Below are 72,089 nucleotides of genomic sequence, written 5' to 3' on the forward strand. Positions count from 1 at the left end.
CACAAGACAGGACAGACATGTGACATTACCCCCTCCCTACGGAGCGGCTACCAGACGCTCCATCAGACCAGGGCGGGACAGGAAGGAAACACCAGGGCGGGACGGGAGGGACAGACCAAGGTGGGACAGGAGGGACAGACCAGGGGGGAATGGGAGGCCAGGGTGAAGCGGACAGTCCATTGGGCGGCCAGGGCGAAGCTGAAGACCCCTCGGGCGGCCAGGGCGGCGAAGACCCCTCGGGCGGCCAGGGCGGCGAAGACCCCTCGGGCGGCAAGGGCGGGGAAGACCCCTCGGGCGGCCAGGGCGGCGAAGACCCCTCGGGCGGCCAGGGCGGCGAAGACCCCTCGGGCGGCCAGGGCGGCGAAGACCCCTCAGGCGGCCAGGGCGGCGAAGACCCCTCGGGCGGCCAGGGCGGCGAAGACCCCTCGGGCGGCCAGGGTGGTGACCTATAGCCCCCCCGCAACCAAATCTTGGGGAGAGAGACAGGTTCAGGGACAGGCTCTGGCTGGGCAGATATGACGTGGGCAATCTCTGGCACGGCGTGGCTGGCGTGGACAATTACTAGCACGGCGTGGCTGACATGGACAGTCTCTGGCACGGCGTGACTGACGTGAAACGCCGGCTCGGCGTGACTGACACGAACAGTCTCTGGCTCGACAGACGTAAGGATCTTGGGCGGCGCTGGCAGGGCAAGACGTCTGGGTGGCGCCAGCAGGGCGAGACTCTTTGGTGGCGCCAGCAGGGCGAGACGTCTGGGTGGCGCCAGCAGGGCGAGACGCTTGGGTGGCGCCAGCAGGGCGAGACGCTTGGGTGGCGCCAGCAGGGCGAGACGCTTGGGTGGCGCCAGCAGGGCGAGATGCTTGGGTGGCGCCAGCAGGGTAAGAAGCTTGGGTGGCGCCGGGAGAGCAAGGCGTTTGGGTGACTCGGTTGCAGTTCCCACTGGATGCTTCGAGGTCCCGGCTGAAGGCTTCGGAACAACCTCCGGATCTCGAGGTTGACTGGAAGCTTTCCTCCTTCTCCGTTTACGTGAGCGAACGGTCTTTATAGGTTCCTCGGTCACCAATGGTGGTGCTGCAGGGTTAGGGAACCGCTCTGGGACAACCGGATCTGAGACCACTGAAGTCACCTCCTTAGGGACCCCCGGACTTGGGACCACCGAAGTCAAGTCCCCCTGAACAACCAGGCTTGAGACCACCGAAGTCAGATCCCCTCGGCCCACCAAGGATGGATTCTCCCAGGCCACTGAATCAGGAGGAACTTCATGACGTTCAAGGAGTATTATAAATTCCCCAAACGTCAAACTCTGCAAACTTCTCATAATACCAAAAGGTATGGGGTCATCAAGTGCATAATTAAGTAGATCCTTCAGAGCCCCCTCACTAAGCTTCAGTCCCACTGCCACTGCAGAGAACTTCCGGGCAAAGTCCCTCACCTTAGTCCCCTGTTGCCGAAGAGAGGTCAATTCCCTGAATTTCATAATCCGTTCGTATTGCGGACATGATGAAGGAAAGACTGGTGGTTCCTTTGAATTCTTCCTCCGCTGAGTCCTCATGATGGCTCGTTCGTTCTGTCACGGGTGCGTTGCGGAGAATGGAGCGAGGACTCAAATGCAGAGGTGAAAGCCTTTAATTAAGTAAAACATAAATCAAACAAAGGAAATCCAGGTTGATAAACTAATTGCTAAATCCAGAAACACGACATAGCAGGAACAGAACAACACACAACTCAAAGTCCCAAGTAACATAAACAACGAACGAGCACAGGACAACAAACACAGGAAGACTAAATAGGGAGGCAAACAAAGGAGGGTAACGAGGCTGACAGGTGGAACAAATAAACCAATAACCAGATAACAAGGGGGAGGGATCAAACAATGACAAGAGCACATGGCTCAAAATAACAAAACACCCATGTGCATCACAAGACAGGACAGACATGTGACACCCTCCTCAGAGAGTCGCTTCCCAGGAATTATAACAAATCCAGAGCCTGCTTGGGGTCCACCACATAGGGAGGACCCCTAGAAATATGGGTTGATGAGAACCGAACTGAATTCTGTAACCCTTTTCTATAGTGAGCAGGTCCCAATGAGATATATTTGGCAGTAGCTTACATGCTGCCAGAAAATCTACTAAGGGGACCAGTCTCTCGAGACTGGCCTCCGGTATCGGTCGAACAGCCACTTCGGTGCCCTGTAACGGCGAACCGGCAGGGAAAACCAAGCTGACTGTTCTACGACCCTCCTCGGAGGATCGTTTGGGGACGCTGACACCTTGGTGCCCTGAAACGCCGAACCGGCAGGGAACAACCGAACTGGCAGCGCTGCAACCCTCCTCGGACAGTCGCCCCCCAGAGGGCGCCGAGGAGACACGGATTCTCGAACACGTCTCTACCCAGAGGGGGCCACCCTCAGAAGCCTGATAGCATCGGCGTCAGGACTTCTTCTTAGTCGCAGCCTTCTTCGAGATAACGACTATCCTCAGATATGTCTTATTGGGATAAGACATATCTGAGGATAGTCGTTAAATAACTATGGCTGAGACTACTAAAAGGAACCAGCCTCTCGAGACTGGTCTCTAGTATAGCTTGAGAAGCCAATCCGGCGTCCTGAAACGGATGACCGGCCGGAAATAACCGAACTGACCCCTCTTAAACCCCCCTTCTGTGAGTCAGACACTGAGACTAGAACTCGCTGGAGGGCACCGAAGGGAGATGGGCACCATATAATGAGGTGTTATCCATTTCCTCCTGGGAACAACCATTTATTTCCTCAGAAATAAATGACTCCTCAAAGATCAGATGAGTACATATTTAATTTTCTCAATTAAATGCAGCCAAATATCAACCAGACAAGTAGAAACGGTCTGGATGAAAAAGCTGAATAGTATATTAATATAGACATCTAACTCCAAGGATAAGATGAGTAGCTATATATTTAATTTTCTCAAAAATTAAATCCAGCCAAATATCAACCAGACAAGTAGAAACGGTCTGGATGAAAAAGCTGAATAGTAGCCTATATTAATACAGACATCTAACTCCAAGGATAAGATGAGTACATATTTAATTTTCTCAAAAATTAAATGCATCCAAATATCAACCAGACAAGTAAACGGTCTAGTTTAAAGGCTGAATGTAGTGTATTAATATAGACCTCATATTATAATCTCAAACAATAAAGAATACAAAATTAGTTTTCAAACAATCATAAGAGAACGAGAGAAAGGGAAATTTCCCGTCTACTCGGTTCCCTGTGCATATTAGCCTATACATTGCGGACCATTATTTACACGTTGCCTCGGCAAACGTGAGAAGAGCCACTTTATTATGCAGATATGCAGACCCATAATATACCGATCTGAGCCATAGATTCTTATTGCAAACCCGTAATTTATGCGCTGCATCAGAAAACGCGAGAAATGAACCACGGCTCTTATGCAGCCCGTAATCTACGCGCTGCCTCGGCAAACGAGAGATCCGAGCCAAATCTTTATTGACAGAGACAAGATCACACAGAGCGTTTGCTGAAGGCACATAAGCTAGTGCGGTCTGTTTTCAGGTGTGCTTTATAGTTTCCTGGTCGATGACATCACCCGCCTATGACGCCTAATCTCTCCATTGGATTGATTATCCCTTGAAAGGGAACTAACCTTATGCGGAAAGTCTGCCCAAACATGCTTTTCCTCAGGGCCGGCCCGAGGCATAAGCGAACTAAGCGGCTGCTTCCATGTAGCCATCCGTCCTCCACACAGGAAGTCCCTGAGGTTCGCTTTCGGGGGCGAAGTGTACCAATATCGGGTTCTTCTCTTCGGCCTAGGTAAAACTAGGCCAGTCACTCACTGTGAAACAGTTTCAGAGACTGGTGGGTCTCATGGCAGCTGCGTCCATTGTAATAACTTTTGGCCTCCTGTACATGAGACCCCTGCAGTGGTGGCTCAGGACCAAGGGGTTTTCTCCGAGGGGAAATCCGTTTCGCATGATCAAGGTCCCCCCCAATCGAGTAAAAAAAAAAAAAAATTAAGATGACTTAAACAAGTGACATAAATGAATGAATGAATATGACTGAATGAATAATTCAAGACAAGAAAATTCTGATTTCATGATCAATATACCTGCCTACAACTGCTGCTGTGTCTGCCAGCGTTTAAGTTATGCGCATAATCTAGACACCTCGCGCGTGCATAGACAATTCGTGCGCAACTGCGCATAGTCACGGTATCGGTTTAAGTTGGAGAAAACAGCCGCAGGGGAACTTAACCTTCTAGGAGGTGTAAGGGTAGCAGTTTGAATAAATAATAAACATAGCAGTTTGAACTCTTCTCGACTCCACTTTATTATACCACACATCAGATTACTAACTCCAAAAAGTGCGCACAACCCATTCCTATCTACGGCAAGCCCAGAGGGGAAAAATACATTGCATTCACACACATACAATAACAGAGTAACAGACTTTGTTGGATTCTGTCATGTACAATCCAACAAAGTCTGTTACAATAATAATAATAAAAAAGATTTTGAGGACAGTTACACTGTATTGAGACAGTTGAGAAATAATAATATTTTTAAAGTTTTCAACAATAATTGTCATTGTTAAACCCTTGCTCTTATTATGTTTCTGATTTCTCAGTTTTGTCATTATTTTAGCAAATAATTAATGTAATAAATGTATAAATGTTTTGAGACAGTTTGTTTTAAGAAGTTTCAAAGAGTTAGTAAAAGAGTAAAGTTAAAGTATAACTTTTTTATTTAAGTTGGCATCTATTTTTTATTAAGTATTTATTTTGTATTAATACATAACCTCACTGTATTCATTTATAATGTATTATTATTGCGTGACATTTGTGTCAATAATCGTCAAGCACAGGTGACTTCGCGTAGTAGGAGGGGCCCCCAAATCAAATTCTGCTTAGGGCCCCCAAAAGGCTCGGACCGGCTCTGCTTTTCCTGGTAGTGGAACTGTATATAACTTTAGAATAGAGTGGCTGAAGATTATTTGAATCGTGTCCTTGATCATTTTAGTCTGACTTTAACCATTTGAATAGAACATTTCTATTTTGCGAACCTGTCACAATATAACAAGTTTTTTTTTTTTTTTTTTTTTTTTAAGATTGAGAAGAAGGATTGAGAAATTGAAGGATGGAGTAAAATAACCTGGTTAATTCTAAGAGTCAGTGAGATATAAATGTAAAACTAAATTGCATTTTTTTTGTGTCAACCTTGACTAACATTGCAAAGGAACCTTGGGGAAAATAGACATCACATCTTTGAGAAAACTTTTTGATAATATAGTAATACTAAAGATGCGGCAGGTCATTGTGGATGTTAGATACTTTACATATTCACACAAGTATTAGTTGTGTGATATAAATGTACAATTCTGAGAAATTCACATGAGGCGGTCAAAATTATACATTTGAAAGTTTGGGGTACGATTTCAATATTGTTAATAATAAGAAGTGTTTCTTGAGCACCAAATCGGCATATTATAATTTCTGGAGGATCATGTCACACTGAAGACTGGAGTAATGATGCTGAAAATTCAGCATCGCCATTTTACATAAAAATTTAAAATAAAAATAAAACCACTTATTTTACACTATAAAAATATATCACAAAATTAATGTTCTTACTGTATTTTTGATCAAATAAATGCAGCCTTGGTGAGCAGAAGAGACTTCTTACAAAAAAATCTTTATTTGACCCCTTACTGAGGACAAGAAAAGCCTTGCTTTGACTGTAAAAAGAGTGAGTAAAAAGGAGATAAGAACTAAACTGAGATATAATATGTGCTCTAATTACAGTAAAGCATTTATCTTTAATTAACGAAAGAAAATGCTTAATACCCATTAGTAATGAAGCGATGCTACGCAAGCCACATAGAGTTATAACTAGTGTCTGATTAACAAAAATGATTTCTTTAACGTGTTTTGACATTACTCTAATTAGAAGCCCTGCACGGCAAAGTTTATGCAATTATCACCCACTTGTCTCTTCGGAGGTGACTGACATGAACTTAAAATCATGACATTCGGCTCATTAGCTCAACATCTTCAGTGTCTGCATGCTCAGAAGTCTAGCTCTGATAATACAATACATATGCTCTCTTTGGGTTCGTGGAAGAAGAAAAAAACTGTGCAGAGGTGTTTATTAGCTATGCACCACTACTAAGTGATGGTGAAACTGCTCTGAAAGTCTATGAATAACTCCATTTGGAAAAATCGTGAAGAGTGTTCACACTCGTGGGCGGCCCAAAGAGAGTTGTTAAAGCAGGGTCAAAAACTGTTGGTTTTATTAGTTTTTCAAATACAGCCTGCACAAATCAGCCTTGGAGATATGATACAAACACACACACACACACATACACACACACACACACACACACACACACACACACGCACGCACGCACGCACGCACGCACGCACGCACTCACACACACACACACACACACACACACACACACACACACACACACACACACACACACACACACACACACACACACACACACACACACACACACACACATATGCAATTCAGATGACTAATATACAGCTGTATGCTCTTCTGCAATATCTGTTTGTTTCCACAATTTTGACGTCCAAAAGCCGTTTAGAAACACAAATCTATCTCCATCCTCTTTCCTTCCAATTCCATCATCTCTCCCTCAATCCCTGTTAATCCATCCCATTTTCCTTTTTACTCAAAGCTCTTCATCCTATTTCTAAACACACGTCCACCTGCATCTTCTATTTCCAGGTTTATCCATTGCTCTCTCTTCATCTCTCTCGCTCTCGCCCTCCATCACAGTAAAAGCTGCAAGAGTCGATGAAACTGCAGGCTTATTCCCACTTCACAGACATCCAGGTGTACTGTGCTCTGACTGTCAATCAAACCGCTGTGTGTGAGATTGAAGGACATGCTCTGATCTGCAGCCATACAGTAAGACCTCCCAATGCTGCGGATGAAGGTCTGGAATATTTTGTTGGTCATTCTGTGCCAATTTAATTTTGCCAAATGTAGCTCTGAGCTACTGGAGCAGGTAACGCTGCAAGATTTACGGTGTGTGAGAACCGGTGTGTATGCATTCATGTGTGAGATAAAAGCTCCCTGTGTGATAATGTGAGTTTAGGGCCACATCTGCTTAACGTTGTATAGATTGAGCAATAGCATTTGGAAAATGTGAATTCTTTCACAAAACAAGCAGGTGTTTCATTTGACTGTGACACATGCAAGTAAACATGTAAGAGTTAAAGTGTTAGTTCACCCAAAAATGAAAATTATCCTATAATTTACTTACCCTCAAGCCATATATGACTTTTTTCATTCAGTCAAAAACATTCAGAGTTATATTAAAAATATTATGGCTCTTCCAAGCTTTATAATGGGAGTTAATGGTACCTTGTTTTTTGAAGCCCAAAAAAGCACATCCATCCATCATAAAAGTAATCCATACTGCTCCAGGGGGTTAATAATGGCTTTCTGAAGCAAAGCGATGCCTTTTTGTAAGAACCATATCCATATTTCTAACTATAAACTATAATAACTGGATTCCGATAACGGTCGTACACAAGTCTAGTTCCGGCGGAAGAGTGAACTCTGACCCGTTTAAAACATAAGGACGATGACTGAAATCATATGCCTATAATGTCATTTTAGGAGCTCAGGTAAGACAATATTGATACATGTTCCAATGTTTCTTTACTAATTTTACACTAAAATCATATGCCATTTCGAAATTAATGTTGTTCCCTTTCGAGGGAACTCGCGATGCGTCGATGACGCTTTGGGAACGCCTCCGTGCGTTTACGTCTGAAGAACGAATGTCAACTAGTCCAATGGAAAGAATGAGCGTCACGGGCGGGTGACGGCATGACCAGGAAGATATAAAAGCACATCCGGTGCGTTACTCGCGTTAGCTTTTGTGCCTCAGCAAAGCGCTGTGTCAAAACTGGATGATGGACAGGCTCGCGAACCTCAAAAGCAAATTAGACGAGCGATTTTTATCTTCAAATATATCATCTCCATCACGGGCCCTTCCATTTTTCCCTGATCTACATAGTGAGCTATGTAGATCATGGGACGAACCATATTCTTCACGTCTCTTCAGTCCCCACATATTCAAATATAAGGGGGCTGAGGGATTATGGTTATGGGTTGATGCCCCCAGCGGAACAGACGCTCGCGAGCTATCTGTCTCCTGGGTCAGCATCGTCCCTGAAGGCTCCCGTGTTGCCTACCAGGCAGACCTGTTGGGGGATATCGATAGGAGTGAGGGACTTAGTCCTGACGAAATTCGAGAACTTCGTCGGGCTACAGATCTTTCTCTCAGGGCTACGAAGGAGACCGCTCGGGCTATTGGGCGGTCTATGGCAGCCCTCGTAGCTACTGAGAGACATCTTTGGCTTAATTCAGCTGAAATTAAAGATTAAGATCGGGCTTTTCTTATGGATGCCCCTATTTCTCCCTCCGGTCTTTTCGGTGACTCGGTAAACACAGTTGTTGATAGGTTTCAAGAAACAAAGAAACAATCAGAGGCTTTTAAAAAATTCCTCCCTCGCCGAGTCCATCCCCCTGGGGATGCTGGGCGTGAGCATCCCCAGCCAAGCTCCTCGCACCGTGTGCAACAGAAAATGAGTGTTGCGTCTCGTGCTCCCCCTTCTAAATCATGGGGGCAGAGCCAACACTCTCAGTCGAAGTCCTCTAAGTCTAAGCCGGATCTGAGGACCGTTCTTATGGCGAAGAAGGCTTCGGCTCAGAAAAGGTCCTGACGCTATGTACGTCAGACCATTGAGGACAGCCCCAGCCGGGGTGGAATGGTGTTCACCTCATTATACGGTGCCCGTGCCACTTCGGGGTCCTCAAGGGACCGTTCTGCCAACCCCTCCACCCTTGGTGCCTCGGGGCGCAGCGGTCTCCAGCGAGCTCTTGGCGCAGTGTCAACTCGACATTGCGTCAGACTCGCTGCCTCTGAGGGGGGTTCAAAAACAGTCAGTTCGGTTGTTTCCTGCCAGTACGCTTCAGGTCGCCGAGGTGGCTTTTCCTTTAACACCAGAGGCCAGTCTCGAGAGACTGGTACCCTTAGTAGATTTTCTGACAGAGTGGAAGAATCTGACGAATACTGTATATCTCCTTGGGTCCTGCAGATAATAGAGAAAGGTTACAGAATCCAGTTTGGTTCTCCTCCACCTCGTTACAACGGGGTGTTACTCACGTTAGTGCATCCCGAGCAGGCTCTGGTAATGGAGCAGGAAGTAGAATCTCTGTTAGCGAAAGGAGCTATAGAGCAGGTGTACTCGCCCGACAGAGAATCAGGGTTTTACAGCCGCTACTTTATTGTTCCAAAAAAGGATAGGGGGTTGCGTCCCATTTTAGATCTGTGTCTGTTGAATCGTTTGTCACGATAGATTTAAAGGACGCTTACTTCCAAGTCTCCATCCTCCCTCAACACAGGAAGTTCCTGAGGTTTTCTTTCGGGGGCAAAGAATACCAATATCGGTTGCTTCCATTCGGTCTAGCTCTGTCACCCCGCATGTTCACGAAGTGCGTAGATGCAGCTCTGGCCCCGCTCAGGCTGCAGGGCATACGCATTCTGAACTACATCGACGACTGGCTGATTCTGGCGGAATCGGAGCAGTTAGCGGTTCGGCATCGAGATGTCGTCCTCGCTCATATGAAGAGATTAGGTTTGAGACTCAATACCAAGAAGAGTGTGCTTTCTCCACTACAGAGAACCACTTTTCTTGGTGTGGTATGGGATACAGTCACGATGCGGGCCACACTTTCGCCCGTTCGTGTAGCTGCTATCCTCACAGCCACGAAAGAGCTAAAGCTAGGCCAGTCATGCACTGTGAGGCCGTTCGAGAGACTGTTGGGTCTCATGGCAGCAGTGTCCAATGTGATCCCCTTTGGCCTGGTGTACATGAGACCTTTGCAGTGGTGGCTCAGGACCAGAGGGTTCTCCCCGAGGGGAAACCCACTTCGTATGATCAAGATAACGCGGCGGTGTCTCCGCGCCTTGGTTATATGGAGGAAACACTGGTTCTTGACCCAAGGTCCGGTGTTGGGAGCTCTTTGCCATTGAGTTGCGATCTCGACAGATGCTTCCCTCACCGGCTGGGGAGCGGTAAGGGAAGCCCGCTCAGCTCAGGGTCTGTGGAGGAGTCATCATCTCTCTTGGCACATAAACTGCCTGGAGTACATAAACTGTCCGTACAGACAACACATCGGTGGTCTCTTACATAAATCGTCAGGGGGGTCTGCGTTCGCGTCCACTCTGCAAACTGGCGCACCAGATCCTCTTGTGGTCCCTAGGGAAGATACTCTCTCTGAGGGCAGTGTATATCCCAGGGTGCCAGAATATTGGAGCAGACACCCTGTCGAGGCAGGGGCTGAGGCCAGGGGACTGGAAGTGGTGGAGCTCATATGGGACTTCTACGGCCAAGCAGAAGTGGATCTGTTTGCGTCTCAGCATACGACGCACTGTCCACTTTGGTTCTCCCTCACGTATCCAGCCCCCCTGGGTCTATTGCTAGTAGCTCCACGCTGGCCGAGTCGAATTTGGTTTGCGGACCTCATTCATCTCCTCGACGGCCCACCCTTGGAGATCCCGATCAGGAGAGACCTTCTGTCTCAGGCAGGGGGCACGATATTTCACCTCAGGCCAGAGAATTGGAAACTGTGGGTTTGGCCTCTGAGGGAGCCCAACTTATAGAGAGTGGGCTCTCAACTGAGGTTGTTGAGACCAGGAGCGTGCACAGGGGGGTTTCTCAGGTTGCCCGGGCAACTGCCCATATGCCCTTCTCGACTCAGGTTGCCCTTCCGAAAAAAAAAGAAAAAAAATCGTACAATGGATGCAGAATTTCACGTAGGCCTAGATTAAAGGGCAAACTGTTTACGTGGCTGCAGCGCTGCACGCGACCGGTGCGTATTCTGCGTAGCCTAAGGCCCTGCAAATTACTTAAGGCCCCGCCTCCATCTCGTGTCATAGCGCGTCAATTAATGTGTACAACATCCATGACAAAATTAAGCGAAACTATCCTTCTGGTCACGAAAAGTGGAAGAAGAAAAAAACCATGAGAGTGAATTGCGGGAACAACAATCAGGTAAACCAAAGTTAATCCCAAAAGCCAAAGCTCAGGGTTATAATTGATTATTTTCTTCTTATTTATGTTTACGTTAATATTCACTTGTTATCTTAACATTCTATAGAAAATACTCTATTCAATAAACATTGTTTGTTTAAACCTCATTCTGTTCTATATTGTTGTACTTATTCTTTGACTGTTTTGTTTAAAGGAGGGAGGATTGTATTGGGAGCACTGAAGTGTCAGGTATGACTGTGTGGCAATGGCAAATGGTTTACATAGCTCACAGCGTCACAGGTCAGGTAGAGGGCCCCTTAGCAGAATTTTGGGGGTGCCCTTTTTTCAGGTCAGAGCAACTGCCCCTCAAAATTCCTGTGCACGTCCCTGGTTGAGACCATTCTCAGCTCCAGAGCTCCAGCCACAAGGAAATTATATACACCTAAGTGGAGAGTTTTCACTTCGTGGTGTCACCAGCATCAGTGCGATCCAGTCAACTGTTCAGTTAACACAGTACTTGAATTTCTCCAGTATCGCTTTTCATCAGGTTCATGTTCTTCTACCTTAAAGGTCTACGTGGCGGCCATTGCGGCTTTCCACGCACCGGTGGGTAGTACATCTTTGGGTCGAGACCCGCTGAGTACACGTTTCCTTCGTGGCACCTTGAGGCTGAGGCCTGCAATGCGTACTAGGGTGCCGGCTTGGGATTTGGCAATAGTCTTAGAAGGCCTTTCAAGGGCTCCCTTCGAGCCCCTAGAGTCAGTTTCGGAGAAATTTTGGTCTTTCAAGACCATTTTTCTGTTGGCTATTTCGTCCCTCAAAAGAGTCGGAGACCTTCAGGCCCTTTCGGTTTCTCCCACCTGTCTTGAATTTGCACCTGGGATGGTCAAGGCATTCTTATAACCTAAACAGGGATACGTCCCTAAGGTGCCAACCAATATTCCGAGGCCCATTGTACTGCAGGCTTTCTATCCTCCTCCGTTTGCCTCTTCGGACCAGGAAAAACTGAATCTCGTGTGTCCACAGAGCTGCCCCGTGGAGAAAATCTGATCAGTTGTTTGTCTGCTTTGGATCACCTAAGAAAGGTCTTCCAGCCTCTAAACAGACTATTAGCAAGTGGATAGTCGAGGCTATCTCTCGTGCGTATGAGTCCTCTGGCCAGCCGTGCCCTTTGGTGGTCAGAGCTCATTTATAGGAGTATGGCGGCCTCTAAAGCCTTATTATCAGGGGTTTCCCTTCAGGAGGTTTGTGATGCGGCAGGCTGGTCCTCACCGCTCACATTTGTGAGGTTTTATAGCCTGGACCAGGACGCTGCCCCAGGGTCCCAGGTGCTTCTTACTTAGTTTGCCGACAGTTTTGTCATCTGGCATTTTGTAAGTATGGTGTATTGGGTATTCTCGTTCCCAAAGCGTTATCGACGCATCGCGAGTTCCCTCGAAAGGGAACGTCTCAGGTTACGTCTGTAACCCTAGTTCCCTGAGAAGGGAACTAGACGATGCGTCGCCCTGCCATACTTCCTGCATCCCTGCGATCGACTTTGCTTCGGCTCTAGAAGCTAACGCGAGTAACGCACTGGATGTGCTTTTATATCTTCCTGGTCATGACGTCACCCGCCCGTGACGCTCATTCTTTTCATTGGACTAGTTGACATACGTGCTTCAGACGACGCATCGTCTCGTTCCCTTCTCAGGGAACTAGGGTTACAGACGTAACCTGAGACGTTCTTTTGAACTTTATATTCATCAGAAAATCTTGAAAATAAATTAACAGTTTACAGAAAATTGATAATAATAGGAAATGTTTCTTGAACACCAAATCATCAATGATTACTGGATCATGTGGCATACTGTAGAAGACTGGAGTAATGATGCTGAAAATCACAGGAATAAATTACATTTTAAAATAGAAACATTAAAAATAGAAAATGTTATTATTTTATTTTAAATTGTAATAATATTTCACAAAATTACTGTTGCTACTGTTTTTTTTTCTTCTTTTTTATAAAATAAAAGTTGCCTTGCTTTTTATCAAAAGACAAAAACAAAAATAAACGTTAAAAAGAAACACTGTTGACTATTATCAAGAACATCTGTCTGACAGAACTGATAAGTGGAGGAACCACAGAGTCACTCCTTCACACAAAAGCACATCTCTTACTTCGCTGTGCCTCTTCACACAATCAGTTTTGTAAAGACCAGAACATAAGAGGAGAAGGAGAGCGTACAGCACTGAGAAAGGTAAGTAAGAGAATTATGGGTAAATTGAGAAACCCTGAGAGTGCCACTGAGTCGGCGAGAGTAAAGAGATGGTGAGGTGGGAAGAGGACCTGGGGGTAATGATGAAAGAGAGAGGAAAGGACAAAAAGAGAGGTGAAAACACATCACGCCTGTGGCCCAGATGTCTGTCTTTTATTTCATTTGCAGCAAGGGAATCAGATCGCTGCAGAAAGCAAATGAGAGGACAGATTATTAGACAAAGAGAGTATACAAGTACTGCCATTTTATTGTGCAGAGAGAAAGCATGAAAGTAATATATATTAGGGGCAAATTATATGTCTAGAGTAACAGCAAATTTAGTGTTTCAGATATTATATGAGCAGGTCTATAACAAATCTATTCCATATTTCGATTTTTTTTATTTTGCTTTCAGTAAGTCATAGGAGTTCCCTATACTCCCTTATTATGTTCATATACCCATTTTACAATATTTAAAGCCATTCCCCAAAATCAGCACAGAAAATACAAAGCAGATTCTGGTTCTATTTCTGTGAACAGCCATTTTAACTTGCATATTCCTTTTAATACCATAGTACTTTCTGATAAGCAGTTTTCAAGATATCTGCCTTTTTAGTCCCAGCTGCTGCTATCATTTTCCGCTTCATTTTCCAGAGTTCTCTGTAGAAACAAACAACTGAATGGCCCTTATGAGCCACTTCAGACCTGCTGGGTGAGTGATGCAATCCGATGTTCTATGTAGTCTATTACACAGACTGAAACTTTGAGACTGAATTCCCGGAAGGATATCTTACTTTTTATCAGGCTGCCATCTGCATGTCCTGGTCATTCTATAGCTGGTCAGGAAAGAGCACCATTACATTGATAGGACTGCGCAAATCTTTAATGCCACTGTCATTTTTCTTTCAGATGAACCGAACAGCTGCTGTTACTTCAGAACCAAAAAGAAAAGTGATGTCAGCGGAAATGGAATGTCATTTCAGAGGAAGATGAAGCAATTAACTTATGATTATGAACAATGTTTTATTTGGAATAACGTGCATAAACGAATCATTCACAACAAGATGCATTAAGAAAGTGAATATGGTGAATTTTGATGAAGCGTCTAAACCCATATTTAGGATGGAAATTTAAAGTCAGGCGTTGAACGATAAAAGTGGTGAAAACATTAAAATTCCAGCCGTGTTAATAATTATTGGACGGATGCTAGCTGGAGATCTGCAGTCCTCTCTGCTGGATCAATAGATGTGAAGAGCAACTATGGAGTTGCCCTTCTATCTGTTTTATCTGATCTGTTCTGTAATTCTCTCCTCTCTAAGGCAGTTACTTAATGTTGAGTATACCGTGCGAGGCTTCTCGCTCAGCAGAACTCTCATGATCTTGAAATGAGATTGTTCCATTAAATGAAGTCTAATTCTCTGGCATGAAGTGGTGATTTGTAGAGTTTGCTGGTATTCTTTTTGAACTGTGAATTGAAAGCAAGCGTGGGCTTTTCAGATTAAAGTTTAGGCTGACTTTGTGTCCTTATGCAAGAAAAACTTTGGTTTGAATTTATAATAGTAAACGAGCGAACAAAAAAAACACTCAATTTGTAATACAAAGTGGAGCGCACCAAAAAAGGGACACTGAATTTATACAACATTATCATAACACCGATTTGTAATTATATAAAGTACAAGAGTTTTAGATAAAACATGTCTAATTAGCAGCACCAAACACCATGAGCTTATGCAAATGATCCCTATCTGTCTGTTAATCATTTTTCCATTCGGGCTGCCAAAACATTAATCCATCCATTCCATCCAGCAAGAAAAGTCAGCGATTTGCATATGCAAAAATTAAGTTTGCAGAAACTCAATGATAAAATCCTCGTAATTACCCAAACTTGGCACACCCGCCATGTTGTTGTTGTTGTTTTTTTAGATAGGCAGCCATTGCCAAAACATCAAACTAGAGTGAACATGCTCAGACAAACTTACTCAAACATGAAACTGCTTGAACTGGTGACAAATGCATAATTACAAATGTTGGCTATTGTGAGTATGTGGGTTAAAGTTCACATAACAATTATATGTAAATTATTTATTCCCTTTTTAAAATATCTGTTTTCAAAATCTGTTCTCTTCCAGGTTTTAACCCATAAAAGCTATACAGTATGTGTGATAAAACTGGCAAATATGCAGACAAATAATGATGACTATTTAAATAGAGGCAATGTTCAATAGCAGCTCCTGCTGGGGTAAAGCAATGTGTGTTTTCAGTTCAGTCTTAATGATGGAAAAAGGGAAGCAGACAGACACAGAAAACAAGCAGACTCCAGGGTAGCCTGATGTGTTGACAATTGTCGAAAGGTCATGAACAATTGATAACTGTATTTTTTTTGCCATGAGAGTGAATTAACATTTCAATTTATATTGTTTTTGGGTAGCTTGAAAATTGTTTTCTTCCACTAATAAAAAGTACCATTGCATTGCCATGTTTTTGGACATGGTACCATGGTATTCATGGCATTCTTTTAATAACCCATGAGCACTATGCAAATACCATGGTACATGAAAATGGTCCTTTAAATACCATGGGAAATGTATATAATAGAAATGATATTACAGCTGTAACTATTAGCCCCATTTTGTGTACTTTGACCTGCCCTCAGGCACTTTAGTTGTAGCAGAAGCCTGGAAGAGTCTGGTTCATGTTGTCGACATGTCAAGAACACGCTGTTTTCTGTGCTGTGAAAGCAAATCCACTTTGCATGCACTTCCAAAGAAAGAGGACTTAGGCCCGAATTGATACAGTAAAACCGAGACCATTGATATGCCTGCTGGATGTTTTATTTCTGACGCCCGCTATAAGCAGTAGACCAATCACAATAGACTGGGATGTGACCAATCAGAGCAGAGTTGGATCTCACAAAGGAGGGGTTTAGAGAGACCAAATCCTTTATTACAGTAAACCGTTTCAGAAAATGTGTGTTTTTGACCTTGGATGCATGTAAACCTAGAAGACCTCCTAAACAAAATAGGAACCTTTACTAGCATAATAGGGAACTTTTACCGTGAAAGACAAGCAATTATTTGCTGGAAAAGAGCACACTGCATGACTGCATGTACTGTAGTTATATATAATTTTACGTCTAGGTGAAACCACTCACAAATGAACCTTTGCTTGCATTTTAGATGTTATGCTGTGTCAAAGATCATAAGGTGCATTGTGCTCAATAAACGGTTCATGTCCTCTCTTGAACACTGACACTGCCTTTAACACACGTTCTTTTTTTATTTCATATTTCACGAGAAGTAAAATGAAGAAGAGGCTCAGCCATGAATCTGCTTTATAGTGGAATACCAGAGGTGTACTTTGTGCTCAGTAGAGCCGAACTGCTTGTAATATGTGAACAAGAAGTGATGAAAGAGAATTTTGCAGACTTTAACTGTTCCATAAAACTAAGAAATAATTATTCATAAAAAAATAGTACCCGTTCTTTCACTTTTAGTACTTTTGAGGGATTTGGCATACTTGGCATAACATTTCAAAGTGATGGGAATTATGTATGAAGAAATTGTGAAAATGATGTGTAATTTTAGGAACATAAATTTAGCAGTTTGGGAATTACCAATTTAAAGCAATCAAGCTAGTAGATAGACCGACTTTACAGAATGCGCATCGTCTAAATCCACTGGGTGTATTATATAAAAATATTTTAAAAATCTATTCATGCAGCCTTGAGCCAATGATTTACCATGGAACTTTTGGAGTTTGAGGTTATTGGATCAACACTACTATATGGAACAAATTCATTCTCAGTGCTGGAAGCAGCAGGATCCAATAATCCTGTGTAAACACAACATTTAACCCTTTATATGCTGGAATAAGTTATTTTATTTAAAAAAAACGAAAGTGTGAAGCATTCATCAGAACACGAAATGCTGCTTTTGCTATATGGGTTTAAATTTACATTATAATAGTCAATGAGTCTGAATACTTTCTAATAAATATAAACGCATACGAGACAAACATTTAATGCAGTTTAATAAAGGGACATCCGTCTTACCCCTCCCGAGACAAATAATTTGTAAAGCGGACTGTTCTAAATTTAGATTACTGATTAAATTCCATCTGAGTTGCCTAAATGTCTATAAGCCATTTCCTTATCAGCAATCAGCTTTTACACTAGAGTATTTAAATGACTTCAATGTATCCTGAGTAATGAATAGATCATTTAATGCACACAAAGCACTGGAAAATGTTTTATTTTATGTTCATTTTAGGGCACTATATATTTTAATAAACTCATTAACACTGTTAAAAGACCATTCAAACACTTGCTCTAAATGTGCAGAAATAACAATTGTAAACATTCAAATCGCATCTTACCACTATTAAAACTCAATTTGAATAAGTCAAACAGCTCCATACAGCTGAAATTTCCGTTACAGCATAATAGAATTTCTCACTCATTTCTACCATGCAAATGAATGTCAGCACCAAGGACAGCGGCATTCAGCTGTTTACCCTCATTCAAGAGATCCAAGAAACCAAGTGCATTAATGTGAACATACAGTATATGCTTAATATAAATTCATGAAGCATTAAGGTAACCTTGTCACCACAATGTCAGTTAATTGTAACAAAGAAAGAAATCTGCATGACAAGCAGTTTCAGGCAAAAAAAAAAAAAAAAAGTTAAGGTTTAGATCAGGTACTATATACACAAATAAATGCATATGCATGCAGACACACACAGGGGACAGCATATGCTCAGATTGGGTGGCTAGTCTGACAACAATGACAGCAAGGGGAAGAGTAAAGTGGCATATCCTTGACCCCCTTTTTCATATTTTACATTCTCCACTTTCACCACCTGGGATGTAAGTCTGAACGCATTCGAGTGTTTATGTATATGCTTGAGGCACACCACCTTTCTGTATTGTGGAATTAAGCTTTGCGTGCCTGCACATTTGTCAGTTTCTTGTTTTGAACAAAAAATAGGACATCCCATCTAGAAATCTAGATGGAGTGTAATGCACCGACACACACACATATACTCCAGAGACATGCTTTAACCTTTCGGAGAGAAAACAACATACTGCAAGAAGCGGTTTGTCATGCAGCAATAACAAACACTCAACTCGGATCAAGCAGGTTGAAGTAGGTGCTTAAGCATCACAGTTAAAGCACTGCAATTTCAGCAGCAAGCACATGCAATATAAACATGAGTTCTCTCTGTGTGATTAAAGAAGTTGGAGAGTTATAAAAGGGTTAGTATTAACCGAGAGTGTTGAGGAACTGTGAGCATTGATCTGAACAATGAGAAGAGGAACTGTGAGTGACATGATGAACTTCTCCATAGAACAGCTCATGCATATAATTGTGTACACAAAATCAGTCCAACAGCTCACACAATCACTGAGATCAAGAGTCCCTTGTTTGCAGACTAACTAATTAGAAGTATGTCAATAACCAATATAACAGTCTGAACTTGGATGCAAATGCAGAATTTATATGAGGAATTACTCATGACCTCATAATGTCTAGTTGGGCAGTGCAGCAATATTTATTGTGGAATAAAACAGATTTCTTCCTATATTTATTCTGATGTATTCCAATAAACAAAATGCATTTTCAGTTATTGAGTTATTCTGATAGCAGGGCCTGAGAAAATGAGCAAATTGCACTGCAGTGTGCCTGCCCTGCATAAGCCTCGATTACTTCTGACATATTCATCAGTTAGTGCACATTGATCTGAATTCTGATCCTTACAGTCCAGCAAAAATTCTTACTCCAAAAAGATCAGTAATCAAGCACTTCAAACGAACAGACAGCAAACCTGAGGCAAAGTCACACCGAGTCTGGTGCTTTCCAATCAACTCCACGTTGCTAACATGTTGAGGACTTAAAATAACCAGACAAGGTCCCTCTGATTCTCATCCGTGACTTCCTTTAATTATTCTTAATTATATCAGTGATTTACTGCTCAATTTTGAAATGCAATTAAACAAAGGTATGATTTTAGACAGAAAAGTAAGTATTATTTGTAAAATAATTAAAAGTAAAATTATTTATTATTTGCCATATGCCATTGTGGTGCACTGAGACAAAATGTCTCATGAATTTGAAATATTGACATATATTAACTCGGTAACGCTTCCTTTTACAGTCCTGTTACCCATGTACTTACTATGTACTTATTATAGTAATTATAATTACTGGGTAATAACTAGGTACTAACCCTGAACCTACCCCTAAACCTACCCCTAACCCATGTACTTACCTTATATTAGCCAGTACTTTCTAGGTAAGTACACTGTAAGTACACGTAAGTACTGTACTGTAAAAGGAAGTGTTACCATTAACTCCATATTATAATGTAGCACAAAGGTGCAATAAAAAGAAAAGTTAAGTACTGATATAAAGGAATTTCTCAGACCAGAGCTACCACTCCCTATGGATTTTATTGAAATTCAGCACATGTTAAATTGTTCCCTGTATCATTATTCCCCCCTTTCTCGCCCCCTTCTTCTCTTTCATCCTCAATGCTGTCATCACCCATTAACTTGCAAGAAAAGGAAAGATATGACACACTCACACGAGTCTCGTTCTATTTTGCTCTCTCCATCATTAAAAGATCTCTCTCTTTGACACCTTGTCAGTCCTCCAGAGTTTTCTAATGGACTGGCTATCCCTTCTTTCTTCTTACTTCCTGCCGCTTCCATCTTGACTCATTCCTACCGCTTCTTAGGATTGTGCAGCAGGCCAACAATATGCATTCATCTCACACACATGACATTTATGATATTGGAAAATCAACATGTGCCTCAAAACAACAGCAGAGAAGTCTTATATTGAGTATCCATGGTGGACAGTCACTGAGGGACAGGAGCCTCAGTCAGGGAATGTCCATTAACTTCAAGGCAAGCTGTGTATCCTGAAGAGTTTCATCTGTGACTGCCAATGTAAAATATAGACTGTAGAGGTGAAGGGAACCAGGATCCATAAATTCAAGCATTTGAAAACTCAAACATCTCCTGTTGTGAAATGAGATCGTACACCAAGGGTGGGGAAAAATGGGTGCATGAAGCAGCGCTCGGTTATTTCCAAAAGGCAGCGGTCAGTGTGGTTTACAAAGAGACAGGAATTGGTCAGTTAGAGATATCAATACTGCACACTGTGCACAGATTGGTTGTGTCCATTTCAAAAGAAATACTGTATGGTGTCACACACACACACACACACACACACACACACACACACACACACACACACACACACACACACACACACACACACACACACACACACACACACACACACACACACACACACACACACACACACACACACACACACACACACACACACACACACACACACACACACACAAACACACTCACACACACACACACACACACACACAAACAAAAAAGAGTAAGATATAGACCATATATAGAGCAAGATAACTTGCCTGGTTGTGCCAATTTAAAATGCCCAAATATTAATATTTTCAAATAAATAGGTCCTTCATTTGTTTGTGCAAAATCACTAGAGAATCTCAGGAGTAGTTTATAATTTAGTTACTACTAAAAGGGTGAATCTCACAAAGACATGTAGTAAAAAAGGAAAAAAGAGAGCACAAAATTATCATTACTATTATTATTTTAATAAATCACTTTTTTTTTTTTTGGTAACACTATACAACAAGTTCCCATTATAGTTAACATTAGTTAATGCATTAACTAACATTAACTAACAATGAGCAATACATTTGTTACAGTATTTACAGTGTTCTTGTTAGTTCAGTTTCAGGTTTGTTCAGGTCCAGTTTCACCAGATAGTTTTAATTTTAAAAAATCTATTAGTGAAGGTTGAAATAAAAAAAAACAAAGATTAATAAATGCTTTAGAAGTATTTTTCATTTTCAGAACATGTTAACTAATGTAGTTAACTAATGTTAACAAATGGAACTGTAAAGTGTTACCAGTTTTTTTAATTCGAACCAGTCTAAATTAAAAGTGATAAAACACAAAGCTTGATGTACATTTTATTTACTTGAAATAACCCTAACACTTTTCAATAAGGTTTCATTAGTTAACATTAGTTAACTAGTTAACAAGAATTAAGAATGAACAGCACTTATAAAACATTTATTCATATTAGTATTAATTTTAAAAGTTGTATTTGGTAACGTTAGGTAATGTACTGTGAACTAAATGAACAAACAACAAACAGCTGTATTTTTATTAACTAACATTAACAAAGATTTAAAAATACAGTAATAAATGTATTTCTCATTGTTAGTTCATGTTAGTTAATACATTAACTAGTGTTAACAAATGAGACCTTATTGTAAAGAGTTAGAAATGAGAAATAGTCTCAAATTCTTAAATTCATGCCACAATGGGAAAAAAATGTATATTTTCTTTCCTATTTATCCATTTCTGCTATTTTGGGATGAAGATGTTGACAGGTTTTGTGAGAGTCACCCATGAGCACGATAAGCCATTTCAGTCACTGAACAGCAAAAGGACATTCTGACCTATTATTCTCCAAGACATAAACACCTTATCCCTCTCTCTCCTTCTACCATCTCTCTTACTCACATCAGCCATCTGTCTTAAGCTGATTTAGCTTACTAACAGCCAGTCTCACCTGTATCGAAATCTGTCCAACACTGAACCGCAGCAGCAAAGGACAATTTATGTTATTAGATCTGCCTTTAGCATTCTCATGGGAGATTTTCTTTAACACAAACACCCGAACTTGAGACTTTCTAAAACAATAGTTCAACTAACCGTTGTGCCCTCCCAAATTCCTTTAGTAGCAGCTCTGATTTAATTTACTAAAGGCTGATTTGGATGAAACACAAACTAATAAATTCATTGACTATATTAGTCAATAATACTGTCAAAAAACTATGATTGATGCTCTGAAATTCAATTGTAACAAATCCTGCTGTTGAGGCCAATTACAATTCACACTGTGTGCACCCGCCGACTAGGGAATTAAAATCAAACCCGCCAAAGTGTCTCATGGCGTCTGACTGTGTGGGCCTGTAAATGGGATACACACACACACTTTTGGTTTCCATGTTTTATGGGGACTTTATTCTGTCCGCTAACCCTAAACCTACCCATCACAGAAAACTTCCTGCATTTCTATATAAAAAAAAAAAAAACTAATTTATTCATAAGTTGTTTTCCTTGTGTGGACCAGAAAATGTCCCCACTATGTACCTGGACCACACACACACAGTGTAGGCTTATGTGGATATACACTTATGTCTGTCAGCAGTCACAGTGTTGCTAAAATAATTGCCTACAGTCTTTCAGTCAATCTTCATATGTGTCAACCTTGGCTCAAAACCAAGGTAACCTTTTACACTGTCCCTCAGTGAGCAAGATACAATTCTTAACTTTTAACTTTACAGAAGTATCCATTAACCTGTCATATTTGTCTCTTGTTTTGTGTGCAAACACATGGCCGGTTGTTTTGGGCTATGTGTTTGCATTGTCTTGTGTGTTACCTTGTTTCCTTGTTAGTTAATGTTGTATCAGTGTCACCTGTGATTGTGATCATGTGTCCTTCCCACGCCCCTTGTTCCCTCGTTAGTATTGATGTTCATCAGTCAGTGTCACCTGTACCTTTGTGATTATGTGTTCATGTAAGCTTTCAGTGTTTGTTCCTCAGTGCTGGTTCGTCTTGTTAACATTCGGTTCTGTGAGTATTGTGATCTGTTTGGTAATGTTTCAGTTCCGTTTTATTGTCAAGTCTAGTTATTGTCTTAGTTACTGTTTGTTTGCCCCATCGGGGGTCTTTGTTTTCTGTTTATAAATAAACCGTGTTTTGTGAAGGTACTGTCTGCGCTTGGGTTCTATTTAGCGTAACGTGACAACCTTGATGATCCTATAAATGTCTTTCAGAAAATTACATTTGATACTCTCACTGCAAAATGTTGCCAACATTGTACAAAATTGTAAACACCAACCACATGTGATCTCAACATTAATATCTCAGATTGCCCCACAAGACATGTACTAAAATTGTGCATTGCTTTGCTTTACGTCATTTTGCGTTTGTATTGCTCACATGTGAATCCAACACGGGCAGAGGATAGAAAGGACAGAACAGGGATCAACTCGAGGTAATGATGTGGATCACTCACACACACGCTTCAATTAAACAGACACAAGTGTGGCCCAAGGGGAACCTTTAATGATCACAAGCCAGGAAGGTTCAATACAAATCAGCTTTGAGAAGAGCAGAGCCTGAGGGTCAACTTCTACTGCTCTTAACCGCATTGAATTGTAGGCCCACCCGCCATCCCACCTACACACACTAACAACAGAAACAGAACAACACGAAGCCAACGCAGTCAGATAGGTGTGTATCACAAAATTGATTGTTCACACACTCATGCACATGAATTCCTTCTTAAAGCAAACAAAGGCACTAGATGTTCAGCAACATGAATGCATCTGCACACACACAGCCACACGCGTCCACCTGAAGTGTCCCGAAACAAAACTTCCTAGAATTAGACGGTTTAGCAGGGGAGAACACATACTGAGAGTTTGAAATGATCAATATTTTTAATCTTCTACCAAGGTTGTGCGCCATTCTGAATTGAACAGAAAATGTATTTAAATTCCAAATGAATCCCTGAATTTGTATTTAAATGGAGGTAGTAACAAGGATACAGAATATAAGAATACATTTTAACTAAAGGAGTTTATTATGTTTTGCCAAAAAACATATTTGAAAATTTAAGGAAGTTCACAAAGTCTTGAAGTTTGGAGGATTTGGGCCTTACAGACAAGCACATATCTGTTTAAAAAAAGATCTGCGACCATACGAACAACTTCACAGAATGAAATTACCTGCTGAATGTCTCAAGCTGTGTCTGAAATTGCATGCTCTCTAGGCACTATATTTGATTTGAATCTCACATTGCTACCATTAAAAAAAGTATGTTCGATATAGTATATGAATGTATAAATTCGGACATAATACATCCGCCATGTTGTCACCTATCAGAACTCCTCATGGGACAGTAAAGTTCAGAATAACTGTAAGTATGGTCAGCCAGAAGTTTTTCACCTTTGTCTATTGGATGAATATTATTGATTTGGAAATACAACTCATCTCACATATTCACCTACTTATGGGGAAGCATACTTATTTGGATGCAGGGAGATCATTTTAATAATTCAAATTCATATTAATTCAAATTCCATTTTCTTTAATTTCAATTCAACTTCCTGTTTGACAAAGAGCAAATCAAATTACAAACCATACTAAAAGGGAGTCAATTCTTAATTTCTGAATTTTGACCAACTTTGCTTGTGTCGTTTTATATATTTCTCTATTATACAGTAAAAACAGAAGTTTTTTTTTTTTTTATCCACTCAGCCATTCAGTCAGTGGACATTAAAATAATTAATGTCATCAAAGTTCACATGAATTTAAATTGTGCCTTTTGTCTCTCTCTCATGAATTATGTAATATAAATAAGTTTCTTGGCCCTTGTGTGTTTATGATTCCGTGTGAGATGCACAGTTAATGGACACTATCTAACACTCATGTACAAGCTCATACACGCTTACACACTAACTTATGCTATACTTATTATAACTTAATATTGTACTTAATATAACTTGTGACAACCACTACATAATCAGACTCATTCAGTCTATGATATATCAGTATGTACTGTGAATAAGTTCAACTCATTTCCTTTCAGTAGTAATTTTACCTCAAGTCGAGCAAATACGCTTACCTCATTAACATATTTAATTTTGTAATATTAAAGAAAAAATGCCCCTTTGTTTCACTGACTCACATCTTCTAGTGATGAACATTAAGAATGAAATGTCAAGAACAGCACTTCATTGTGGACCTCTGATAGATCAGGGTCAGAGAATATCAATCATCTTGACCATAGACTCATAATGATATTTTTTTTTAGTATTAGATTTAATATTGAGAATTTTCACATTTACGATTAACAACTCTTGGCACAAAAGTCCAAATTGATGAAAGCTTGTAATTCATGCAAATGCTATCCATTTATCAGACGCTTTTAACCAAAGAGATTTACAAATGAGGCACATCACAAGCAATTTGTCATGAGTATCAATAATATTCATTGTACACAATGCCCATTTTAAAGTATAAACTACTTAAGCTACAGATGCTTTCATTAGGTCTGTCTTTCCATTCACACAACTAGACATTTCATTGTGTTTCGTTTCATTATATATCCTCTTTTCAATTTGGTAACGTTAACATTTACATTTAAAATTGAATGGAAAATATGACAGTACCTTATGAAAACACACACACACACACACACACACACACACACACACACACACACACACACACACACACACACACACACACACACACACACACACACACACACACACACACACACACACACACACACACACGCACACACACATTTCCTAACCAAATTGACATGAACATCAATAAATCCAATGTGTTGGGTTGATCAAAGATGATATGACAATGTCGCGAGGTTTTGTGCCAATTTAAACACTTTAACCGGATTTTGGTATGCACCTGCCCTTATGCCATTCACTGATGCCTGCAAATGTATGTTTTTTTTTTTTTTTTTTTTGACAAAATGTTCTACAGTCTGAATGAATATATACTATAGCTAATCTTTTCAGATCAGGATGAGTTAGCAGCCTCTGCCATTTACAAGGCACCCTTTACAAAGATGGTCTGGACTTCATTTGAACTTCATTGGACATCACTGATAAGTTTCCTGCATTCTGTCTCCTTCTCGCTGATGCCCATCTCTTTAACGGGACCCACGGCCAACTCTTTAACCTCTCTGATGGGTCTCTCACAAAATCATTGATTAGTTGCTCTCCATTGCAGTCTATCCTGCTCTGCAGCAGTATGTTGACGAGTTGCAAGTGCGCGCGCACACACACACACACACACACACACACACACAGTGTGACGCAGGGTTTCCATGTTTTATGGGGACTTTCCATAGAAATAATGATTTTATACTGTACAAACTGTAACCTAACACTAAACATACCCATCACAGATAACTCTCTTCATTTTTATTTAGTAGCCTATAAGCTGTTTTCCTCATGGGAACCAAAAAATGTCCCCACAAGATCAAAAAAATTCTGGTAGCCTATGGTAATACTATAATAAAAACGAATTGTTTCACTATCTTGTTTGGAACATGTACAAAATAAAACACAAAATAAAATAGTTCCAATTAGGTTTTATGTAAAAATAATAATAATAATAATAATAATAATAAAGTCAATGTAATTATGAAAGACAAATAGGCTACTTTAAATAAAAGGCAGCCTTAGAATAATCACATTTGTTGCAAAATTAGACTTGGTGTATTGTAGCTTCAACCTATACTTGTACTGAAAATATGCTGAAGTGTTTGGGGGGAAAAAAGCATTTTTCATTATCCGTTTTGATAGCCTATTAGTCGGCTAAAATTCAACACTTGTGAAAATAAGACCAAAGCGAAGAAAGGTAATGAGGATATGGTTGACTTGAACGGGGTTTCCCATTATTTAAAAGCACAATCCCATTGTTACAACAGTGACACCCAGCGAGCACAATGTCGAAAGCGACCGTTTCTTCACAGTTAACAGCTCTTTCCCACCCCTGAACACGTTATCCTGACAACGCCTAGTAGCCTACTCTAAAACAAAACACATTTCTTTTTTCCTACATACACAAGGCTACCTAACAAATAGCCTACTGTACTTTATTTGTTTGCCCATGTTATAGCTAGAGGTATGTTCAGAGACACGTAGGCTAAAGATAAACCGCTGAAGCAGAAATGCATAAAAACGCGCTATGGTCTGATATAAAATGTCCAAGGTAACATACAAAAATGAAGCTAAACGGTGTTCGGGTAGTTCAGCAGTCGGTTCTCCTCTCCGTCTGACTCTCTCCAGGGGCGGGGCGGCGCTCCATCAGTTTAATGTTGTCAGCACGTGGATAGTTGAGTCCCGGGCGCGCAGAGCAGAGCGCGCGGTGTTTCGCACGGGTGGAGAGAGCGCGAGGATGCTGAGAGAGACGCCCGTGAGAGGACGAACAGGTCGCACGGATGTAAGAGACGGTGATGGTTACTTCAAACTCACCACGGGATGGGTCTCTTTTTTAAAGCCGCAACCAAATGAGCCGTAAGAGGAATTGTCTGGAAAAGAAAATGACGCGAACGGGATTAAAATAAGAATACAAGGTAAGAAAAAACGGAGAGGAACCTGCAACTAACTTACAAACAGAATATTCGCGAAGACTCGCGTGGACGATTGATTGGACAGCGGAGCTTTTTCTGATTCAATATGCATAACTTAAGCTTTACGAGCGAAGTGGACACTTACATTGACATTGGTTTTACATCCTCTGGGAATTCTACAAGTCGCTATTCTCCGGCCACCATTATAGGGCTCGCGGGGCTGGTGAGCTTCCTCATCTTGTTTACAATTGTGGGGAATGTGCTGGTCGTTATCGCTGTTTTAACGAGCAGAGCGCTCAAGCCTCCACAAAACCTTTTTCTTGTGTCTCTAGCCAGTGCGGACATTCTGGTGGCCACACTGATAATCCCCTTCTCTCTGGCCAATGAATTAATGGGCTACTGGTTTTTTGGGAAAGTTTGGTGTGATATCTATCTTGCACTAGATGTTCTTTTCTGCACATCTTCTATTGTTCACCTGTGTGCCATAAGTCTGGACAGGTACTGGTCTGTAACACAGGCGGTCGAGTACAACTTAAAGCGGACGCCTCGTAGGGTAAAGGGCATGATTGTGGTGGTATGGTTGATCTCGGCTGTAATCTCCTTCCCACCGCTCATCTCCATGGACCGGAATAAAGATGTTGACAAGAACGAACCGCAATGCCAGCTGAACGACCACACGTGGTACATCTTGTACTCCAGCATCGGGTCATTCTTTGCCCCGTGTGTCATTATGATCCTTGTTTACATCCGAATCTACCAGGTGGCTAAGACGAGAACCCGAAATATGTCGGAAAAGCGCCGCGATCCGGACGGCGCGTCCGGAACGCCAAGGCTGGAGAACGGCTTGAGCCGGGAGGATTCCAGGCGAGAAAACGGGCACTGTCCCTCGCCGCCAACAGGGGAACGCAAAACAGGCGAGGATGACCCAGATGCCGATCTGGATGACAGCAGCTCATCTGACGAGAAGGCCAAACGGGTGCAAAACGAGACGGGGCCCTCACGAAAAGACCGCCGATCCAGCCGCAAGAACAGCTCCAGCTCCAAGCACTCCAGCCGAAAGTCCCGAGCCAGCAGCAAGTCCCTGGACCTGTTTTCCTCCCGCAGAAAAAGGAGGAACACCATTTCGAGGAAAAAAATTTCCCAGGCACGGGAGAAGCGGTTCACCTTCGTGCTGGCCGTGGTCATGGGGGTGTTCGTGGTCTGCTGGTTTCCGTTCTTCTTCAGCTACAGCCTATATGGGATCTGCAGGGAGCCCTGCGCCATCCCTGAAACCCTTTTCAAGTTTTTCTTCTGGATCGGTTACTGCAACAGCTCCCTCAACCCGGTCATCTACACAATTTTCAACCAGGACTTCCGGCGAGCTTTTCAGAAGATCCTGTGCAAACCCTGGAAAAGATCTTTTTAGAGAACATTGGCAGCTAGTTTGCAGCATCCAGTGCCATTTACAGGTGGTTGACAAGAAAGACGTTTTCAAAAATACCACTCTCTTTGCATTGACAATCTGTACACAACAATGACATTGATATGTTTTGCTACTCCGTTGTGTAATGCTCTCCTTGCATCTGTGAGGACAACAGAGGCTGGTCACATAGGTGGTACTAAAAAGCTAAAGATGCTTGGGGAAAAAACCCCTCCTGAATTGGGCAGCACTGTACTGCATTAGAGGAAACAGGCTTATCTTTATTATGGCTGCAGGCACTTTGAAGTTATCAAGAGATATTTTTTATGATGAGTATGCACATATGGCTTGTGTCATTGTGACTAGAGAGCTATGTAACATGAAAGGCGGTCTCCTTTTCTATGGTGACAAAAAAAAGACAAGAGAAGTAAATTTCTAGAAAGTGTGCGGTTTCTTTCCAGCTGAGAGTGACAAAACGGACACAGTTGGTTAGGGAGTATGAGAAGGTTGTCATCGGATGACAGATGGAAGGAGAGAGTTGCCCTGATGTGCTTGAGTATTGCGAGGTTCGTCCTGAGGGTGCAAAGTCCTGACTGAACAGAGCTCTATTACAGACTAGTCTTAACTGTCCTTCAGTGAAACGAATCATTGCATTTCTGCTCTTTAACATGCCATAAAAACGTATACAGAAGAGCCATTTACCGGACTAGACTTTTCAATGATGATAACATTTATTTATCGACGGGATTCATTTATCAGATTATACATTATTTAAGCTTTGTGGCTATGCTTGTACAGTGTCTCCCATTTGTTCAAAATATCATAGTGATATAATGCAAAGTATGATATATGAGGCTGTTGTAAATTTATAAAAGCAAAACAGCCTCTTTTTTGTGGTTGTTTATGTATATTATGAAACATCTGTCTTTATGGATGTTGGGCTTCTCTCCTTTTCTATTTCATATACTTGTGATATCTTCAAAAGGACTGACAGGTCACTACAAGCACAGCTGATGATCAAACAAAAGTGAACAAATAAATGGATTGTAATTCTCTTTTTACTGTGAACAGAGCATAAGCTTTATAATTCACTCTTCATGTCTCTAAAGTGCAGGCTTATCATAATTTGAAATGGCTGTGATTAAACATTGTGTGAGGTTTTGCCATTTTGCAGGTACAATATTCCATTCAGCTCAGAACAGAAAAAATCAATAAAATTAGAATCTGAACTAATTGAATAATTGTCCTAGACTATTTGCAACAGTTGAAATGATGTTCATATTTCTGCTTCAACGTGACTCTGCAGTGCTGCACAGTATTGTTAGGTCAACATTGTGGTACGACACTGTTACTAATTTTGAAGAAACATAAACTATGCAACAGTTAGTGGTAGAGGAAAATATTTAAACCTCAACCATTCTCATAGTACATCATTTGATTCAATCATTGTCATATACAGTCGTTATGGTAACACTTTACAATAAGGTCCATTAGTTAACACTAGTTAATGTATTAACTAACATGAACTAACAATGAGCAATACATTTGTTACTGTATTTGTTAATCTTCGTTGATGTTAGTTAATAAAAATAAAGCTGTTCATTGTTTGTTCATGTTAGTTCACAACGCATAATGTTAACAAGATTTTAATAAAGTATTAGTAAATATTGAAATTAACATTTACAAAGATTAATTAATGCTGTATAAGTGCTGTTCATTATAAGGTCATGCTAACTAATAATAACTAATGTTAACTAATGAACCTTATTGTAAAGTGTTACCGTAGTTATACACGATCTGTATATCAAGATTATTGGTATAATCTTTAATACTTAAAAATGTAATATTAGTTACTGTTAAATATTTATATTTGATCATTTTTTTAATAAATATATTTATTAAATTTTAGTATTTATTTATTTAGGCCTATTAATTTTTTTATTTTTATTTTTTTTTTTATAAAAATGTTATACAATCTTTGATCCTAAGCATTGGACTACAACATTTTGGATATTGTATACAGATGAGTTTAGAAATATCAGAGAAAATATATTTTTTTTTTCAAATGGATACATAATATCTTCTTTTCGTCAAATCGGATAGTGTCACAGCTTTCAATTCACAGTGACTCTACTTGTAAAATTCTAATAAAATAGAACAAGAACTGCTGATCCAGCCCGATCTCACGGCAATTCGTACGAATTTTACGAGGTGGCTAATTCGTACTAATTCATACGACCTCACTCGTACAAATTCGTACGATTTTTGCTAATTCGTACATATTTTACGAGTTACCAAATTCGTATGAATTCGTACGAATGACCTACCCCTGACCCCGCCCCTAAACCTACCCATCACGTGGGTTTAGACAAATCGTACAAATTCGTACGAGTGAGGTCGTATGAATTAGGACGAATTAGCCACCTTTTAATCACTCGTACGAATTCGTACGAATTGGTCGTACAGAGACAGAGGGGTCTGGCTTGTAAGTATTTTTTAAAACTAGTTTAGAAAGCCCTAAAGGAAGATGACTGTTTTTAGTATAGCATTGGATGATTGTTTATACTCATAAACTTTTTTCTAACCCCATAAAGTACCACATTCTTATATTTATTTTCAAAAGTCTTCAAATATTATGTTTGTGTTCTCAGTACAATTATGATATTCTCAGTTTATAAACAATTCCATTCCACTCTAAAATGTGACTGAGAATCTAAAGCTGATTGAAAAAACGCATTGTCATAGCGATGGTTCAGAACTGAGGAGTATAATTGAGTTTCTATTCAAACCATTCAAAGATTTTTGTAAAAGAAATGAAAAGGGAAATCTATCTTCACCCACATCGAAGCTCCATGAGATATTTAACACCAATGTTCACTTTGGATTGAGTCCGAGAGAGATAAAGGGCAAGAGACTTCACTGTCAGTCAGAGCATAAGTAGTGCAATTGAAGAAGACTCATACATTTTTTGATCCAGCTGGATGATGATGGGTGCCGCTTGGGCCAAAGCTATGTGAAAAATAAATTGAGTTTTACATACTTACAAATTCAAAATGTCATACATTTGCTCATTATTCACCACACTGGAAGGAAGTTTCGGTGAACTATCAAGTTTCACATTCTGTAATTGAAGGGCTGCGAGTCTGTGAATGTTTCATTTTTTGATTTTTTGAGATAAAATGTTTCCCAAAGCAATGTTTGGTAATTTGTTTCGCCATCATACCGAACAGAGTAAATTACCTCGGCTCCTTTACAAGCTTTTATGAAAATACTTTTAATTGATTCAAACTCAGCATGTCAGAAGCATAGCGCATTATGCTCCACCACAAACAGATTACAAACACATTCAGCGTCAAATGCATTGCTTAATGTCATGTCGCTGAGATGATTTTAGATAGGCCATTTACCCAAAGCACAACTTCAAGCCACACACTTTCTATAAAATTTATTGGATTTCTGGGCTCTGATTGTTGTCAAAATCAAAGAAGGGAAAGGAACGGAAAGGTAAGCAAAGGAACGTTAATAAATAATTGCTGTGCCTTTGGCGCTGTGCTACTGTTAGAGCAGTCCATGCTCTACGAGGATCAGAGAGGGAAGCCTTTGACCGGTGTGATGATTTGATTCTGCTTTTACCAGTGGCAGTGCTGGGAATGAGTACATGAAGCCCAAAGCTTTTCTGCCTTCTTGGCTGCCAATTAGAGTTGCCATATGTCAGAGGATCTAAAATGATTAACGGCTATATAAACTTATTCACTACGGGGTGACTTCAATCATCCTTTTTCATTATTCAGTAAAACTACTTTGATGGTGTATTGAATCTCTTCATCTGGGACTGAATAATCTAGCTTGGGTACTGATGGTGTTGTCTGAGCAATTCATCTACACTTCTAACCCGGATAAGTTGACTTTACTCGCAAATCGCGTGGAAACCCGTTGCCCAATACCACTTTAGTTTTTACACAAGCTGAAACTAAACATGTTGAGTTGTGGTGGTGCAGTAGACAAATCAAGTTTACATTAATAGTCTTTACTTTTAATCATTAGTTCATATTCTAAAAATATTTTGAGTATGGTATACTAGGGAATCAGCATGCATTGCAACATAAAGCTTTTTATTTTTCACTTTTCAAGACTTTTCATCTTTAATGATTAGAACATCAATATGCAGTCATCACCTGATCAATTTACTCTAGGCTTTTTTGCTATTGTGCCTTTTAAACACACAGGTACAGCAGACAAAGACATTGTAAGTTAATTGTCAAGGGCAAGAGCCCAACTAAAGCCAACACTTATCACCATTATGGTGACTGTTGTGTCACGGGCCCACCGGTGGGCCCAAATCCATTACATTTTTAAAACAGTAATATCCTATACTAAACCTAAACTAATCTTGACAAACTATATATCATTTGAAAGCTTACAATCTCTAGTTTCCATATTTGGTGATTGATTTTCAATATAAATTACAGAGGAGCCGTAATTTATCAATTTGCAACAAGAATATTTTCATACTCCTAAGGTGTGATTAGACCTTTATTTTGAAATAGTGGTGATGAACATGAAAAATCATGAAAGAAGGGTAGAAACCTCAGTTTGTTTTCATGCCAAGAGTTCAAAAGATAGCATCCATTCAATTATTTTAGAAAAAAAGGTCTGCATTTTTTTTTAAATATAAAGAAAAAAATTATATGATGTGGCAGGAAGCTAAAATGCACATACGTGTTCTTTTTATGTTTCTTAGAGGTTGAATTCATATCAAAATCTGCCAAACTTCTCATATTACTTCTGAATAGGATGTCTACTTCATAAATTGTATGAAAATTGTGGAAATAATGGTTCATATCACTCAAAACACATTTGGAAATGGAGGCGCCCTTCTATGGGCAATAATGGAGTCTGGTTGTCATCTAGTGAAAAAGTTTGGTACTGCGCCCAAACAAAATCTCACTGAAAGCTCATTTTTTGAGATATCAACCTAAAATTTGAAACACAACTTGTTCAGATTTTTGGCTTAGATTTTTTTTTGCAGTTTTAGAGTCGCCCAGGTTTTGAAAATATACATTTTATATAAAATATGAATAATCATTTTTTTTACATTGTACATTTTCATAAACTCAAACTTCTATAACTTTTTTTCTGTTTCACTTTTTAAATTTATTTCACTTCTAAAAAAATCTGCCAAATGTCTTCTTTAAAACAAGACCAATCTTACATCGATATTCCAAAGCATTCTTGAATTATAACCATTTAAGTTCGAAATGTGCATTTTCATGTATATTAAAAAAAAAGGGGGGTGACACTTAAAGGGTTAAATTAAACAATAATTAATCAACATCTAAACGTCTGTTAATTCTCAATACTGTCTGCTGCCGAGGCCTGTGCTCGTCCCGCCAGGTGTAGAGCCCCTTCGAAGCACGTTAGACGCGGGTCTTTTCATGTGACCAGGCAGGTTTTTGAATACCAGTGGTTTCTGCCTTTTGATTTGTGTGGTGTTTGAACCCCTCCCCTTCCTTATGAAACTAAACATACCAAGTAATCTCTGCTAAACCTGATTAGTGCAATGAATCTTTCAGCTAAATAGTATACAAACAACTAATGTTGTTTAGTAATGATAGCAGGTTTTTACTAAACATAATAATAGAATAAGTAATGATCACTCGTAAGTTTAATTAGAAACAAAATCTAGGTTTACAGTGTATAGCTATTTGCACTTTGTGAAAACAAGATGCTATTGTATTTATTTGCGCTTGATGCCAAGCTACCTTTATTTACATTTAGCATAAATATCCTCTTCCTGCCACTGGAAAACATACAAAACATTTTATTATCAATGATTCACTATTGAGGCTGTCTCCTCCTAAAGTTGTTATTTACAGTATACTATTTAGGTTATGTTGCAAACCTTCCGTTTCTACAATACATGATCGCTTAGCTGACCTTAGCATATAGCCTTTTGCTGCTGGACTTATTCTGCAAGGTTCAATTTGCTGTAAGTTCAGAGATACGCATCCTCATGCCAGGTTAAGTAAAGGATGCTTGAGTATTTATTGCCTTTCAGCTTGAATAGCTCTCTGACCTCCCTGAATAACAGATTGCTTTCTACTTCTAGTACTGTCTTTTCCCTGTTTCCAATTATATGTTCTTGCTTCAGTGATGTAGTGATCCTATTTGCCACCTAATGATTTTCACAAATGTGAAACTAATAAAGTAATCATGCATCCTTTTATATGTTGTGTTTACAGTTAGAAATGAGCACTTCAACCTATACAAAAAAAAGGCATACTATCATATTGGGTAGAGAATGTCACTAGCAATGGCAAGGTCATGGGTTTGATTCCCAGGGATTGCAGGAATTTAATAAAAACGTATAGATTGAATAAAATATAAGTTGCTTTGGAAACAAAGCGTCATCCAAATGCATAAACCTAAATGCATTAGCATTAGCATTAACATTTGCAAATCAAATCAGTGATGACATCAAGTCAGCTGGAGAACATTGCTCAGGAATCAGACAAGCCAAGTGAGCTTGGTCTGATTGTTGCTATAGAGACTAGTGTGATCAATTGTATTGCCCCTAAACTTCACTGATTCATGGGATTCAGAAGGAAGGCAAAATCCTAAATATGCCGTGACTCATGGTATGAGATTTTCAAAGACCATGGCTGTCTGAAATGAGCAGTCATTACAGACTGTTAGAACTCATAAATACAGTCACTTACAAATGATGCTCTGAATTTCAACAAACCACAAATATTTTGAAAATGCAAAGTGTTGCTTGCCTGAGGTGCACTGTGTGGTTCTTAGAGTGTTATGTAGTTTCTGGGTGATTACTTGCTTGTCTATGATATTATGGTTGGTTCTTAGGTTTTGTTAAAAATGTAAGTCTCTAATAATAATTGATTATTTGTTCAATAATACAGTAAAAACAGTAATGTTGTGAAATGGTATTACAATTTCAAGTAACTTTTCTATTTTAATACATTTCAAAATGTAATTTATTCCTGTGACAGTAAAGCTGAATTTTCAGCATTCATTAATCCAGTCTTCAGTGTCACATGATCCTTTATAAATCATTCTAATATGCTGATTTGCTGCTCAATAAACTTTTCTTATTATTATTAATGCTGAAAACATACAGAAATAGAAAGTTCATATAGAATAGAAAGATCAGAAGAACAACATTTATTTAAAATATATAAATCTTTTTAAATATTATAAATGTCTTTACTGTCACTTTGATCAATTTAATACATATTAAGCCTAGTTCACACTACATGATTTTAAACCCGATTTGCAAATCGTTGAGCTCGCCGACAGGTCAGGGTGTTATCGCGTGCAAATCGCGGGGGATTAGCGGACGATGGACGCTCGCCAATCTGTTAGTATGAAAGAGCCAACAACGCTTCAAAGACGCTCGCAGACGCCTCGCAGACGCGTCGCCGAGCCCAGAAAAATATCTAGCATGCTAGATATCCAGAGCTGTCTCACGACTCAAGCTCACGTGATGTCATGAGCTACAGCCAATCAGAGCAAGGCATGTTCGCGTGTTGTGTTCTTCTTCGTCTTCTTCGCTGGGTATTGGTATTGGCGCGCGTGCTGTTTCGCGTCATTTCCGGTTCGTTTTATCGCGTGATTTTTCGTGACAAAACGTGGTTTGTAGACAAGATAGAATCGTTGGGTGACAGAGTTGTTGTCAACTCGGATCAATCACGTTGTGTCGTGTTGTGTGAACTAGCTCAACAACTTGAACACTCCTGATTTCACAGAGAGCAAGTCATGTAGTGTGAACCGCACAGTTCAGCCCGACGTTTTAAAATCATGTAGTGTGAACTAGGCTTAATGAAAAATCTTTCTGAACCCAAACTTTTAAACAGTAGTGTATTTTTGCCCATTATGCCATCCGCCACAATAAAATAGTAAGTATGAAAATAATAATCAGCATAATCTGACATATCATTCATGTCTGTAGCATAAGTTCAGACTGCACGATTTTAGCCACGATTTTGGCTCGCCGACAGGTTTTGAGAAATCGCCGACAAATGCCCGAAATCACAGGCAAATCGGTGCTCGTTCACGCGAGTGACAATCACGCAGTGTGAATGAGCAAAGACGCGATCTGAGAGATTCGCCGACGAGTCGCCGACGCTTGTGAGATATTTGGCATGCTAAATATCTGGACCTGTCGGCGATTCAAAATCCTGCTGTGTGAAAAGTGTTCTGACTGAAAACTACATCGGCGATTACCGACAGCCAATGAGAGAGCAAGATACAGAGCAGCAGGGAGTTCGGGGAGGAGTTATAGATCACATATCAACATGGCATTGTTTCAGAAAAAGGCTTCTTCTATTTGGACCCAAGAAATGGAAGAAAAAATAGTAGAAATTTGGCAGGAGCACCCGTGTCTGTTTGACGTTTCATCTGAGCTGTACCACAGACCGGGTCGAAAAAGAAAAAGTCTCACGTGAGAACTCCTGTCTTGCACGTGTGATGTCGCGTTGTTTCCTTGTCACATCTCGCGTGTGTTTGTTGTGAAACGTATGTAGTTTGCACGCAGCGTGCTAGACAGAGTTGTCGGCGATTCTTCCTATTGTAAAGTCATGCAGTGTGAAACCTTCTGTCACCGATCCATCGTGCAGTGTGAACACAGCAGCGACTGAATGCTGGCCAAGATAGTCATGCAGTGTGAAAAGAACAGCGACCCGACTACTTTAAAAATCGTGCAGTCTGAACTCGGCATAAGGTGGCAAATTTTATTTTTTAAGGCAAAAATCTGAGCATTAATAATAGTGATTACTTAGCAATGATAAGTTTGAAAATTCCTGCAATTTATTTGTTTTTAGTTCAGCAGATAATGTAACTTATTTTTTAACCCTCTAATCACATTCAGCTTGGTTTAACAAAATGGGAAATTTGGTATGTCGTGTGTTTCTTATTGCCAAAGAGTCTGTCAAGCCTAAAAAAATACAATTGATGCCATAAATCTTGTGTGCTATGTCTCTGAGCTGGAGCTTCACAGGTGTGCGTGAGTGTGAGTCATTAAAAAAAGCCATTTTCAGTCCAAATACTACCATGAATACCTCAGAGCATGAGAGATTACGGGAAAAAAGCCTTGAAACGGTTACTCATCCTTTCACACTGCGGCACTCAAATGCTAAGCAGACATAATGACAGACTTGATGACTGCTTAAAACTATTTTGTGGACCGCAGGTGCACAAATGTATTATTATCTCAATCTCCTAAAGCAGAATACAGAACATTATTTTGAAAAGAATGCAGACTGCACAAACCTTTGCAAAAGGTTCCAAGACCTTTACAAAGTGACATCACCAACTGGCCTGACATGCATAATAGTGTTTTTTGCGGATCCGTGTGAATGGGGATCGCTTTGACAACGTTGCCGTTTTATGCAAAAAAACGCAAAGGATTACATTGTTGTTGTGTAAACATACTCTTATTGTCATTTCCTTCTTGTATTTCTGTTTCTTGCATTTCCTTTCAGTTTAGTTCTTGATTAACCCTTATTAGTTGCCTTAGTTACTAATTGGTTTCAGCTGTGTCTAGATTTGCCATATCCCCTGTATATTGCCCTGTGTTTTAGTTACTCGTTGTTTTTTTGTCTTTGCTTTGTGTGGTTTATGTACTCCTGTTATTCTCCTACGATCTCCTGCGCACATTTATTAAAGACTGTTTATATTGTATCTTATTGGTGGATGTTGGCTTATCACACCATAACATGACACCTTGTGCTCTAGAATAGTATGCGTTAACTGAAGCCCCTGTGTACACAAGTTTATTTAAAAGTCAGTGTATATGCAATGAAAGGAATATAAAACATTGATGCGCCTAGAGACCTGCCACCGAGTTTTCAATTTTGCATGCATACTTGATTAGCTAGTTGGAATTAAACTCTGCAGGAAGAAAGAAGAGCAGATTCTGCTAAGAAAGTGTCATAAAAGAGAATTTGCTGTGTCATTTTTCCTTCAGGAAACACAAACATCCTGCAAAGAAACCAAATGGATTTCAAATAAAATCCAAAAGATCTGTGACAGACAACCACTGAAGTGCTGATGTGATGTGATAGTTTATCCACCACATTTTCTTCCACTGTATTTTGTCATGAGCTGTCATGATACATTTAGGGCCCTATTTTAGGGCAGTTATTGAAGGACGCATAAGTAATATGAGCCTATAGGCGGGTGCACAATGCGCGAACACTCAATTACACACACAGGGGCGTGCAGCAGCACACAAACATACCAAATATTAAAAATAAAAGGATTACAATGTAAAAGATTATTATTGTGTACATAAATATATGGTGGAATCCGGCTTGTCCCGAAAGATGGTCTGCTCGCACATAACATAAGCAGATCCGTTTCCTCTCTGGAGACGCGTTCAGTCTTTCCGCTTGCAAATTCAGCCATGTTAATAGCGAATCCGCCATGGCGCGAGCGCAACTGGCTTTTAAAGCGAATGGGAGATGAGACTCTGATTGGTTTATTGCACATTACGCCCAAAACACACCCATTACTCATTAAAGGGTTAGTTCGCCCAAAAATTCTGTCAGTAATACTCACCCTCATGTTGTTCCAACCCCGTAAGACTTTCGTTCATCTTCGGAACACAAATTAAGATATTTTTTATTAAATCTGAGAGGCCTCGCTCCTCCATAGGCTTCTATTTGTAATTGAAACTTGCCTGCCCAGAAAGTTAGCAAAGACACTGTTAACCCTCTACCGCACGCATTATGATAGACCTATAGAAAAAAAATATATTTGACTCTTTTTATTTTAGACTTAACTTGAAGTGCTGTAAAAAGAAACATTTTTTTTATTTTTTTATTTTAAGGTCCTTTATGATATGTTGCCATACGGCAAAACAACAGTGGATTTTTTTTAGAAAAAAAAAAAGCCATTTAAATTTGATTTTTTTTCCATAATACAAATGCATTGGCAGACGAGCCGTTTTATTTCCAGGATACTAATTCTTAATATCAACAATTCAATTTTTACTAGTTAAAATGATAGTTATTGATATAAGGAATTAGATTTCTACTATAACAATGGCAATTTTTGATATAAGAAATTACATTTCCACTAGTAACAATGCTAATTCTTGATATCCACAATTACATTTTCACTAGTTAAAATGCTTGATTTCAACTAGTAAAAACCTTTATTTTTTATATTCAATTCAATTTTCACATTTTTTGTATCAATTCAATTGTTGATATCAAGAATAGACATTTCAACTAGTGACATTTGAATTATTGATATCAGGAATTCACATATTTGCTAACAAAGAAATTATTGATATCAAAATTATATTTCTACTAGGGGTGGAACGGTACATGTATTCGTATTGAACCGAAACGGTACGGGCGTCACGGTTCGGTGCGCGAATTTGCACGGAGAATACACGGTACAAATTAATAATAAAAAAAAACCTCTTAAATAGCGATACATTTCGCTCTATTCGCTTTTGGTGTGACTGAACGCAGCAATGAACAGGCTGCGATCAAGATTGCAATGCTGGAGTGTGTGTGTGTGTGTGTGTGTGTGTGTATGCGCGCGCGCGCGAGAGAGAGGCGCGATGAACAGTGTGTGTGTGTGTGTGTGTGTGTGTGCGTGTGCGAGAGAGAGAGAGAGAGACAGAGAGAGGCGTGCGTGCGAATCGCGCGATCGAACAGTGTGTGTGTGTGCGAGAGAGAGAGAGAGAGAGAGAGAGAGAGAGAGAGAGAGAGAGAGAGAGAGAGAGAGAGAGAGAGAGAGGCGCGGGCGCGAATCCCGCGATCTAACAGTGTGTGTGTGTGTGTGTGTGAGAGGCGCGGGCGCGAATCGCGCGATCGAACAGTGTGTGTGTGTGTGTGTGTGTGTGTGTGTGTGTGTGTGTAAGAGGCACGGGCGATCGAACAGTGGAAACATAAAAACATACTCCGTCATTTTTTTCATACAGGACATCATTTAAACTGCAAACTGTTTACTTATATTTGTGTACACTCGCAATAAAACACTACATTGTGCTTTTGTCACACTCTAAACTCTTGTCAAACTGTAACCTACAACTGTTAACAAAAGTTTTTAATGGTAGTATTATTTTATACGGAAATCAATTATTTATAATTCAGACGAGAATAAAGTTAGGGTTAATTAAAATGAAGGAAAACAAATATATTGATCTGAAATAGCAAATTAATTGTAAATTCATTCAGGTACAATTACCAAACATATCTCATGGTCTTTTCGTCTTTTTAATAATTTAATTAATAAACTAATTATATAAAACTACTGTCAGTGCACTACAAATAAACTGGTTCTATGCCTTTATTAATAAAACTTATTTAAAAAATACAAGGCTTTAAGACATTTATAAAAAAGCCTTCTGCATTTTTGTTTTGCTATTCACTCCATTGTACCGAAATCGTACCGAACCGTGACGTCTGAACCGAGGTATGAACCGAACCGTGACTTCTGTGTACCGTTCCACCCCTAATTTCTACTAGTAAGAAATCAATTCTTGATATCAACAATTGATTTTGAATGGCAGCCTATGGTGACATTTCACTAGTGAAAATACAATTATAGATATCAAGAATTCATATCCTGGAAATGAATAAAAGTTAAAACAGCTTTTAAAATAACATATGACTAATCAACATTATATCACTAGCATTAATGTTGTTATTGCTACAGTTTAACAGATTGCAGCTGAACTGTCAAGCTAGCTAAACTATTGCAATAATGTCATTCCACTATTGCACAGTGTTGCCGCTTGGCAACACAGACATTTGATCGATTTACCAAAAACTAATTTCATAAAAACTTTTTTGAGTGTGAATATGTCATCATAACTTAACTGAGGTGATAGATTTTTTTTGTGTATGTGATATGGGCTGGTCCTTGTTTGTTACTGACGTTTTAGTTTGCTTTCATCAACTACCGACAAGAGATGGCAGTCTGTCAAAAATCGCGCCACAGAAAAAAACTGCATGTCATGTGACTTAACCAAAGCACATCATTGGCTAAACTAAGGTCTTCTCATTCCAACAAAAAACACGAGAATGTTTTCTTAAAGAGACTGTGGCAATGAAATGAACACAAAGAGTATGTTGCCATATGGCAACACCATGCGGTAGAATAAGTTCTGTGTTCTGTGTGGGCCTCTGAATAAGTAATATTCTGTGTGGGCCTCTGAGTGAGTTCACGTAGTGTAACAGCGCAGCGCTTCTGGGTTGTACGTCAGAACGTAGGCTCATTATTGGCAGACGCTGGTCATGTGTGTGATGCTGGCCAATAGTTAAAGAATAACCCTTCCTTACTGATTGAAAAGCAGGTGAAAGGTGAACAATTTAAAAAAAAAACACACACTTCATCCAGGGTCGGAATTTTTCCACTAAAACCAGAAGAAAACAAAATGGCTAAAAATGGACCAATGAATCCAGTTGGGAATCATAGAGGGGTGACATTGAAAGACAATATTAATTATATACAACAGTAATGCTAACACTGAAACTGTGGTCCATACATTACCAATGCAAAAAAGCAGTACGTTTTTTTTAAATACCATAATACACCTAATTACTACTGAAAACGATCTACTTTCTAAGAATCTCACCAAACTCATGCACGATAAATCTTTCTTGCACTTGACATCTGAGAGCTCCGGCAGGCTTTGTAACTGAGAAAAGCTTAATAAGTCTTCCCTCTCTCTCTCTCTCTCTCTCTCTCTCTCTCTCTCTCTCTCTCTCTCTCTCTCTCTCTCTCTCTCTCTCTCTCTCTCTCTCTCTCTCTCTCTCTCTCTCTCTCTCTCTCTCTCTCTCTCTCTCTCTCTCTCTCAGCACATATGAAATTGTCCAATCTGAAACCGTCCCTCTCCTTCTGCTAATTTCTCCCCCTCATTAGTAAGCTGTGGGATTCTCTGATCTGTGTGACATGTTCTGTGCAGCTCAGAACCTCTCACAAACACTACAGGAGAGAAAATCACTGTTGGTGATTGTGTAAGAAGTAAGAGTGGGTGTTAACTTCTAGTGCTTCATAACACACTGCTTGAGCTTCAAATTGCTAGAACTCGTTCCACATGCTCAATGACTCAAAGAACGGCCGATGAAAAGAACAAAAAAAAAAAAACAGTTGAATGACTGATTATTAAGATTTTAAAATAAGGGTAAGCAGCTTGACATTGTGGGATTGGGACATTATATCTGTGCTTGTCACGATTCACATGCATGCACAGACAGTGTGACATTGCACAGTTGGTGGCTACAAAATAAAGGGAATTTTTCACAACCTCAGTTTTATTCTCGTCTTGCCTCAGGGATCATATCAGTGAAGACATCCATGAAAGTCTACACCTACACACCCCGCAAGGAAGACATCCTTCATTTCTGATCAGATTCTTAGCCACGTTCCCACTGTTCTCGCTTAGGTTTTATCACAGAAAACAAATCAATGGGGAAAAACCAAAAACAGAGAATGCCAAAAAAGGTAAAAGCAATTTTATGACTTTCAGCTGACATAACAGGCTATATCATAAGCTTACCTGTCCCAGTTTTGTTCTGCTTTTAATGTTTTCTTTTACCACTGTATGTATACCAGGGTTAATTTCAGACACACGTGACAGTTTATGTGTGTATGAACTGCAGTGCAGCTATTTCGCTTTGAAAGAATTTCAGGTTCGAAGACGAGTTAATCTACAGAATTTGTGGCATAATTCTGATTATCTCAAAAATGAAGTATTTTATCAAGTATCAAGGTCAATCAAGTATAGCCAAGACATGATTTTAGTGTGATAAAATCACTTACTAACCTTTCTGTGTAAATTCAATTGAACAAATTTGTTACCATAACAGCGTAATGTTGTAAATCCTGTAATGTAACATAAAATGACAATTTAAACATTACAAATTAAATAATGAGTGTAGAGACCTGGATAAATGTTTGTGTTTCTAAACGTATAACTGTCGTTTTTCTTTGAAAAGAGAATTTTATTATTTGTATCTTGGGTCTGAAAACATACACTCAAACAAAGTGTAGATCGACTTTGTTTTTTTTTATGTTTAAATATGAGACATGTTTATAAAGTTTTTTTTCAATATGTGTGTAAGGGAAAACAACTCATAAAATGGCTGCATTTTATTGAGTATTCTGAGAGAGTTTCAGTTGGACAATGAAAACGGTGGACTTTGACCCCTAAATCTCTCGCGAGGTTTTTTTTTTCTGGGAAGTTCGACACGAGGAAAGCTGACAGTGGTCGACGCTCACGCAGATTTTTGTTTTAGTGCTAGCTCGGTGACGAGAGTATAGTGTGAACTGAAAAATTCATGGATGAGTTTGCAGCTTGCCGAACGGAAAAGAAATGCGAGAGAGTTCGCTGAAAGACTGCATGCGCATTTTAGTTTCACGTGAGTAAAAGAGATAGAGGATATCTAGCACGAGGATCCCATGTGAGAAAATCTGTGTTTTTTTTTCCTATCATCGTTGATTTGTTTTATTAGTTTTACGTGTGAAATCCGGAAGAATATATCCGTGTTTATTTTCTCAAGTTCAGTGTTGCAGTTTGAGATATAAGAAGTTGAGTAATTCGTGTGAAATCCGGAAGAATATACCCGTGTTTATTTTGGGTAAAAGTACTGCAGTGGAGTATGTAGTTGGGAATTCATGTCAACTGTGTGTTTATTGTCTTTGACACCGAGTGATTGTCGAAATCGGGAGATCTGTGTGGATTTTCGCGGATGCATCTAACCACCACGAGGGAGGAGTTCATCGAGGCCTACTCAACGTCGTCGTGGGTTGCGTCACGGTTGCTGTTTGTCATCTCGTTGAAGAGTGAGCATTCTGCAATTGGAATTCTTTTTCCTGATTCGTGAGTAGCCTACTCTGGTTTTGCATCAAAGAGCTCCAACTAGCGCGCCATCTGTGTACTGAAAATCCCAGCTGGGTAAATTTATTACATTGACATTTTATTTTATTTTATTTTATGGTGATTATTGGTTGTGACTTTGTGAATTGAATTATTTGGTCATTCAAAGAGGAAAAAAAACAAAGACAACAGAGTACTGAGAATAATAAATGCATGTTTATTGATCTGCCATAATTTTGTGTGATTTCCTGTGGAAAGACTGTTTATTATTAATTATTATTTTTTTTCCTTTGAGAGATTTGTATTTAAAAAATCTAAAGGTAAACACAATAGTGTTTTTTTTTATTATTATTTCCAAATAGAAAACACAAATCTGACACTATCAGGTGAAGATCTGAGATCTGGGTTATGTGTTGATACTGTAACTGAAGGGAAATGTGCCTCCACCGGGGTAGTGGATAAATTTAAGATCCCCTAGACAGATTCTTACATTGTGAGCCACAATATTCTACCCGGCAGGAGGGCTACATTTTGTGGGGGCTCGTCCGGGATAAGTCAGATTATTCAGATTGTGTTTCAGACACAGTGAACTGTGTTCTGCAAAAAAAAAAAAAAAAAAAAAAAAATTTGTGAATTTTATTTTGGAAGTGATTTATTTGTATATTGTTTCTTTGAGAGTTCTGTGAAGAGAACTTTAATGCTTAACAGTCATAACCTGTTTTTTTGAGCACATACTGTTGAGGACACAGGTGAACAAAATGGAGGTTAGTGAGGTTATTGATTGGTGCAGAGAGAAAGGTGTTGAGTTGGACAGGGTTATCATTCTGAGCAACGTACCTGCAGATTGTGAAGACAGAGTAGTTTATGAAGTGCTGGATGCTGCTCTGGGAATGAGGAAATGCAAAGTACTTGATCGCCTCTTTGATAAGACTAAGCGACAGCAGTTTCTTCTGATTGAGACAGTTAGCAATGTTTCGGAGATGTCTATACCTGCAGAGCTCGGAGGACCTGAAGTAGGTACCTGGTACACGCAGGTTGTGCATGTTGCAGCTGAGGCACCTAAACATAGTAGGGAAGATGAGTTTCAGACTAAGCTGATGTCTTTTCTTCAAACAGAGGGAAAGTCGCTATCTGACATTCCAAGTTTGGCTTCCTCTACCCCTGTGCTTGACACTAAACTGGTTGATGCCATAAATTCCCTTGTTCAAACCTGTCATGTGGCTTCATCTGAGGAGAGAGTTGGATATAGGAAGCTGCGTCCATTCTCTGGGTTCATTCCCACTCCCCATGGAGAGGATGAGTATGAGGTATGGGTGGAGCAGACTACTCACATTCTGGAAGAGTGGCAGTGTTCGGATAATGTCAAAAAGCAGAGACTAGTAGAGTGTCTCAGAGGTCCTGCAGCGGACATTGTAAGGTTCGAAAAGACCGGTAATCCATCTGCTGCTTTCAGTGACTACCTGAGTGCGTTAGAGTCAGCGTTTGGCACCACTGAGGATGCTGCAGATTTGATGCTAAAATTTAGGAGCACTTATCAGAGTGAGGGAGAGAAGCTCTCAGCCTACATAATGAGATTGGATAGGATGCTGCACAGTATGCTGAGGAAAAGAGGCATTGAGCACCCTGCAATGAATCGTCTTCGAATGCAGCAAATAGTTAGAGGTGCTCTTTCAAGTGACCTAGTGGCAATGCGCTTGAGGATGACACATAAGCTGTGTGCTCCTCCTCCTTTCAATGAGCTGATGAAAGAGGTGCGAGAAGAAGAGAGTATGTTGAGACAAAGGAGCTCAGTGCATGCAAATGTTGCTGTGTCTGGGGTGCCCCCGGCAAAGAATGAGTCATCTGGTAACACCAATCTGGCCAATCCAGAAATAGAAATGCTGAAGAGGGAGATTAGGGGGCTAAAGAACGAGGTGTCTCGCTTGTCAGCCGTGGCGAAAGAACCAGTGACTTACGACCGTTCCGTTACACACAGTTTAGCTGCGATTGCAGAAAGCAAAACACCAACCCGACCAGTGAACAAGGCTAACATCTTCTGCTACAGATGTGGAGAAGATGGGCATCTGAAACGTGATTGTACCAAGGAAGAGAATCTCAGGAGAGTAAACCAGCGGCTCATCAAAATGAGACAGCCATCGGGAAATGCCTCCGGGGCTCAGTAGAGGAACGGCCTGAAGCTCCGGGGAAGACACGTTCCACAAAGTGCAAAAGAGCAAGAGCTGAGCAAGTAGATCTTCCGAACGGGTTAGTGGGACCTAGCTCTGTCCTTCCCATCCAGGTGGAAGGTATCTACACTAAGGCTTTGCTGGATAGTGGATCGCAGGTCACACTGTTGTACAGATCCTTCTATGAGAAACACTTAAAGCATCTGGCATTGACACCAATTGAAAATTTGGAGATATGGGGATTAAGCTCGCAGAGATACCCTTATGATGGCTGCTTGTCTTTAAGGCTGGAGTTTCCAGGATCTGTGGCAGGAGTGGCGGAATCCATAGATGCACTTGTGTTGGTCTGTCCCGATCCTGTCATGAAAGGTGATGTCAACATTCTGGTGGGAACAAACACGGCTGTGGTAAAGAAGCTTGTAGACGTTTGTAAGACGAAGATGGGTAATGATTTCCTTCATACCCTGACTGTTCATCCTGAGATCAGAACTGCCTATGAACGGGTCATTGCTGTTAACAAGTGTGATGTTGATGACTGTAGAGGGACAGTCTGGTTTCATCGCCTTAAGCCATTGAAGTTGACTCCGGGAGAGAGTGTGAGGGTTTCTGGAATCCTGAAATACCCAGTCACATCATCTGCTAAAACCCTGTTAGTGGATCAGCCTGAGGAGTCTCGTTTTCCTGAGGAACTGCTAGTGAGAGCTGAGGTGCAGTCTGCTACTGCTGTCCAGTCAAAAAGAATTGGAGTCACTATTAGGAATGTCTCTTCTTGCCCAGTGACAATTAAGAGAGGAATGCCGATCGCCCATGTGTTTCCGGTTGACGTTGTGCCTACCGTCTCTAAACCCAGAGAGAGTAGTGGCCAAACCAAACTGACCAAGGATTCATTTAATTTTGGCGATACATCGGTTTCTGCAGAATGGAAACAACGGCTGGCCGAAAAGATGTTGGAAAGAAAGGATGTTTTCTCCTGCGATGAATTTGATGTGGGATGTTCAAAGAGTACTCAACATCACATTAGACTGACAGAGGAGAAGCCTTTTCGTGAGAGGTCACGGCGGCTTGCACCAGCCGACATTGAGGATGTTAGGCAGCACTTGGAGAAGCTAAAAGAGGCTGGAATTATTGCCGACTCCAGAAGTCCCTACGCTTCACCGATCGTCGTAGTCCGAAAAAAGAATGGACAGATAAGGATGTGTGTGGACTACAGAACGTTGAATCGTCGCACAATCCCTGACCAATACACTGTTCCACGCATTGAAGATGCTCTGGCCTGCTTAAATGGAAGCCAGTGGTTCAGTGTATTGGACCTTAGGAGTGGATATTATCAGATCCCTCTGAGTGAAGACGACCAAGAGAAGACAGCTTTCATTTGCCCAGTGGGGTTTTACCAATTCCAGCGGATGCCACAAGGGATTTGTGGAGCTCCCTCAACTTTCCAACGAGTGATGGAAAAGACGGTGGGAGACATGAACCTGTTGGAAGTGCTGGTCTACTTGGACGACCTCATTATCTTTGGACGGACTTTGGAGGAGCATGAGGAGAGGCTGCTTAAGGTGTTGGACCGCTTGCAGAGCGAAGGGTTGAAGTTGTCCTTGGACAAGTGCACCTTTTGTCAGACTTCTGTCAGCTATGTGGGTCACATCGTGTCTCAAGATGGTGTCTCGACTGATCCCTCCAAAATTGAAGCTGTCCAGTCATGGCCCATGCCCCAGAACGTGACAGAGCTACGTTCCTTCTTAGGTTTCTGTGGGTACTACAGGAGATTTGTCAAAGACTATTCAAGAGTGTCTTACCCACTAAACCAGTTGCTGCAGGGGTGTCTACCAGCTAAGACCTTGAAGAAGATTAAAGCTGGGGACAACACCGACAGAGTTGTGTACAAAGCCTCGGATCCATTTGGAAGTAGATGGACTGATGCTTGTGAAGCTGCTTTCAATGAGTTGAAGGTGAGACTTACCCAGGCTCCTGTGTTGGTCTTTGCTAATTCTCAGCTCCCGTACGTCTTACATGTTGATGCCTGTTGTGAAGGGTTGGGCGGGGTGCTGTATCAGGACCAAGGACAGGGGTTGAAGCCTGTAGCGTTTGTCAGCAGAAGCTTGACGCCTTCTGAAAGGAACTACCCAGTCCATAAACTTGAGTTCTTGGCGTTAAAGTGGGCTGTTGTTGACAAGCTACATGATTACCTGTACGGAGCAAAGTTTGAAGTGCAGACGGACAACAACCCGCTAACTTACGTTCTGACCACAGCCAAACTGGATGCTACGGGACATAGGTGGCTGGCGGCCCTTTCTGCATACGACTTCAGTCTCAAGTACAGGCCTGGGAGACAAAATGTTGATGCCGATGCTTTGTCTCGTCGTCCTCATAGGGGAGTGAAGGAGCAGGAGTGGACAAATATATCGTCCTCTGGAGTGAGATCCCTGTGTAAGCTGCCAGTGCAAGACAAGTACAACTGTTTCACATCTGCCAGCAGGATTGTCACGTCATTGGGAGGATCTCCTAAATCAGTCCCCAGAGCTTACTGCAACTTAGCCACTCTGGATACTTCTATGATTCCAAAACTGAGTTCTGCAGATCTGTCACGTGCCCAGCAAGAGGATCCTTGTCTTGGAGAGATATGGAGAGCTCTTAAAGGAGGAGATCCATGCAAGGTCAAGAAGGAATCTCACAAGGATCTTCCCTTGATCATGAGAGAGTGGGAAAGATTAGAAATTGAGAATGGAGTGATGTCTCGATGCACTCAAGCTCCAGACAAACCCCGTCGTAAGCAATTGTGCTTGCCCAGAAAGTTCCATGAAGTAGTTCTCCGGTCGCTTCATGATGATTCTGGACACCTGGGATTTGACAAGACTTATGGCTTGGTAAGAGAGAGATTTTACTGGCCACGAATGAAGATGGAGGTGGAGAAGTACTGTCAAACATGTGCCAGATGTGTTCAGAGGAAGACCCTGCCGAAGAGAGTTGCGCCATTGTCACACTTATCCAGTGATGGACCTATGGATCTTGTGTGTATGGACTTTCTATCCATTGAGCCAGACTCCAAGAACATTGGCAATGTCTTAGTCATCACTGACCATTACACAAGGTATGCCCAAGCGTTTCCGACTAAGGACCAGAAGGCGTCCACAGTTGCAAAGGTCCTGTGGGAGAAATACTTCATTCACTATGGACTGCCTAGACGGATGCACTCGGACCAGGGACGGGATTTCGAGAGCAGGCTCATCCAGGAGTTGTTTGACTTGTTAGGAGTGGAGAAATCCCGGACAACACCATACCATCCCCAGGGTGATCCGCAACCCGAACGGTTCAACCGGACACTCTTGGATATGTTGGGGACCCTGGATCCAAAGCAGAAACCACAGTGGAGCCGTCACATTGGGCATCTTGTACATGTGTACAATAGCAGCCTGAATGAAGCCACAGGATACTCGCCTTACTTCCTTATGTTTGGAAGGGAAGCCAGATTGCCCATAGATCTGAGTTTTGGTGTGTCTAGTGATAGTACTTCCACTAAGTCTTACCAGCGTTTTGTCAAAATCATGCAGCAAGAGCTGAAGTCTGCATACGAGCTGGCGGAGGAAAAAGCTGGAAAGAAGAATGCAGGAAATAAGAGGAGATATGATCAGAAACTGCATTACTCTCACCTTGTTCCTGGAGATAGAGTACTGATCAGGAATCTTGGATTGCAAGGAAAGCACAAGTTGGCGGACAGATGGAGTGCTGAGCCCTACCTTGTCCAGAGCCAGATGCCTCACTTACCTGTGTTCCGTCTTAAGCCAGAGAGTGGAACTGGACCTGTCAAGATTCTGCATAGGAATCACATTCTTCCTGTTGGACAAGGGTTGAGACAGCAACAAGTTCCTGACCGTGTCCTGGAACCCAGGAAGAGAGTTCTGAGGAAAAGGAAGAATGCTGGACAGACACAAAGTCCAGCACAAGAAGGTGAGAATACATCTTTAAGACAGGAAACAGAAGCCAGAGTTGATCAGAATTCTGATGTGAGTTCAGAGAGTGAGGATGAAATGTATGGAGTGTGGTATCACGTACCTGAAAATCATCCTTTGACTACTAGGAGAAGGGACACTCCTCAGAATGATGCAGGGATTTCTGATAATGCTGTTTCAGAGACTGTTGAACAGAGTGTTTCTGAGAAATTTGAGCATTCTGGAGCCAGAGTTGAGATTCCTCAAAGAGTTGAGACAGATGAGTCTGTAGAGTCTGTTTCAAGACTGCTACCAGAAAGTGATTTTGATAACTTGCAAAGTGTGAGCCAATTGTCAGACATTGGTGATGATGTTGAAAGTGATGTGCAAGACTTTTCAAATGTGAATGACGATGATGTAACTCAATGTATCTCTACTGAGGTAATTGAAGAGCAGAGAAGGTCTCAAAGAGAGAGAACTGTGCCTAAGAGGTTTACCTATGATACTCTTGGGAAGCCAAAATTTGAGCCTGCCATTGCTCAAACTAAAAGTGTAAGTCCTGTTAGATACTGTTCTACCATCTTTTTGTGGATGAATGTGCCTGCAAGAAGGTTAAGTACTTGTTCAGTTGATTTAACGACTAGACGCTAATTTGAGTAATTTGTTTCAGTGTAGACATGGGTCTATTGTGATATTATTTTGCTCATTCATTTGAAAAGTGGATAGGTGTCTAAAAATGTGAAAAGAGATAAGGTACTGAAATGTAAATTGTGTGATTTTCAGTTTTCCCTCGTTATGGGGACATAACGATTCTTGGTGGGGGGAGAATGTAGAGACCTGGATAAATGTTTGTGTTTCTAAACGTATAACTGTCGTTTTTCTTTGAAAAGAGAATTTTATTATTTGTATCTTGGGTCTGAAAACATACACTCAAACAAAGTGTAGATCGACTTTGTTTTTTTTTATGTTTAAATATGAGACATGTTTATAAAGTTTTTTTTCAATATGTGTGTAAGGGAAAACAACTCATAAAATGGCTGCATTTTATTGAGTATTCTGAGAGAGTTTCAGTTGGACAATGAAAACGGTGGACTTTGACCCCTAAATCTCTCGCGAGGTTTTTTTTTTCTGGGAAGTTCGACACGAGGAAAGCTGACAGTGGTCGACGCTCACGCAGATTTTTGTTTTAGTGCTAGCTCGGTGACGAGAGTATAGTGTGAACTGAAAAATTCATGGATGAGTTTGCAGCTTGCCGAACGGAAAAGAAATGCGAGAGAGTTCGCTGAAAGACTGCATGCGCATTTTAGTTTCACGTGAGTAAAAGAGATAGAGGATATCTAGCACGAGGATCCCATGTGAGAAAATCTGTGTTTTTTTTTCCTATCATCGTTGATTTGTTTTATTAGTTTTACGTGTGAAATCCGGAAGAATATATCCGTGTTTATTTTCTCAAGTTCAGTGTTGCAGTTTGAGATATAAGAAGTTGAGTAATTCGTGTGAAATCCGGAAGAATATACCCGTGTTTATTTTGGGTAAAAGTACTGCAGTGGAGTATGTAGTTGGGAATTCATGTCAACTGTGTGTTTATTGTCTTTGACACCGAGTGATTGTCGAAATCGGGAGATCTGTGTGGATTTTCGCGGATGCATCTAACCACCACGAGGGAGGAGTTCATCGAGGCCTACTCAACGTCGTCGTGGGTTGCGTCACGGTTGCTGTTTGTCATCTCGTTGAAGAGTGAGCATTCTGCAATTGGAATTCTTTTTCCTGATTCGTGAGTAGCCTACTCTGGTTTTGCATCAAAGAGCTCCAACTAGCGCGCCATCTGTGTACTGAAAATCCCAGCTGGGTAAATTTATTACATTGACATTTTATTTTATTTTATTTTATGGTGATTATTGGTTGTGACTTTGTGAATTGAATTATTTGGTCATTCAAAGAGGAAAAAAAACAAAGACAACAGAGTACTGATCTGCCATAATTTTGTGTGATTTCCTGTGGAAAGACTGTTTATTATTAATTATTATTTTTTTTCCTTTGAGAGATTTGTATTTAAAAAATCTAAAGGTAAACACAATAGTGTTTTTTTTTATTATTATTTCCAAATAGAAAACACAAATCTGACACTATCAGGTGAAGATCTGAGATCTGGGTTATGTGTTGATACTGTAACTGAAGGGAAATGTGCCTCCACCGGGGTAGTGGATAAATTTAAGATCCCCTAGACAGATTCTTACATTGTGAGCCACAATATTCTACCCGGCAGGAGGGCTACATGAGTTTTAACGCAATTATTGCAAGTGATTTCTTTTAATAGCTTCACATTTCTAAAGCCTCCAAAATCGGTCCCTATTTACCTCCATTGTAAATGCCTCACGGCTTTTGCTTTATTAAAAGAGTCACCAACGTTATGCCACAAATGCTCTCAATTGAGCTATTTTGAAATTGTATTTTTTTATCAGGGTGGAAATAGCTCCTCCAGTCGAAATTCAGTCATTCCTCGTTAGGATACATGGTTTGAAACATTGATTCAAGATTCCTGTTATATTGCTTTACAATTATACCAGAAGGTGATTCTAACAAGTACACAAATTAGACTGTATTTTCACATGCCCCTCTCTCTCAGGGTGATGGTGAAATATCTTTTCTCATCTCAGCACTTTCCCTCTGTGGCCACAATCATTGCGGTAGACAACCAGATAAAACGACCAGCTAGCCATAATCCCTTAGTTCAAACGACAAGGTCGGAATACAGCGATAATGGGCACAATTGATTTACTCCAGCACTTTTCTCTGAGTTTCTGTGTTAAATCAGCCCCAGCCGCTTTCAGTGCACAGTCACAGACACAGTCGTAAATAAACTGACTTTTTATACCATTGTGCCATAAGTAAAGTCTGAGTCAGAGGAAAGATACTGCGATTGTCAATTACTTTGGACACAGGCACCCGTTGTCGCAGATATCAATCATGTAGGTTGCACAAATTCTCATATTTAATTTACTATTTGACATTACGCCCCCAAAACATGATATCCTTCCCCTTTAATTTCATGCATTTAGATAAAGTGGGCTAATGACTTCCTCTAACCCCAGAGGAGCTTCCTCTAACCCCAGAGGAGCTGGATACACAGAGGACAGGGCAGCAGGCCGGCCAAAAAGACACAGCATTGAGGTTCCTCTGTCCCATGAGCAGACCGTTCGGTGGAAAACAAATCTGAGAAGATGGCATTAGATTCAGTCTAATCAAATCTGAGAGCTTGTTATGCAAGAAATCAAAGTCATCTGAGACAGTATGAGGAAGATATAATCAGATTTTTCAGAGAATAATCTATATAGGAAAAAAAACAGATCTTCTGCATGACGTTCAGTGTTTTGTAAAGAGATCCCACAATGTGTTAAGCAACACCTTCGAGTAACAGGATATCAGGTGTTTGAGAGAGTGAGAAGTTGTAAGTAAGGGAAGCGTAAGTGAGCAATGTAAGGTGTTAAATCGTGTGATTATATACCTGCAGTATGTGTATGCATACTTTAGTCCATGGGAACGTCTTAACCTCTGGAGTGTGTTGGCTAATCAAGAAAAACAAAAAAAACATAACAATTGCTCCCATAGGCAGCCAGATGAGACCAAGATGCCGAGTTCAGTCTATACTAATACCTTCTATAATCACAGGAACGACAAAGCTGCATATTTTAAATCACAGCGCCAGGGGCAAGCAAACACATTAACTGAGGCTCCATTTACACATGCAGACACATGAGAACATGTATGTGCCAAGTCTGAGTGGAAGGTTTATTTAAAGACGTCATTCCATGACTGAAGAAGAGGAAGTGTCAGATAAGGAGAAGCTTAGAACAAGATGGCCATCACAAAGAGGAGGAGTGAGTGAGTGAGTGAGTGAGTGAGTGAGTGAGTGAGTGAGTGAGTGAGTGAGTGAGTGAGTGAGTGAGTGAGTGAGTGAGTGAGTGAGTGAGTGAGTGAGTGAGTGAGTGAGTGAGTGAGTGAGTGAGTGAGTGAGTGAGTGAGTGAGTGAGTGAGTGAGAGTCGGTGTGAGTAAGTCGGTGTGTGTGTGTGTGTGTGTGTGTGTGTGTGTGTGTGTGTGTGTGTGTGTGTGTGTGTGTACTAAGGAGGCAAGAGCCTAGAAAGGGAGGAGGTAAATTACTGTCCTTGTAAAAACAAAGCCAGAGAGAGTGTTTCAGTAAATGCTTTCAGCTGTAGACAAAGATTTGTCCACGGGTGGTTGAATATAGCAGCATGAGATTGCAAATGGTGTGGCTCCAAATGTATTAGCTTAACAATTTGTTGCAATCCACCTTATTCCGTACCATGATGACGCTTTGCACAAATTATGGGCGTTACTTCAGGCAAACTTTAAACTATTAACTATTGTGAATAAACTGTTTTATGGGCTTGCTTTATGCAAATGATAATATGTATAAGTATTCACATCTGCAAAACGGAATGTAAAACGAGCAGACGTTATTTTCCCTTTTGACCATCGAAGGATACATCTTGCCGCACAAATATTTCAGAAGGTCAGCTGTACGTGTTAAATAATACTATTATGTAAGTATATAATATTAATAACTGTGTGAAAATATTACTTTTACAAAAACAATTTACATGTATAGGTCTTGTTACTGTTAAATGTATTTCAGAGAAACCACATTTACTTTTCACTTCTCTGCAATGAGTGAACAATTACAATAAACCTTACTCTGACAAGTAAAAGAACAGAGCAGTTTAAATACATCTGCATTTAATCACTTTGGTGGCCATTTTTCAAGCAGACTTAGAAATGATGAAAAATTCAAACAAGCAATAAATCATATTGAGTCGGCAATATTAGCAGTGCCACAGACTCTAAAAGTGCAGTGCTATGTAATCCCAAAACAGTAGAAAAGCGAGAAGACTGTATTTTGAGTGATTAGTTTAGTTTCTGCTCACAGAGGAATTGTGCTTACTGACATTAAGAGGCTGAAACCCCCTTTAAAAATTAATTTAAAACAAATGTTGAAAGGGGCAGTAAAAGAACCTGAGGCTATTGATTGTCTAATGATAAATATTTTAAATCTCAACATTAAATGCATATGATCATAAGCTACCACTATGAATGTAAAACTTGCAATATGTACTGTATAAGACTTCTTCCAGTTGAAAATCAAAAGAAAAAGTCAGACAGTTGTAGTCAGTGAATGTGCATATATCTTCTTGGATGATCTACTCAGTCTTCTTGAGTAGGGTTACATGTCTGGACTGATTTGAAGGGTATAAACTATGAAACGCATAATTTAGAGAAATTGTACTGACATTTGCATGATAACATGTAAGGTCTATTTTCTTCAAAAAAAAAAAAAAAAAAAATTCCAGCAGAGATGTGAAGATAGCCAATCTGACTCCTGCTGACTGCTCCCGATATGTGGCAAAGAAAATCTTAGCACCTTGGAATGACTCACATATTTTATTTTATTTTATCTTTTTTATTTTCATTCTGAATCTTTCAATAGTGTGGTTTTAATGGCACAATTTAAAGAGTTACTGCCACTCGACATTCCAGTGCAGCAGGGGGCAGAATACGCAGGATGCTGGATGCAATTTATTCTTTGATGCACACACGAAATAAGACATGATACAAAATGCTGAGATTTTTTATTCATACTGTATGCACATTACAATATAGTAAATGTGCAGAATTAAAATAATACTGCATTAATTTCTTAAGGACAAATCTATGTGTCAAACTTTGTCAAGGTCTAGTCATCATCTATATTGACAAACAGCTGATGCATCTCTAACTAATATATCATTAAATAATGTCCATATCTGAAGATTGAGACATCAATCCTCTCAGCTTCTTTCAGTGACTAAATCAGGTGACTTACCAAAGGATTTTATTCAATCTGTGAAATGCGGAACAAAATAATACAGTGTGATAGTATTCAATGAAAATGGGCTGTTTTAAAAAGACAGCTCTACTGAACAAATACAGACTTCTATCTCTATTTTTCTTTCTTAAACATTTATTTGAACGTACTTAAACGTGAGGATCCTTTTCTATGGTTGTATTGACTAAATAAGTGCTTATTGTGCTGTACATAAACAAAAAGCCATGGGCGAGGGCATATACAAAAGTTTATTCCACTGATTTTAGATGACGAAGTTATATCGCCTTCCAAGGCAATCTAAGTAAATATTGATTCATTCTTTCCATTGACAGTGAACATTTCTATCCTGAAATGAACACTGAGCTTGGACAGTGCACACATACACAAACACGTGGATAAATAACACCAAGAACCTTGCCAATGAAATTACTCTGATCTTGCAATCACTATAAGTGCAGAGCGAATAACAATGCCAAAAGACAATCCAGTAAACAAAAGCCAACACTCCTCGTATAATGCCTTTCACATTATAAACTTTCTAATCATACCAGTCATTTACAATAAGCTACTATATCTGACCCTATTTGTCAACATATCTGTAAATGTATCAGGAGGAATGATAGAGAAGTTTTCAGTGTGTGTGTGTGTGTGTGTGTGTGAGTGTGTGAGTGAGTGAGTGAGTGAGTGAGTGAGTGAGTGAGTGAGTCAGAGTGAGTGAGTGTGTGAGTGTGTGTGTGTGTGTGTGTGTGTGTGTGTGTGAGAGAGAGAGTATGTGAGTGAGTGTGAGAGAGAGTGTGTGAGAGAGTGAGTGAGCGAGCGTGCGTGTGTGAGTGTGTGAGTGTGTGTGTGTGTGTGTGTGTGTGTGTGTGTGTGTGTGAGAGAGAGAGCATGTGAGTGAGTGTGAGAGAGTGAGTGAGCGAGCGTGCGTGTGTGTGTGTGTGTGTGAGAGAGAGAGTATGTGAGTGTGAGAGAGAGTGTGTGAGAGAGTGAGTGAGCAAGTGTGTGTGTGTGTGTGTGTGTGTGTGTGTGTGTGTGTGTGTGTGTGTGTGTGTGTGTGTGTGTGTGTGTGTGTGTGTGTGTGTGTGTGTGTGTGTGTGTGTGTGTGTGTGTGTGTGTGTGTGTGTGTGTGTGTGTGTGTGTGTGTGTGTGTGTGTGTGTGTGTGTGTGTGTGTGTGTGAGAGAGAATGAGTGAGTCTCTCTCTAACCTGCTGCTGTGCTCATGTACTTGTGAGATGTTCCTGGCATCAGTCTGTTCCAGCTGCTTTGAAGAAGGGCTCCGTCTCCGAATTTTTTCCGTGCATACAGTCTCTCGGGACCAGAGACGGGAAATAAGGGAATCACGATGGCGCGGCAGAGGCCACCTGCCATCAGCCTAGCACAGAGCTGATTCAATTTCACCCACTTCAACGCTGACTGTGACATGCTAAAATGTCCCTCTGGACTCGTGTAGCTTATCCTGTCCACGAATCACGACTGAACTTCTGATGATTTCAAGCTTTTCTCAAAAATCTGGATAGCACAGCACAAACAGATTGAATGTGGGATTATACAGGAACATTGTTTATTTATTTATTTACTTATGTCTCCTGCAGCTCAATATGCTGTTATTTAAACGGTTTATACCGGTGATGTCCAAAATGTAATTAATTTTTAAAAAATCTGAAAGATAAATTAAAAAAAGTAAGTGTGTACTGGCTAAATACCTTAATATTTCCAGTACACACCATATGCATCTACAGTAATGTCAAGTTGTGGCCAAATACTGAAATATCAGTTAGAAAAAAAAGAAGAAAAATGAGACCACTTTAATCTGTGATAGCAGTACATTTCCAACACATTCTCATCCTTTAGCGTCAACATAACACGCACTGTTATGGGTAGGTTTAGGTCTGGGGTAGGGTTACGGTTATGACGCCTTGGGATCTGCGTCTCATATTGACGCTAAAGGATGCCATGTGCGTCGGATTTAGACGAGCGTCACCTGTATGACGCCTTGGGTTCTGCATCTCATATTGACGCTAAAGGATGCCATGTGCGTAAGATTTCGACGAAATGTCCAAAGCGTCACATGTATGTACATTTCTGTACCATTAGAAACCTTGTATATAACCATTAAACATTAAGGCTAATAAATAAATAAAATAAAAACATCATGGAGAGAATAATTTTGACTATTTTTATAAGGTTTCCAGCTGTGGTGTATAAAAGCTTGTTTGCGCCATGAATAAAAAATAAAAAAGGTACTTGCAAGAAAACAAGTAAAAAGTGGGTTTATATCTCACAATTCTGAGGGGGAAAAAACTCTGAATTGTGAGATATATATGTGTGTGCTCTGGAATATCTTTTTGAAGATATTCCAATTTTATTCAGATTATTTTAGTGTGAATTTCGTGTTGAACTCTTACTTGCTTAATTCCTGTAGGTTTAATTAAAACAGAAGTTGAGAACCTCTGGGATCTGACAGATTTGGGTCATGAGTTGCTATCTTTGCTTTGACTTAGTGTATGTGTGTTTACAACTTGTTTGTGCCCCCATCCCATCTGCAGTATCAGGGGGATGCATTATGTTTCAGGTTAAAATAATTCAAAGACCTGGTTAGGTGCAGCCCTTTGATTATAATATAAATAGATACGTTTAATGGACGGTGTTCATCTGTGACTAAGATGCTTCAAAAGGCTTATAAGTGCTTAGTTTACACAAGGTCGTTCATTACAGTATAAGGTTTTTACTGTAGCTTTATAAGGTCATTTGAGCTGTCATAAGATCATTCACTGCTTATTCTAACATGGGCCTGGTTTTCAAGAGCAAATGATGAAAGCCATGCTATAAAAAGATATTTGATTAAAACGACATATCCTGTGGTTAATGTGCCTTCGAAGGAATACAGCATTATACAGACAAAACATATGTGAAGCGTCTTATTTTTATCAACTGTCCTTACAGTTTTTTACAATCACTTTGTTACTATTTTCAGAACCTTGATGTCATTTTTCACAACTCTAGACACAAAACTCACAACCAATGATCAAAAAGCACATTTTTCAAAACTCTAACCCTTTTCTCAATTGCTTGGATACAATACACATAAAACTTAGATCATTTGTTCATTCAACAAAGATCACCTGTTCAATATGACACAACTTAACATCAAAGTACTACTATTTCAAAAGGCAATTCACACATTACATTTCAAATGAGTGTCTATTCATTTCCTTACAATGATCTAACTATCAATTGATACAACTGCTCAAAATGATAAGTAACTGTTGCATTACTCTTAATGCATAGTTGAATGGAAACAGACACACAATCTTCCATGTTTACAGTAAATCATGAAAGTTTCAAGATAATGAGATTCATTGTCACCAATTAGCATGGCATGAACCAATTAGACTACAATATCCATGGATGTAGCCTAATATTTTATCATACTGTAATGCTTCATCAGACACTGTGTCTATGGTGCCAAATACTGTACCACCTTTTCAGACTATGTACAGTATTGACAGTACAGTACTGTATAGATGCAGGCCCTTGTAACTGCGTGTCCAATTCTGCCAATCACAGCAGAGCAGTGTCAGGCCTGGACTCGCCATGCCAAAGGTTTTTTCCAAGATGTCATTTTCCAACATCCATTGTGATGTAGATGAGAACCTGTGGCCAAATCCACAACACAGAGTTGATGACAGTGTAGAAGTACAGTAATCACTCCTGTTTAGTTTCTTACAGCAAGTTGAGGAACACTGCATTTGATGTTTTACAGTACTGTCTTTCTTTTCTATTTCATAGCTAATTATTTTTGCTTTGATTCAAAAAACCATGTTGTGATTGTACTGTAGTGTTTTGCATCAATATATTACAAACTTTGTTCACAATGATTCCACTGTGTCTGTAATATTCTCTCTACTACTGCAGTACTTTTACAGAGATGTATTTACTGTACATGTAGTACCATAATGAAACCTGTATCACCTATTTTGCTCTACAATATTTAATGATTATACGAACAATGACACAGTGAAACTATCGGTTGCTTGTGTGTGGGTGATCTATAGTTATGTTTCAATGGTATTTCACAGTTAATTTGTTTTTTGAACCAATGATTGTGCAAGTGCAAGATTTCTTTAAAGATGTGAATGCACAATGCAATGTTTTGAACATTAGACAGCCTGTGTTACAAGTGATTATCGTTTTGAGTTTTGTGTCTAGAGTTTTGAAAAATGACATCAAGGTTCTGAAAATAGTAGCAAAGTGATTGTAAAAAACTGTAAATGTGTTATTTAAATATTGTGACTTTTAAAAAAATGACTTAATTTCAGCTGTTCAAAAAGAGCCTGTAATAGCAGTGACAACATGTAAAAATGCTAAGTTAGACTAAAATCTCACTTATTCCAGCACTTTGAAATTTGGTATAATTATGTGTCAGCGTCGCATTATGCGTAATTATTTTATTACAACCTGGCTTTTGGACATAATGTACAATATTATCAAAGCCACTGAGAGCTAAAAGCATCTCAGCAATGTCACCATGACAAGGAGGGAGTGAGGGAGAGATCAAAAGATCTTCCCAGAAAACTTTCAGTGGAAAGCACTACCTCCCCTGATTTGCCAGCGGTCCCCACGAGGGAAATGGGTTAATATATATAATAAATTATATTTTTTTGAAAATGTAAAAATGCAGAAAGTTTTTTGTGATGGGTAGGTTTAGGGGTCGGGTTAGTGTAAGGAGACAGAATATACAGTTTAGTTAGTGTGTGTGTGTGTGTGTGTGTGTGTGTGTGTGTGTGTGTGTGTGTGTGTGTGTGTGTGTGTGTGTGTGTGTGTGTGTGTGTGTGTGTGTGTGTGTGTGTGTGTGTGTGTGTGTGTGTGTGTGTGTGTGTGTGTGTGTGTGTGTGCTTTTGTTTTTGTGATATATGAGGCATGCATATTACACTGGTATTACAACTTACACGTGATATATGAGGACATTGCATGAGTCCTCATATTTCAAATAGCTTAAAAAACATAAAAAACAATGTTTTTTTTTAAATGTAAAAATGCAGCATGTCTCATGTGATGGGTAGGTTTAGGGATAGGGGCAGTGTAGGGGGATAGAATATACAGTTTGTCCAGTATAAAAGTCATTACGCCTATGGAATGTCCTCATATATCACAAAAACACAGCTGTGTGTGTGTGTGTGTGTGTGTGTGCGTGCGCGTGTGTGTGTGTGTGTGTGTGTGTGTGCGTGCGTGTGCGCGTGCGTGTGCGTGTGTGTGTTCTTTTTTCTTCTGCCGTGTGGGATGGTGTGACCCTAGTGCGAGTTTTAGGTGAGTTCAGTGCCATTTTGCTGTGAAGGAGATTGAGCAGCTGAGCGATGTTTTCTGCTGCTTCTTTGCATCGGTTTTATTAGCTTTTACTAAAGCCAGTCAAACATTTCAGATTTAACTCATTCTTAAAAGAAAAGGCTCTATATATAACCTTAAAGGGTTCTGCCAGGCACTTCATATAAATAATCATTTTATGGATTTAATTTAAACAACCTGTTAAACATTAAAGTATTATTCAATCATGTAAGACATTTCTCATATAGAACCTTTTTGGAATATAGGGTTCTTTAAAATTGAGGTTTTAGAATCCCACTGAACCTTTTTTTTTTTTTTTTTAAGAAATGGCTGCATAAACTGTGACTGTTTTTTTTGTTCCGTTTTGTTCTATTTTATACACCATTTGTCATGATGTTTATTTTAAGACACCAATTTTATTTTTGGTCTTCTCAGTTAGAAAAAATGGAGAAAGCAAAAAAAAAAAGCTCTAGACTCTAGTCATTTGGCCCATTCTTGAAAATAGATATTGTGTGGGAGAAATATTATTGGGGATATTATGTTCCGTAAAGTGCATCTGTGGACTGAAATACGGTATTTGCCATAAGGAGATGAAAATCAAGACATTCTTATTTCTCACAGGCCATCTGGAAAAAAAAAAATAGACCCACAGTTGCTATGGTGACAGAATACTTTGACAAGCACTCCATGTAGATAGATCGTTGCAATATATACATACTGTATTGCTGATTGCTAGTAGCTAGACAATGACCAGTGCCATCTGTACATCACTACATCGATGTATAGGTTTATGGCTTCAGGTAACAATATTGGAAGGATTTCAATAGCATTTGATGCAGTGCCGAAATCCTACTCAGAATCCACCTACAATTAAATTGGCAACAGTTGGGCTTGTACCCTTAGAGGCCTTTTTTTTTTTTTTTTTAATTAAGAGAGGTCCACTGATGACTGTGGACCTCTTTTACAAACAAAGAGGAAATGGAAAATGCCAAAACAAAACAAAACAAAAAACAAAACAGCTGCTTCAACTCATTATAACTTTCCTGGGCTGTTGTTCTGGCTGTTGATTGTGGCTGTGGCCGTGCCTACTGGAAGTACTGGACTGATTTTCTTATTAATATTTTTACCAAAAAAAAATCATCTCCCTAACCAGTCTTTTGCCTGTAGGCTTACATGAATTCCTGTGGTATGTAAGAATTATTAAATAACTGGGCCCCTAGAGATATACGAGTTGACTTTTTTCTGTATCCATGGTCACAATATGCATTTCCTGTTTATTTTTGCAAACTTATTCAGGATTAATGTCTTCTATAATCAGCATGCCTATCTATCTATACTGTTTTTTACACACACACACACACACACACACACACGCACGCACGCACGCACGCACGCACGCACGCACGCACGCACACACACACACACACACACACACACTCTCTCTCTCTCACTCACTCTTTCACTCTCTCACACACTCAAAATCACACATCTTAAAACTCTCTGAAAATCAAGGGGTTTTAATATTGTGCTCCTCAGCAAAGAAGTGACACATGAAGTGGTTTTGTGGGAGGATACAAACATCACAGTTCAACAACATTCCAGCTTTTCCGTTTTATTTTTAGCACAACAAGATTTAAATAATTTAAAAAACATGTGTAGGAGTAGGAGTATTTCCGAATTTCATATTCCTGCTACATACTGCTGAAATACTTTTTTTAAGGAAGTAAGACATTTTTTACAGTAACTTTATTTTCCTAACAAAAGGCACTGTGATAGTACAGTGATGGAATCAAATGATTCTACAATGGTACTTTGATACCATGGTACTGAATGGTATTACTATGGTATTTGCGTTATACTCCAAAGAACATCATGGTACATGGTCTATTTGACTCTTTGAATGGACTCAAATACCTTTACGTGTAGCATTGGAATTAGATCTCCTGAGTATTTGTGGGTATTTTTACATAAAGTGTGGTTCTACCACAAGTACATTTACTTACGTTCACTAAAAGCTCTAAAATGTAACTGATTTACATATTAACAACTTTTAGACGTACAAATTTGTCAGAATCCAAAGTTTACCAATATTAAAATCTGGCCATTAATATTTTGATTCTATTGTATTCAATTGTCATATCATTATGTTTTCAGTCACATTTCTTTAACACAGTTCTGTCATGGCAACTCTCTGAGTGTTTTGCATGGTAATGCAATGTTGATATGTTTGGTCTTGGCGGAATAGATCTGCTACGCTGAAGCTGTAAGTACGAGGCTTAAACACAACACGATGCATACATAAATTACCCATTGCTTATCTATACAGGTGGAGCTGGGGAAGGTGGAGGGTTTCTCAAAGTGCGCTGCAACTATTACAGCAAATGACCAAGTATTTGAAGGTTGAGCAGCGAGCTCACTGGCTACCGCTAGAGCAGGAGCCAATCAGCTGTGTCTTAAAGATGGTGATGTGATTGCAAGCAGATTGAGTTAAGGACCTATCAGCTTGCGCCATCTAGAGTTTCATGATAGAACCTTTGTTTACTCATCTACTTTATATGAAATGATAACATTACGCTCTATTCTGTGACTTCTGCTGCAAACTCGTTTTGAACGATTACAAAATTTTAAACAAGACTACACTTTAAACTATTAAAAAGAATATAATTTCTGTAATTGTTTTACCATTGTTTATCATGTTATATTTAGTTTGTTTGCCGTGGGACACAAAAGCCGTTTTCTCAGTATAGTCCTTGTGACTGACAATAGAAACATAAAATACACCCAAAACGCAACAACTTCACAAAAGCAATACATTTTATTTCTGCGCTGTAATCCACATCTTTAGAATCCCAAGAGACCCAAAATCAAGAATTTATTCAGCGATCTTCTTCTCCATTTTCAGCAGCGACCGCAAACGTCAAATCCTGCTCTCGTTACAAATTAAAAAATTGCCGCCCCAGCAAGCTTTACAACACGTTTTCACCAGTGATATTAAATGCATGCTGTGTCCGAAATTGCATACTGACTGTGTCTGAAAGCTTAAAAATGCTGCCTTTGGAGGATGCATTCAAGGCGTGTCCGAATCCAATGTTAGCTTCACTGTCTCCTTGATGGCAGGTATCCTTCTCTGCCATTTGATATCCCACAATTTCATACTTTCCGTTCTGTGACAGTTGAGCTAAAAATAAAGATGGAGTCTGAAAGTTGTATGTTTTTGACCAACATTTTCCACTTCTGATGTCATTACTAGCGAGAAATGACTATTGTAGTAATTAAATATTTGCTTGGTTATCACCAAAGCTTGCTCTATTTTGCTGTATATCATTAAACTATTATGCTGTCTCAGTTTTGTCAGGTACCTCCGTGTGCAAACAAGTCCTACAAAGTCATTGCCTGATAAGGCAGCGAAGCAACAAGTCAGCTTCTTAAGTTTTACACTGCCTGAGTAGTTTCAACATTTGACTTCTTTTTTTTTTTTTTTTACTTCACAGCCGTTAAAAAAGTACGTCCTATTTAGTATGAATATGTAAAATTAATAAAATTCTAAAGTACTACATCCGCCATGTTGTTGCAGTCACATGACCTATCAGTCGCTTCGTTTCACTGCCATTCATAAATCCTCTCCCTTGGCCTCATGGGATAGTAAAGTGTCCATCAAATGCACACTTTTGAATCTTGGCAGAGCGGAAGTAGTAGGTCATGTAGGTACTTTTTGCCTATTGTTTTTCAAATACTATGAATACGGACATAGCCTACTACTCTTTTAGCAAGCTGTTCCCTTATAGAATCGAAATATTCAATTTCGGACGCAGTGGAGCTCTCGATTTGATTTCACCCTGCAGCTCAGACTGGAAACCTGCATTCTTTTATCCTGCTTCCGTTACAATTTTGCGGGGACCAATCACAAACTGGCTTATACACCTGGCGCACTATTGGCGGGTTTAATCTAATCCAATTCCTTTTAAAGGGCCCCTAACATTAGTTAATGTATTAACTAACATGAACTAACTAACAATGAACAAAACATTTGTTACTGTATTGTTATTGTTAGTTAATACAAATACAGCTGTTCATTGTTTGTTCATGTTAGTCTTGAGCTGTAAATATGTAATAATGTTTAAATGTTGTCAATGCGTCCATATTGAACATTTCAGCATCTATCTAAACATACAAAAAATTTACGTTTTGCACCTTAAAATGTTACGTATTGATACCCATGTATTAACAATGACACCCGGCGGAGATGGTGAACACATTTTTAAAGCTCATTGTAGCTGACTACAGAATTGATGAAAGCTCCAATAAAGTAAACCAATGGATTATATCCATATCCGAAGTGCCCCAGAATTGTTGTGATGAATTGCTATAGATCACAGAGAGTGATTTATATTCTATCCATGTTGTCCTACAAGAAAAAAGGAAACTTTTAAAGTCTTTAACTTTGGTAACACTCTAGAGAAGCAGGATTTGTATTAAGTTGCTTTTTATCTCTCACGATCGGTAGATACTCCAGAGTTTCAGAATCAGCAACATCTTACAAATTGAAGATTTAAGCTCCCAAGGCTTAACACTTTAGCAAAAGAAAATAGCACTATTTTCTGATGTGCAAGTCTGATGTGTTAAAAATACAGTTAAACTTTGTGGTGCATTTCTTGTTGTAAAAACAAGTAGTGAAAAACAGTCCAAAACTGACCACTTAAAGGTCAGGGTCGGGTCAGAGGTCACTCTTTGGCCGGAACTCGACTTGTGTACGGCCTTTATTGGACGCCATGATTATAGTTTATAAAGTTGAATATGGATATTTTTATTACAAACACACATCGCTTCGCTTCAGAAGGCCTTTGTTGACCCCCTGGAGCCAAATGGATTACTTTTATGATGGATGGGCTTCAAAAAACAAGGTACCATTCACTCCCATTATAAAGTTTGGAAGAGCCAGGATATATTTTAATATAACTCCAATTGTGCTTGGATGAAAGAAGAAAGTCATTTGAAGGTGAGTAAATAATGGGATAAGTTTTATTTTTGGGTGAACTAATCCTTTAATATCATCAGTTTCCCAATCAAAACAATACAATATGAAAGGCTACACTAAAACAAAAACAAAAATATGCTTGTACCTATGTGCAGTAAACACATGGATTTAAAATACAAAGAAATACAAAGATAGTTCTTAATACAATTTCCGTAGGGCTTAAATGTTTATGTTTTGCTTCTAGTTCTAGGCCCAACTTTGTTTGCTCTTCCCTTCATACCTTTACTATTGCTTCCATTTCTTTATATGACATAGTAAGAGTAGTATGCTATTCCAAATATTTTTCAATAGACAACCTTGAATGTTAATTGACATTCTTGTTACTAAATGTGTGATTTTTTAGATTTGACCAAAAGACAATACATAAAAGGTCCACAGCGTGCTGAATGACATTTTCATGAACACGCAGCAGATAAGACTCCTGCCTAATTAATTTAAAGAAGCTGTCAGTGTATTTCATTCAAATGACAAACACTTACAGGGCTGAAGATATTAATAAAACAAATCCAGTTTGCATATTACTAATAATCTGCACATATACACTATTGGTTTTCAGTGCAAGGTTGGTAAACTTACCTCTGTCACCAATGTATTGGGTGCTTTATATATCAGCTGACCAAAAAGAAAAGAAAAGAAAATCTGCAAAATATTTCGAGGTTTATCTCCATGGAAACCAGCAAAACCATTATTTCATACACCCGAATATTTTCTTTTACCTGCTTAAATGTCAATAAATCTGTCACGAACTGCTCTGAGACAAGAAGGTTGAGGATCCAAATGCAGTATTTATTGAACAGGGTAATCCAAAGATGTAATCCAAAGTACAGGCAAGGTCAAACACAGGCAGGCAGTCCATACAAACAAACACAAGGCAGGGAAGACGGGCAAAAGAATAATCTACGGAACAGGCAAGAAATCCACAACCAAGAGACATGAAACCAGGAAGAATGCTCAGAATTGCAGTGTAACACAAGACTTTGCAGGTAATGAATGAGAAAACCAGGCTTATATGGGGTGAGCTAAACAAGATAATGAGACACAGGTGAATGTGATAATGGATGATTAGTCCGGGCAGTGAGTTATGGGAGATGTAGTTTGTGAGGGAATGACAATAGTCTGATGTGGAGTGCCCTCTGGTGGCTCTCAAGGGTACTCCAGCTGGTGACCGTTACATAGCCCCCCCTCAAAGGAGCAGCTTCTAAAGGTGATGATACACAGGGCAACTTTTTGAGCAATGTTGCTGGGCAATCTTGCTGAGCGATTGTTGCTTGGGCACTTTCCCATTGAAAATGGGCAATACATTTCTATCAGGATACTTTAGGTCGGTCGTGGGCCCTGTGTCTCATCTGGTTGCCAGTTGACGGCAACATTGCCCAGCAACATTGCTCAAAACGTTGCCCTGTGTATCATCACCTTAAGGCTGCCATCTTATCCGAAGACAGGTGTAGAGGCTGCCATCTTATCCGAAGACACAGGTGTAGAGGCTGCCATCTTGTCCGAAGACAGGTGTAGAGGCTGCCATCTTGTCCGAAGACAGGTGTAGAGGCTGCCATCTTATCCGAAGACACAGGCGTAGAGGCTGCCATCTTATCCGAAGACAGGTGTAGAGGCTGCCATCTTGTCCGAAGACACAGGCGTAGAGGCTGCCATCTTGTCTGAAGACACAGGTGTAGAGGCTGCCATCTTGTCTGAAGACACAGGTGTAGATGCTGCCATCTTATACGAAGACAGGTGTAGAGGCTGCCATCTTGTCCGAAGACACAGGCGTAGAGGCTGCCATCTTGTCTGAAGACACAGGTGTAGAGGCTGCCATCTTGTCTGAAGACAGGTGTAGAGGCTGCCATCTTGTCCGAAGACACAGGCGTAGAGGCTGCCATCTTGTCTGAAGACACAGGTGTAGAGGCTGCCATCTTGTCTGAAGACACAGGTGTAGATGCTGCCATCTTATCCGAAGACAGGTGTAGAGGCTGCCATCTTGTCCGAAGACACAGGCGTAGAGGCTGCCATCTTGTCTGAAGACACAGGTGTAGAGGCTGCCATCTTGTCTGAAGACAGGTGTAGAGGCTGCCATCTTGTCCGAAGACACAGGCGTAGAGGCTGCCATCTTGTCTGAAGACACAGGTGTAGAGGCTGCCATCTTGTCTGAAGACACAGGTGTAGATGCTGCCATCTTATACGAAGACAGGTGTAGAGGCTGCCATCTTGTCCGAAGACACAGGCGTAGAGGCTGCCATCTTGTCTGAAGACACAGGTGTAGAGGCTGCCATCTTGTCTGAAGACAGGTGTAGAGGCTGCCATCTTGTCCGAAGACACAGGCGTAGAGGCTGCCATCTTGTCTGAAGACACAGGTGTAGAGGCTGCCATCTTGTCTGAAGACACAGGTGTAGATGCTGCCATCTTATCCGAAGACAGGTGTAGAGGCTGCCATCTTGTCCGAAGACACAGGCGTAGAGGCTGCCATCTTGTCTGAAGACACAGGTGTAGAGGCTGCCATCTTGTCTGAAGACAGGTGTAGAGGCTGCCATCTTGTCCGAAGACACAGGCGTAGAGGCTGCCATCTTGTCTGAAGACACAGGTGTAGAGGCTGCCATCTTATCCGAAGACAGGTGTAGAGGCTGCCATCTTATCCGAAAACACAGGCGTAGAGGCTGCCATCTTATCCGAAGACAGGTGTAGAGGCTGCCATCTTGTCCGAAGACACAGGCGTAGAGGCTGCCATCTTGTCTGAAGACACAGGTGTAGAGGCTGCCATCTTGTCTGAAGACAGGTGTAGAGGCTGCCATCTTGTCCGAAGACACAGGCGTAGAGGCTGCCATCTTGTCTGAAGACACAGGCGTAGAGGCTGCCATCTTGTCCGAAGACACAGGCGTAGAGGCTGCCATCTTGTCTGAAGACACAGGTGTAGAGGCTGCCATCTTGTCTGAAGACAGGTGTAGAGGCTGCCATCTTGTCCGAAGACACAGGCGTAGAGGCTGCCATCTTGTCTGAAGACACAGGCGTAGAGGCTGCCATCTTGTCTGAAGACACAGGCGTAGAGGCTGCCATCTTGTCCGAAGATACAGGTGTAGAGGCTGCCATCTTGTCTGAAGACACAGGTGTAGAGGCTGCCATCTTGTCTGAAGACACAGGCGTAGAGGCTGCCATCTTGTCTGAAGACACAGGTGTAGAGGCTGCCATCTTGTCTGAAGACAGGTGTAGAGGCTGCCATCTTGTCCGAAGACACAGGCGTAGAGGCTGCCATCTTGTCTGAAGACACAGGCGTAGAGGCTGCCATCTTGTCTGAAGACACAGGTGTAGAGGCTGCCATCTTGTCTGAAGACAGGTGTAGAGGCTGCCATCTTGTCCGAAGACACAGGCGTAGAGGCTGCCATCTTGTCTGAAGACACAGGCGTAGAGGCTGCCATCTTGTCCGAAGACACAGGCGTAGAGGCTGCCATCTTGTCTGAAGACACAGGTGTAGAGGCTGCCATCTTGTCTGAAGACACAGGTGTAGAGGCTGCCATCTTGTCTGAAGACACAGGCGTAGAGGCTGCCATCTTGTCTGAAGACACAGGTGTAGAGGCTGCCATCTTGTCCGAAGACACAGGCGTAGAGGCTGCCATCTTGTCTGAAGACACAGGCGTAGAGGCTGCCATCTTGTCTGAAGACACAGGCGTAGAGGCTGCCATCTTGTCCGAAGACACAGGTGTAGAGGCTGCCATCTTGTCCGAAGACACAGGTGTAGAGGCTGCCATCTTGTCCGAAGACACAGGTGTAGAGGCTGCCATCTTGTCCGAAGACACAGGTGTAGAGGCTGCCATCTTGTCCGAAGACACATGCGTGGTGGCGGCCATCTTGTCCGAAGACACATGCGTGGTGGCGGCCATCTTGTCCGAAGACACAGGTGTGGCGGATGAGGTCGATGTGTGTGAAGCCCACACACACAATATGGCTGTAGCCGTTATAGTCAGTGCTTCATTTTCAGGCTCAGGAACAGGAACAGATTCAGGGGTTTCTCTCATGCGAACGGGCTCAACCGTGGCGGTGGCCTCTCAAAGGCACTCCAGCTGGTGACCGTTACAAAATCATTCCTGTCGACTGACAGATGGGAAGGTTAAAAAGTCTCTCCACCTTTGTAAACGTCTTGTTGGGGTTTCTAGAGAATCTGTGTTGTACATTTTTAAGAAACAATATGATTTTGCTGTGGTCTTGCAAGCCAGCATTGGAATATATTATATTTAGAGGTGAAATTCCATGTTGAAGTTTCAGCAGTGAACAGAACATTTTGGAGAGAGCCTGCAGTCTTCAGCTTCTTTTTTTTTTTTTTTTTTTGAGAAAAGGTTAAAAGAGTTTAAATTAACTAAATAATTAAATAGCATGAGTGTTGAATTCGGGCCCCTGATCAAATGAGACTTTAAAATATGTTCACTTGTCACTCAGTCCCAGGAGTCCCAGTTTCCAGGATTTGGAAAATTATTTCCATTCATCGATCTTTCTTATTGTTATTTGCAGTCTTGAATGTAATAATTGGGATTTCAAATCTCAAATTACATTACATTCTTGAGTCAAAAGTGATTGCATTAATTAACTTCCCCGAAGGGCTTTCTCAAACAAAGAGATATAGCAACATCTTTCATGAAACATCATTTCTATTAATGTGAAAGTTCTTACAGCAGTGATTGTATAAATATGTCTGAGGTGAATATTTTATTCCACCCCTTTCTTTCCTCTCCTGTTCCCTGTCTAATTTCAGAATATACTAGTTCATTTTTATTGGCTCCCTGCCTCCCTCCCTGGTTAAATGGTCTTTGGTGTCTGGGGAAACAATGCACATTTTTTACACTATTTTCTTCTCCCTCTCTTTGTTTAAGACTTGTTCCATATTACGGCCAGAAGTTTTAAAATTCAACATAATTCAAATAACCTTCTGCACACGCCACATGTTTTTTGT

At 40.3% G+C, this 72,089-nt stretch overlaps 2 protein-coding genes across 2 annotated transcripts; both read left to right on the forward strand.

Annotated features, from left to right (window-relative positions):
- The first annotated feature begins 27,231 nt into the window (after positions 1-27,231).
- On the forward strand, positions 27,232-30,038 carry adra2c (adrenoceptor alpha 2C). Its single transcript, XM_056241323.1, has one exon. It carries the CDS (start codon positions 27,678-27,680, stop codon positions 28,974-28,976), a length of 1,299 nt encoding a protein of 432 aa, XP_056097298.1. The 5' UTR covers positions 27,232-27,677; the 3' UTR covers positions 28,977-30,038.
- A 15,549-nt stretch (positions 30,039-45,587) lies between these two features.
- On the forward strand, positions 45,588-46,991 carry LOC130076303 (paraneoplastic antigen Ma1 homolog). The gene has a single exon (XM_056241346.1). It carries the CDS (start codon positions 45,588-45,590, stop codon positions 46,989-46,991), a length of 1,404 nt encoding a protein of 467 aa, XP_056097321.1.
- Positions 46,992-72,089: the final 25,098 nt, after the last annotated feature.

Source organism: Rhinichthys klamathensis, unplaced genomic scaffold, assembly GCF_029890125.1.
Source record: "Rhinichthys klamathensis goyatoka isolate OS25496 unplaced genomic scaffold, OSU_Roscu_1.1 h1tg000636l_1, whole genome shotgun sequence".
NCBI lineage: Eukaryota > Metazoa > Chordata > Actinopteri > Cypriniformes > Leuciscidae > Rhinichthys > Rhinichthys klamathensis.

Coding starts and splice junctions, on each gene's coding strand:
- adra2c (XM_056241323.1), top strand. CDS start 27,678: ATGCATAACTTAAGCTTTACGAGCGAAGTGGACACTTACATTGACATT.
- LOC130076303 (XM_056241346.1), top strand. CDS start 45,588: ATGGAGGTTAGTGAGGTTATTGATTGGTGCAGAGAGAAAGGTGTTGAG.